The sequence below is a fragment of the Phoenix dactylifera genome, chromosome 11, assembly GCF_051530095.1.
Source record: "Phoenix dactylifera cultivar Ajwa chromosome 11, Ajwa_hap1_PhDact_Kaust_v1.1, whole genome shotgun sequence".
Classification (NCBI taxonomy): Eukaryota; Viridiplantae; Streptophyta; class Magnoliopsida; order Arecales; family Arecaceae; genus Phoenix; species Phoenix dactylifera.
The window spans coordinates 17,368,672-17,440,459 of record NC_143200.1 but is presented as its reverse complement, the minus strand read 5'-3'; the positions used below and the strand labels follow the sequence as shown (position 1 = coordinate 17,440,459).

Genomic DNA, 71,788 nt, shown 5'->3' with positions numbered 1-71,788 from the left:
AATTTTGGAAAGTTGTTTTAGCTTTCTCAGAAAGCTAAAAAGAGCTTTTTAAGAGAAGCTCCATTTTGGAGCTTTTCGGAAAAGCACTTTTAATCTCGATCGGAAAGCTATTTTTTTAACCTGGGGAGCCAAAAATTTCTTTTGTCTATGGCGATTTTGACACGGGTGCTTAAGGAAAATCATTTTCAACCGGGAGAGCCAAAAAGGAATTCTTTCTATGACAATTTATTTTTGGTTTATGCCTAAGCAAAGGCAAATTTTAGAATGCCTAAATATGTCTTTTTCTTTTTTTCTCATGTTTAGGACTCTTATGGAATGCTAATATATGATGTTTTTCTTTCTTATAGGATGCCTGCTTAGGGAATGCCTATTTATGGCATTTTGTCTTTCTTCCTAAGTTTATGATTATTTGTAATTGCTTAAAAAGCATTTCAAATGTGCCTATATAAAGGCATACCCTATATTTTATTTTTTAGAGTGAATTTAATTCGAGTTTGAGTGAATTAAGGAATTTAAGCCTTTGGCTTGCTCTTTTGGGTATTCTGTATTTCTAAATTTTTTCTGTGTGGTGAGCGTGTTCTTGCTCTGTATTTCAGAAAGATTTTTTGTGAGTGATGATCACTAGAACTCTGTATCCCTATGGTAGACTCCTTTGGGTGGTGAGTTTTTTTTCAATCAAACTCTGTATCACTTGGGTAAATTTCTTTGGTGGTGAGTTTTTATCTATCCATTGTTCTTGTTTTTGGAGATTTTGGATTTACCACTATTATCAAATTTCTAGTTGATGTTGGAGTGTCCATTGTTGTCTTCCCCTCTATTTTTTCCGGCATCAAATTTGGTATCAGAGCATCCCAAGTTGTCATGGCTACTCAAGGTCGTGGCCGAAGAGGCCAAGAAGTTGAAGGACCAAACCATGAGCAGGATCTTCATGATGCTGCGAATGAAGAACTGTGGAGAGAAGTGTAGTGGCTCTAACAAAATTTGGCGCATCTTCAGACTTTGAGACATAATATCCCAAATCATGAATCAAAGGAAGAAGATTCACATGATGAGGAAGAGGAGACCAATCCTTTTCATCGTGATCATAGCGCAACATCGAATTGTTTCGAAAAGAGTTGCGAGTTTCAACGAGAGTTTGACATCAAAGTTGATATTCCTGATTTTGAAGGAAGGGCGCATCCTAATGAGTTAATTGATTGGTTACATACGGTGGAGCACATCTTTGAAAACAAAGACGTACCAGAAGATCGCAAGGTAAAAATTGTAGCCATCAAGTTGAAGAAACACGCCTCTATCTGATGGGAGTATCTTAAGAAGCAGAGGGCACGTGAAGGAAAAAGGCGAATTGTGACATGGAAAAAGATGAGAAAGGTGCTGAGACAGAAATTTCTTCCAGATAATTACAAGCAAGATGCTTTTCTCAAATTTTATAATTTTAAGCAAAAGAAATTATCTATGGAAGATTATACTGCTGAGTTTGAGTATCTCATGTTGTGGTGTGATATTGAGGAGCTTGAGGAGCAAACCGTGGCCCATTATTTTGGCAGGTCACGTAGTGAAATTTGTGATGTGGTACAATTACAACCTTATGGAACTTTTAACGATGTGTACAAGCTTCCAGCTAAGGTTGAGGCGCAATTAAAAGAGCATCGTAAGGGAGTTTTTCTCTCTACAAGTCGTGACACTCATTTTAATCAGGGGACCGCTGGACCTTCTAAGGCTAATTCCACCCAGGCGTCCTTGTCAAAAATTTCTTCTAAAGCAAAAAATCCAGCAGCTGGTTCTAGTCGTTCCCTACCTCTTATCGGTCGTCGATGCTTCAAATGCCAAGGTATAGGCCATATTGCATCTAAAATTATTTTTCTTATGGAGGAAGATGAAGATGAAGTTAGTCCAGACTCGAGGACGAGTCTTTTGCAACCAGGAGAGCATGACACAGGTGCGCAAGGAGAGTCCTTTTCAACCAGGGGAGGCAAACAAGAATTTTATCTATGGCGATTTTGACACGGGTGCTTAAGGAGAGTTCTTTTAAACCGGAAGAGCCAAAAATGAATTCTCTCTATGACAATTTATTTTTGGTTTATGCCTAAGCAACGACAAATTTTAGAACGCCTAAATATGTTTTTTTCTTTTTCCTCATGTTTAGGACTCTTGTGGAATGCCAATATATGATGTTTTCTTTCTTATGGGATGTCTACTTAGGTAACGCCTATTTATAGCATTTTGCCTTTCTTCGTAAGTTTAGGATTATTTATAATTGCTTAAAAAGCATTCCAAACGTGGCTATATAAAGACATGCCCTATGTTTTGTTTTTTAAGTGAATTTAATTTGAGTTTGAATGAATTAAGGAATTAAGCCTTTGGCTTTCTCTTTTGGATTTTTTGTATCTCTAATCTTTTCTTTGGGTGGTGAGCGTGCTCCTACTCTGTATCTCAGGAAGATTGTGAGTGGTGATCACTAGAACTTTGTATCTCTAGAGTGAATTCTTTTGAGTGGTGAATTTTCTCTTTCCATCAAACTCTGTATCCTTTAGGTGGATTTCTTTGGATGGTGTGTTTTTATCTATCCATTGTTCTTGCTATTGAGAATTTTGGGTTTACCACTATTATCAAATTTCTAGTTGGTGTTGGAGTGTTCGTTATTGTCTTTCTCCTCTATTTTTTTCGGCATCACAAAATGTTCCATTAATAATTGTTTAATCAATTTTATCACCTAGCTTGAAAATTTGTTATATTATGAAAAATTAATTTACGCTAATAATTATAATATTTTATATCTTTATTATTGTATTATACTATAAATATAATATTATTTTACATTATATCATAATACATTGATATATTATATTATATAATTTAATATTATATTAAATTATTATATTATAGTATATATAATATTATATTATTATATTATAATAATATTATATTACATTACAGTAATATTATATTATATCATATATTTATATATTAATATATATTATATTTTATTATGCTCTGTTGTATAATACCATGTAATATCCTTTATGGTCATTTTGTCATACCTAAATTACTTTCTCAGTTTGTTTACCAAACACATATTAAAGTGGCACAATACTTTAGAAATGTAGTTACTAAAGAATAAACAATTTTTTATAAAAGCTCTATTTCAAAAAGCTCTACTTTCAAAAGCTATACTGCCAACAGCTTTTTCAAATGGAGCTCCATTCGGCAGAACTTTTGGAGGGCCAGCAAGTACTTTCTGTCCATTCAAAAGCACTTTTAGATAGAATAGAAGTGTTTGGTAAAAAAATCGAAAAATTATTTTCGCTTTGTAAGAAAGCAAAAACAACTTTTTAGAAGAAACTCTATATTAGAGCTTCTCCGAAAAAGCACTTTTAGGCTCCATCAGGAAGCTGTTTTGAGTTATATTTTTGTTTTCTTTTTTGGATCAAAATACCCATGATAAAATATAATAATTATAGAAAATAATAATATTAATATATAATGATAATAATTATAATATTTTGTCTTTATTATTGTATTATACTATAAATAGAATATTATATTACATTATATTATAATACATTGATATATTATGTTATATAATATCAAAATATGTTATATTATTATGCTATAGTATACAATATTATATACTATATTATAATAATATTATATTACTTGCAGTAATATTTACTATATTATATATTTACGTATTAATACATATATTTTATTATACTCTGTTGTATAATACCATGCAATGTCTTTTATAATCATTTTGTCATACTATTAGTACCTTTTTAGTTTGTTTACCAAACATATATTAAAGTCTCACAGCACTTTAGAAATGTAATTATCAAATAGTAAATAGCTTTTTATAAAAGTTTTACTTCAAAAAACTCTACTTCCGAAAGCTCTACTGCCAACAAATCTGCCAAATGGGGTCTAGGGCCAGAAAGCACTATTTGACCCTCCAAAAAGTACTTTTGGATAAAATAGGGGTGTTTAGTAAAAAAAATTTCGAAAAACTGTTTTAGCTTTGCCAACAATCTAAAATAGCTTCTTGAGAGAAGCTCCAAAATGGAGGTTCTTCGAAAAAGCACTTTTAGCATGCGGTGGAAAGTTGTTTTAATTTATAAATTTTTTTTTGGTCCAAAATACCCATGATAAAATATTATAATTATAAAAAATATCCCTTTATATTTATTAATATATAATAATTATTATTATTATAATAGTTTATACCTTTATTATGGTATTATACTATAAATATAATATAATATTATATTATATCATAATATATTGATATGTTATGTTATATAATATCAAATTATATTATATTATTATGTTATAGTATACAATATTATATTACTAAATTATAATAATATTATATTACAATACAGTAATATTATACTATATTTATGTATTAATATATATTATATTTTATTATGCTCTGTTGTATAATACTATGCAATGTCCTTTATGGTCATTTTGTCATATCAAAAGTATTTTCTCAGTTTGTTTTAACAAATACATATTAAAATTCTACAACACTTTAGAAATGTAGCCATCAAACAGCAAATAGATTTTCATAAAAGCTCTATTTCAGAAAGCTCTACTTCAAAAGGCTCTACTTTCGAAAGCTTTACTGCCAACAGCTCTGCCCTATTTGGCAGAGCTTTTGGTAGATCAGAAAGTACTTTCTGACTCTCCCAAAGTACTTTTAGATAGAATTAAAGTATTTGATAAAAAAATCAGAAAGTTGTTTTAGCTTTGTCACAAAGCTAAAATAGCTTCTTGAAAGAAGCTCCAAAATGGAGCTTCTTCGGAAAAGCACTTTTAGGCTTTAGCATGCGTCAGAAAATTATTTTAATTTATAATTTTTTTGGGACCAAAATACCTACAATAAAATATTATAATTACAAATAATAATAATATATAATTATAATATTTATAATATTTTATCCATTTATTATTGTATTATACTATAAATATTATATTATATTATACTACATTGATATATTATGTTATATAATATCAAATTATGTTATATTATTATACTATAGTATACAATATTATATTATTATATTATAATAATATTATATTACATTACAAGAATATTATACTCTATTATATATTTATGTATTAATATATATTATATTTTATTATGCTCTATTGTATAATACTATGCAATATTCTTCAGGATTATTTTGTCATACCAAAAATACTTTCTCGGTTTGTTTATCAAACAAATATTAAAGTTTTACGACACTTTAGAAATGTAGTTACCAAATAGCAAATAACTTTTTATAAAAGTTCTACTTCAAAAAACTCTACTTTCGAAAGCTCTACTGCCAATAGCTCTGTCCAACAGGGCCTAAAATCAAGAAGTAATCACAATAATATAATAGGAGTAGGACAGACATTGATTCCAACGATTGAAAAAGACCACCATCACACAAGTGCAGATTTCAATCATTGTTGCACAATAATATTTCTTATTTAAAAAAGAATAGCCGCCACACATGAAGAATTGAAAACATTAGGTCATTGTCTGTCCTTTGCGCTCCAATTGTATGACCAGCAATCTACCTAAAATCAACCTCTTTGAAATTGTGCCAACTGTAGCTATAAATACGTCGACATAATTCTCTGCGAGTGTCTATTCTTCATGCTAACAAACACTAAAGCAGTCCAAGGAATTAGAGAATAAATGTTTAAAAATGAATAAATCAGTTTTCATGAGCTGCACCATGTTTGTATGCCGACATCCTAAAAGATTTGGTTTTCTTTCTTTTTCCTCCTACAGTCTGGATTTTCTTGTGGATTATGAGCAAAACTTCAAAGAACCTCCTCGTTTTATTCTACCAGAAAAACAGTCAGTTCATTGAGTGGTTGCAATAGTTTGAATAATTCCAACTCTACTTTATGGTATAATGACACAGAACTGGTGGCAAAACCCAATCATTTTCACAAAAAGTCTTGTGGTAGCTTTCCATGACTATGAGCATGTTTTCTAGGTTACGAGTCAGACATCTGTCCCGCCATAGTTGCTGCGGCCAAAACATCTCATCTAGAAAATTAATCAGGTTAAAAAAGCCAGCCATAAGTCAAATTAGTGAATTTGATTGAATCTACCTCCATCCAAGTAGTGGACCCACATAGATGGGAGGCATCTGGTCGGTTGGTGGGTCTCTCAAAAGAAGATATTTTTTCCAACGGAATTTTCTCGTGAAAAGATCATTAGACATAAGGCATTGAGATCCAACAAAAGAGCCATCTTTGGTTGGTAAAGAAGAGTGCCATGGTAACAGAGCTAAGGAAACACAGAGACGACCCTATTAAATAGCTCAGATTGCAAAATGATTTTCACAATGTCTGCAGCTGGCCATATCATTACAATAATATTGCTCGACATGAGAAGAAACTTGAAGCTTGATGATAAGCACAATGATTCCTCTTGTAACATGAGAGATGCAGTACATGTTTCAGTTATATGTGCACTAACAAATTCCGTAGGTAGAAATTTACAATAGCTCCCAAAAGCTCTTAGTATGAAACAAGGAATGGGTTCCATGATGGACAGTAAACCAACATATACATGGTATCTTGTGTGCATAATACAGAAATATGGAACCTGACATGGTTCATTCTGTACATATACTAATACAAGTCTGCATCTAATACAGATGGCCATATGAACTGCATGAATGTGTCTGAAAAGCATTAGATGCCACAACTATTGATGCATCCAAGACTTTATATGATTAGCTTAGAACAGACACAGACATGCCGATTCTCATTGGAGAAGCTATAAAGAAGAATAAGAAGAAGAAATTGGTATAGGGATCATTTTGTCTTTAGTCTATCTGTCGCTATGGTTTCCAACTCACAGCCAACAACATCAAATCAAAAAGGTAAAGATTTAGAAGCACGCTTCTTATTTTCACACTGATCCATCAGTCACAAGTATCCCAAACAAAGATGACATTTGACATTTTGCTATTGCACAAACAAATAAATCAAAAGAAATGATGACACTAAAGTTAACCTTCTATTTATTCTTCACTAACAAACAGCCTCACATTATCTATCTGCATAATAGCTTTTTGAGAGCACAACATCTCTGGAATCTGATTAAGCCTTAAATAAATGCTGAGAATATCATTGCTTCATGATTTTTTTTTACCTGAGCATCCTGGACTCGCAGAGGTCTCTTTTAAACCTAAATATCAAATATATAGCTTGAATATGATCACATCTTATGGTTACACACCTAAAAGAGATGAAAAGAGATAACTAGATTCCCAAGAAAGCAGATGAGGTTGGGTTGTAATTGGCATCAATGCACATAGATGCAGGAAGAAAAAGACTAGCAAGAGATTAAGAGAATACATGATATGATAGTAGTTTCCCATAAAAATTCTGAACCTTCAATTCTTCATTCCTATTTCAAGGAAACCAAGTGATAGAAAAAAACCTAATTGCACTTTGCTGTTTTTTTAAGGAAAAGTAAAAAAGAAATGTTGCAAATTAAAATTGGTAACAAAATCATAAGACAGTTATAGCAAAGGTTTGTAGCATGAGACAACATGGATAAGAAAAAAGTATAATGTGTTTGTCATAGTTGAAGGTATTTTCATCAATTATTTAGTCACTTTCACTGTTTTTTTATATATCAAAGGTGAAGGTGTTTCAACGAACAAGTAGATTCTCATGCAGAAATATGGGCAGTGAACCAATGGTTTAAAATATTGAGAATGTGCCACATTTTATCAATGTTCCATACCATGCCAGTGCATCATGCGCACATGGCACCTTGCTTGCTGGCATGCCTTACTAAATAGGATGTACTGGTTCATGCCAACCTGTATCAAACCATGTTAGATTGATATGGTAGGCACCTCTCTCTCTGATGGGTAAGGGGAGATGTTTGTTTTGATGGAATCCTTGGGAGCCCAGCAGGTTTGACATAATAAATAAATAATAAAGTAATTAAATAAATAATTACTTTATGCTCTGAGGCTACCAAGCACATGGTTAAAGTAATTAAATAAATAAGTCAAATCCAAACAGATATGGACTATGCAACTAATTTTTAGTGAGATTCATGTAATTAATTAAAGTTGCACTGAATGATTTTGGAAAGGAACGGGTTCGATACTCTAGCAATATCCATACAACCACAATGTGAACATGATAGCCAAGTAGGATGCCTAGGAGCAGAGTAGACATTCTATATGGGGTTAAGGGCTTGCAAACTTGTGTTTACTTCCTCATATAATAAGACATTATTGGTGTTGTACAATGATAGCCAAGTATTTTATAATATAATACATTAATACTTGAGCATAACTTTTCTAGTTTTCATACGACTCCGAATATTGCATTTTAGCAGTGACTACATTCTAATCATCCTAATTCATGTTTTTAGCACTAAAGCATTGCCATGGAGTAATATGATGTCATATTACCTTAAGCATTAACTCCAAAATAGTCAGCAAGAATACGTCACTGACTTTGATAACATACTATTTTCTGTTAATATCTTTTTTTTTTTCTTTTGGCAAAAAAAAATTCAAGAGTTAGGACCGTCAAAATAAGTTTAATGTGGTTTAAATTAAATTTAAAAGGAAAAAACTAGATACGCATACTATGTGCTTATAAAAAGGCTATGTTTGCTAGTTCATTCCATAGCACAAGCATGGTATGGTGCACGGCACGTATCATGACAGTGTGTGACCAGCAGATAGCACCTAAAACCTTGGGGTACATTGCATTCACATAATAAACGACAACCTTTCTGTAGGTAGCTTGCTCAAGGGGGCATGCTTTCATGATTACTAGCTTTTACCAACAAACATGATCGTCAAATGTGGCAACAAGAATGGGTGTATATGGACCGGGGGGGAATAGAGCATTGCTTAAATGAAGAAAGAAGGGTAACAAGGAACTAAAAATCTTTTGGTTTGTGGCCGTAGTTAAAAAGTATCATATTATTCTTGTGATAATAAGAATGAGGGGGAAAAAGTGATGAAACTATATTGAACTCTTGAGTTTTACGTGCTCCAAATAAAGTTATGGTAGAAATAAGTAGTCAAAGTTAAAAAAATATGTAAAGTGTCCAACAGTTGAATATCAAGTCATGTCAGCTTTGACAAAGGGAGCACAGTGTTCAATGTGGTCTCAACTAAAACATGGAGTAAGCAAAGATCAGCGAACCAGTTTATACCATGCGGCATTTTGTGCGCCAATGAAAGATAGGCACAAAACATAGCCATATTGTGTATTGCAGAATGCAGGGAATCATTGTGGTCTGCCACATCATGAGCTGATATGTTATAGCACAATACATTTTATGCTTAACATGTTTTCTAAAATTCATTCAATTGCAGTATTTATGCAGCTTGGTATCATTAAGTGAATAAATATTCTTACAGTTAATGCCTTCAGATTCAAGCATTTTTTCACTCAGTTGAATTAATATAAAGCTAGTTTATGCTATTTTCTGTGAGAAATCTTATATTCAGTGATGCAAATGTTTAGGATATGTTTTATCAGCAACAAGAACACCCATTAGCATCAGTTGATATTCTTAATCTCTACTATTTTAGTGACAAAAGCCTACATGGCTGGACTTTAGTTTGTGGTTGAGTTGCCTTATGACTCGTTTGGTTCACAAAAAAAATTTTCTCACTGGAATGTTTTTTCAGAAAAGCTGATGCCTGAGTATATGATACATGAGAAAATAGTTTTTGCATGTTTGGTTGACCATAGGAAATGGCATAGGATACACACTTTATAGAGTGACTTATATTTGGTTAATCATCTACTTTCTTGAAAAAGTTGTGTAAAATATATGTTATACCCTTAATAAAGGGATTATAAGGAAAAAAATATCACATGCGTAATTTTTAGAATCAGATACTTAGAACACCACGATCTAGAGGTTTTGAAGATTCAACCCTAAAAAGATCAGAATATGTTTTTAATAGCTATTGTTAAATATTTTTAACGATTAAAATTACCATAATTCATAATATATTTTTAATAACTATATTTAATTACTTAAATCTAAAAATATTTTTAAATATTTTTAAATATTTAAAAATAGCTATTAAAAATATTTATAGGGTTGAATTTTTAGTTAATAGTTAGTCAACTTCCTTATATTATGATAATTTTAAATAGTTATTAATATACTTTTATATTAAAATTACCAGATTTTTTTTATATTACGATAATTTTTAGTAGTATATTTTTAATAGTTTAATATTAACTATAAAAAATAGCTATTAAGAAGATCATAATAGCTTAAGGGCATTTTTTTAAAAAAAAATTACCACAATTTCCATCCTGTGGGAAAGTGGCTTTTCTATATCCCATATGGTTTTTTCTTTCCCATAAAATGTGGAAAACTTATTCCCATGAAAAAACTACTTTCCCATTTCTCTTCTTTGAAAACTCCAATCAAATATAAGGCATTTTTTCATTTTTTCATTGACCACACTTTTCCCCTTCCTCTTTCCTTGAACCAAACGAGTCCTCAATGTAGCCAGACTATTAGATCCCAATTCCACAAGTCTTCATATGCTTTGAATTTCAAAGGACCCTATCTCTAGGCTCCACATACAGCAATTTAGATTTTCTAAAAACTTTGAAAAAAGAAAACCATGCCTAGCTCCTACACCTTCTCTTTTATTTTCTTACTTGGGTCCAATACATGTTTCTGGTTCTAGTTTTTATTTAAAGGCCAAAAGTCATGTTCTAAGAATTTAAACATGTTTATTTTCTAGTAAAAGCAATTAGAGTAGACAAGAATTGAAAAAAAAGATTTTCCTGTTATACCTTAGATTATCAACTGTATGCCTTTTAATTTTCCGTTACAATATATGCACTATGCTGGCTGCTGAACAGCATGGAATGGTTACAACTCTTGAATCGCTGGAAGTAGGAATTCATTAAGACAAAGGCATGAAACACATTGTACTTTGGGGGCATAAAAGGACACTTGAGTTGTTAATTGGAGTGACCATATATACTCATGTCAAAGAATCCTTAAACTTACTATGTTGGAGCAAGCTAGCTCAAACATTACTTTAATTCTGAACATGTTTTGGTTTTGGCAATCTTCTGCATTATGAAAGTCATCGACTAATCAATGTCATACAGTATATTCTTTCAAGACGTGTCAATCCATACCATACAACATGTTCCATGCCGACAAGATACAGGCATAAAATGGTGCTAAATACAAGCACACACCTACAAGGACCAATGCAGACCCATGTTGTTTGCCACCCTAGGCATGAGGCCAGATGACTCAGCATGACATGCATGGTGCCATCCCATAATGGCATGAGCATGACAAACAATATTTTAATCCTTGGTGTATGTACTTATGGATCTAGAACTATTGAAAGTTAGAAGGGTTCTAATTCTTGTAAACTAATAACATAAGTAGTTGTGAGGATCTAACCAGACTATAATAGAGAAATTCTCATTAAGAGCAGCCCAACTCAATCAAATTTTCCTTTATGATGTACTCAAAAATTATACAAATTGTCTTGTAATATAGGTCCAAAAGTGGAATCCTTGGTGCCGAGAGTGATACAGGTCCTCTTTATACCTGAATATAGTGGTACAAGTTAATTAATAAATGAAAGTGACCATAAGCAAGACCTTCTAGAAGGCTTGTATGGCTTCTAAAGTAGAAGCTTTTTGGGTATCTCTACTATATACAATGCAAAGACCTGAGGATGGGACTCACATGTCTCCACCCTGATTTTTTCAACCCGACCTCCTTAATCATATTTCCATGAGATATTATGAAGCAGACTCTTTCTTTGAATCAGGTTCTTTCTTTCCTACTCTAGATATATGCCCTTTTAATGACACATGTACTCCTCTTTTCACCATAAATAATTAAGCTGAAGAATGAGAGTACATAAAAATAAATGGGAATAAACATATCAACATGATTCTTTTGTTATCGTACACAATCATTCATTGAATACTCCTTTTTTTTTTCTGAACAGAACAGACCACATGCATTGCACTTGCAAACTACTAGTAACAATAGTCCTTAAGGTGACACACATTCACAAACCATAGGTAATACCAACATAGCAATTGCATAATGTGGAAAGTATAAATGAATTCATATATAAAAATAGATAAAGGATATGATGTCGCTAGAAAAATTAAGGAAAACGGGCAAGAAGAGACAAAATCTTACAGCTAGTTATTGTGTAAAACAATGGTGGATGTAGGGGGGCGAGAGGAGGCCAACCCCCTCCCGAGGTTTCGAAATGCATCTTAATAGCCATAATTAATCTCTGATATTGCCCCCCTATCCATATCCAGTACTTCAAATTCAATGGAATTGCTCGGTCGCCTCACATGAATTTCAAGTTATTTTTGCAAACCTCTCAATTTGAATTACCCTGCATACTCTGCCTCAAATCTAAATTCCTAATCTACTATCAAATTTTACCTAGTTATTACAGATTCACTTATATCCACTTTCTATGATAAGCCATAACAGGTACCCATATCTTTCAAAATTTAAATAAAGCATTACTCCTCTAAAAGATATCTTTAAAAGAAAGTAAGAGCCCACTTACTATTCAAACCTCACCATAACCTTCAAACTCTTCCCAACTAATCATAAAACTTCCTGTAGTTTCATAGTCAACTTCTTGCTCCTCGTTTTCAAGGGTTGCATCTCTTGTGACTTGCCTCAAGTAATTTTCTCATGCCTAGTGGCTTTGCTCACTTGAAAAAAGTGCTTCTCCCAATCTTCCTATGTTATAGTTTTATGAAAATTATAGAAAAGGTAGATGCCATATTCACAATGTTTATACAAGGTCATTTGCAGTTGTGTTACTTTAGCAACACTTTTAACAGATACATTATCTTTTGTTATATATGACTTAAATTTTTCTAAAAAAAGAAAACTAAAGACATAGTTCTTTCATGGAAAAAGAAAAGAAAAAAAATATTGCAAGTCTTTTTATTTTTATCATTATATATTATAAAAAATATTCTTCTAAAAGAGTCCTTGCTATGTAGTTCTTAAAGTTTTTATAATTTTATCTCGATATTGTCATAGGCGCTGTATTGCTTAGGACATGAACATTTTTTATAAGAAAAATACTCATGTACAAATGATATTTTTGATTGAAAAATTTAAATGGTTTTAACATGTGTTTTGGCCTCCCAAAGTATAAATCCTGGCTCCATCCCTGCTGCTGAAAAATACTTAATATCCTTGCAGAAATAAGAAGCACAAAAGCTATGATTTTCATTGAGTTTTAGGTGGTCCAAATCGGTGAATTTGTTAAAGAAAGCATGCATCATCCAAGTGACAGAATAGATCTTGTGGTGCGAGCTCTGGCAATGGGAGCAAAGTATTACAATGTGGTTTCCTCAGTCAAAAGAATGAAACTCTCTCAGGACATATTTTGTGCCAAAACAAGCTTCTTCAACTATAACTTGATCTTGACTTAATTCAATACTTCTCTGGGTAGTTGTTTATGTTACATAAGTAACCAATCATACCCATGACCTGGGTCTAAAACTCTAAAATTATTAACCATTAAGACTCAGAAGGGTTCTAAACTAATGACTTGTATAGACCTAGCCGATGTATGCTAAAAACAAGATACCTCGTTATAAGATACCCAACCCAATCTAGTTTTTCTTTAAGCTGTACTGAAGCAGATGCGTACCAGGAGTTTCAAATTACATCAAAGTCACAAAGAAGTCATCTAATTCTACAATATTATAGAGAAACACGTTCGTTAAACTAAAATCCCATCTACGTAAACTCCCATAAAATGAGATCCAGTGTCCACACGCACTGTTAAGTATCTCTAAGAGGAGATTACTTGATTAATTAGCGTGCGGAGCAGAGTCCAGAGGCGAACCCCTCTCCAGCTAAGCGACGAGTGGATAGTAGTACTCGTCCCTCCGATGGCGGTCGCGATCGACAGCGACGATAACGTAGACGGCGTAGATGATCCCAGGGACGTAGCCGAAGAGGGTGAGCAGCAAGCAGATGCAGAACTCCAGCTGAAACACCACACGTCGAGATCAGCGTCAGACGAAGGAGAAGAAGGAGGAGGGAGGGAGGGAGAGGAGAAAAAAATCGATCGGGTCGGACGGAGGGTGGTGCATACGCTGCAGCAACCGTGGTGGAGGAAGACGCCGAGCGGGGGGAGGACGATGGCGACGAGGATCTCGAGGAAGAGGCAGCATCTCTCCGAAGCCATCCCTGTTCTCGTTGTGGGCGCCCTTGATGTGCCCTTTGGTTTGGTTCGCTGTGAGATTTCAGCGAACAGTTGGATCGCGTCCTGTTCGAGTTTGCCGTGCAAATTGACTTGCCCACCGCCTATGACCTTCAACGGGTCCCACCAAGCAGCGTGAGGGAAATGGAATCCAATTCGAGTGGGTTTTTTATGGTGAGCAACCCGATCCGCGTCGTAGTTTTGAAGGAGGGTTGCCGCTCGAATACGGGGATCGGGAGACTGACCGGACATGACTTCCTTGAATTTAATTTGAGCCGCTTTTATTTTTAAGGAAAAAGGGTTGTTTTTGTAATCTATGGATGCTTTCAATATTAAAATATCTTATGATTATACTTAATATTGAAGTGATCGTTAACTATTTAGAAAAAAAAGAGAAACGGCTTAAATTTATGGTTGAAATGCAGTAATAGCGTCTAAAAAATTTTAACATGAGAAAAATATAGTTTTTACCATAAAATTTAGAACTACAAGCAATCGAGCCATCCTATTTTTGATTGCATCAATTTGGTTAATAAAATAAAAAAAATGAACGAAATAAAAAATTTAAACATATACGCACGGAATTTGTAAGTAATCTGACGTGGCAACTTAAACATTGGCAAAATTCAATTAGTTAAATCTCCTTCTTCAATTAAACTTAAAATATAAAAGGGATCCAACTAACTTTGTCTTGGTCCTTCGTCCGTCCCAACCCGATAATTCAAGGTCGTCTTCTCCATTGCCAACCTTGTTTTGATCCGCCAAGCTTGTGATTTGCTCGACAAAATCCACTGCCTATCTGTCCCCTATTAGAACGCTACCATTATGGTGAAGAAAGGGAATGCTGCAACATTCCCTATTGAGGGTTTTTCCAAATCGAAGATATAATGGCAACATGAAATATATGACATTAAGAAAATAGGATTATAATTAGAGACATTAGGGTTGCTGCATGTGAGGATTTGTATTTTGTTTATGGCACATTTGATGTCGTTATTTTTCCATTAGAGTTTCGACATTTTATAAGTTTGGTGGTCTCCTAATTCTTTGCTTTGAAATCCTAAAATGCTAAAAATATCTACCATTGTATCTTGAGATGCTAAAAAACATGTTGTGTAATGCTTTAGTGGATCCCTAATGTCTGCTTCTGTCTGTTGTGGGACCTCTTATGTTTGATTTAGGAAGCTAAAAAGCTTATTATATAATGATTCGATGGACCCCTAATGTCTGCATTAGGGTCCTGCATTGAAAGTTGATATGCTATATAGGTTAATGATTTCTAATAGGTTATTATCTAATGATTTAGTGGACCGATTATGCCTTATTTAGGTATTCTATAGTATCTTTATATAAACTGATTTGGCATTTACATGAATTTTTTAATTCTTAGTAGCATGGATATAGTTGTTATAATTGTTATTCATCATGATGGCTCATTTGCTAACCATCCTGCATTCGATTATGTTGGTGGATCAGTGATAGAGGTAGAGAATATCGATGTAGACAAAGTATCATATCTTGGCATCTTTGATAAGTCAAATGAGTTGGGTGACATTAATATGGAAGAAATGCATTATGGGGTACCAAGAAGGGACTTCAAGCATAGCTTGAGAGTTTTATATGATGACCAATAAATTTTTTTGACATCTAGTCAAGTCAACCATGGGACTACAGTGCATTCTTATGTTGAACATCACATGGATAGACCTAAAATTATAGACATGACTCAATTTGCTGGTCTATTTAGAAAGGGAGAGAATGTGGGTGCTAGGGATAAGGTTGATATAAATATTGATGAAAATGCTGGTAATAATGTTGATAACACAGATAATGATGCTCATACTAGTGTTGGCAATGATACTTAAAACGATTCTGACACAAATACTAATAATGATGCTAATACTGATGCTGATAATATTGAGTCTAACAGTGATTTTGTGGATGTGAAGGTGAAAGATGTTGGTGATAGTAGTGATTTTGAGTTAGAGAAGCACATGTACAAAGACTTAGGTCCTTCAAATCAGTTCTTGAAAGACATGGCAGAAGAAAATGTGCCTCAATCTGATTATTTTGATTTTGATGGTGCTTGTAGTGGTGTGAATAGAAGTAATGGAAACTTCAAAGAGTTTAATATTAGAATATATTTGAAGGACCCAAAATTCTCAAATGGAATGAAGTTTGATAATTATAAGGAGTTTAAAGATGTTGTAAGGATATATATAGGATATTGAAATGAATATATTGCAGTTGTATGGGATGATGGTTGCTCATGGAGACTGCTTTATGGATGAGTACAAAAAAGTAATTCCAAGTTAAGTACTATTACCCTAAACACAAATGCGGTAGAAGTTATGAAAACTGCTAGATAAAGTCACCATGGCTTGCTAGGCACGATTTAGATAAGTTTAGGCCCAATCCTATTTTTTAAGGCTAAGAAGTTACAAGATGATGTTAACAAGAACCTGATTAAGAATGTCTCAATATATCAGTGCTATAGGGCAAAAAGGAGGGCACTTGAGAAGATTCAAGGATCTTATAAGGTGTAGTATGCAAGACTGCATGACTATGCTCAATAATTAAAAAGGTTAAACTCTAACAGTACAGTTGTTATACATATATGGAGGCCAAAAATTGAGGTAAAAACTATTTTTCAAAGGTTCTATGAATGCTTCGATGGATGCAAGAAGGAATTTCTTACTATTGTAGGTCCACAATATGCTTAGATAATTGTTTCCTTATGTCAGTTTGCTAAGAACATCTATTGGCAGCAGTTGGGAGACATGCCAACAAAAGAATGTTTCCTATTGCTTGGGCAGTAGTAGAGATAGAAACAAGGGAGTCATGGAAGTGGTTTTTAGATTTGCTCCAGGAGGACATAGGCTTTGTGTAGAAAAGAGCTGGATTTCATGTGAGACCAATAAAAGATAATGTTGAGCAATTAATTTCTTATTTTCTTTGTCTTTCTAAAGTTTTTCTTATTTTAACTACACTATCTTGTTCTGCCTTTTTTGTCTTACAATGCAATGTTTGATTCCTACTTTCAGCAAGTTTTAGGAGGGGTTGAGCATAGGTTTTATATGAGGTACATAGAAAGTAATTTTCAGAAAAGGTATAAAAGCAGGGATCTTAAAAATGCATTATGAGAGGTAGCACTTGCCTATGCAATATAGGACAATGAGGCTGCACTAGAATACTTGTAGAGGCTAAGTGAAGAGGCTTACAAGGATGTTGTAAACAATAAGGATGCTCCCCATCAAACATTAGCTTAGCTAGAGCTTTCTTCACAGAGAGAGCATGTAGTGATGTTGTACAAAAGAACATGGCAGAATGTCTTAGCTTATACCTCTTGAAAAGTATAGATAGGCCCATTATCATAATACTGGAAGAGTTTATAATCCTTGTGATGATTAGGTTAAGATAAAAAAGAAAAGAGTTGAAGAATTACAGTGGTTCTATATGTCTTGAAACTCAAGCAAAGCTAGAGAAATCTAAGGTAGCAGTATACGAGAAAGAGTGGCCATGAAGTGAGGCATGAGGTTGATAGTTAGATTGTAAATCCAAAAAAGGAACCTATAGCCGTAGGGGATGGCATCTAAGTGGAATTCTTATCTTAAAACTTTTATGTAACTATAAGAGTTTGGTAGCCTTTTCTTTTGAAACCTATCAAGCTCAATCTTTACCTTTTCTCTCAGTCCTTATCCTTTCTGACATGCCATCATACGACACCATTGAACGAACGGGTGATCAGAAGTTCCCCTTAAATTTTAGTAGGAGATAATAAAGAAATGCGTTTATTTTTTATTCTTTTGGTTAAGATTCAAGGTTCCTGCTCCGTTATAGGTGTTACATTACACACATCCAATCAAAGGCGCATAATTGTTCTATAATAATCTAAATCACATGCATCAAGATTCATACGCATCACCTATATAAAACTCTAATATAAAATAATTGAAGAAGAACAACGATGAGGTGACATACGTACCTTGGTTGGGTCCGTGCCATCTACGTGGTGAAACATCTTGATTGCCGTACTTCGTTATGTTTATGTTGCTTGTGAATTGACCACTTTGTACCGTCTACATTTCACCGATTGCCGGTAGGATTTTGGCTATTTCTTTTGGTAGAATCTCTTGGTATGAGAATGCGGTGCACTAAGATTATTTTGGATTATTTATAGCTTATACAAACTAGGCAACGTAGTTCAGTTCTTGGCCAATTTTGCGTGGCCCTTCTTGTACCTTGCCAAGATTTCGTCCAATAAATAATTGGACTCGTAGCACCCAGGATCACGCTTGTCTACTGGGAGCCTCCATTCTCTGATTTTTTTAAGGTAAATTTCGACGGCAGTATCACGACGGATGGGTGTAGCGGTGCCGGGTTTGTTATCAAAGATCAGCAAACCAAACTAGTGGCAGCCGGGGGGCGACGCATTTTTGACCAGACTACTGCCAGGGCCAAGGTCAGAGCTGCTTGGGTGTTTCCTATGCGAAAAGAGTACTGGATGCGGTTTACATCATCCTTGAGGGAGATGCTGCCACGGTGATCGAGGAGATTCTGAGCTCTAGGCAGTCTAATAGGAGCATGCAGTTGATCATGATACTCGCCGGGACGAATGTATTGCATTCTGGGCTATTTATATGTACAGGGAGGCCAACTATGTTGCGGACTGGGTGGCCTCCTATGCAGTCCATCATTCCAAAGATGTCATTTGGGACAGACGCGACTCGGTCCCGTCCACTTTGCAATTGCTACTTTTTTCTGACTTTTTGGACTACACTCGCATTCGTTGTGTGCGAGTCGACGATGTACCAAAAAAAAAGAAAAAAAAAAAAAAAAAAAGGAAACAACTGGACTTGAACAATGGCAATCAAAAAGATCAAAAGCCTAACTCAATTGTGGCTCAACCACTTGCCGCATTTTATTTAATTATATAATCTCTTTAGGACGGTCCGAGATTGAAATTAGGCCGATGGATATATCAATTATAGATTTGGAAATCATGCAACTAATTATTATGGGTGGGAGTAGGTGCAAGTTTTAAGTTTTAAATTGGCTAAAAGTAATATCATATATTTTTTTTTCTCAACATAGTTTAGTTTCTCTCTTCTTGAGAAATCAATATAAGCGTCGATTGCTTAGCCAAAAGTAGAGACACCTTAAACGAGCATGAATGAAAGACTTCAACGACCAGCAATTTTTGATGGCATAGCTACATAAGGGGTGGTCTCTCAATCACGACAAGGATTCTTTATGTATATTTGACCAATAGAAAAAAATAATTATGTTCCTATTTAGAGCCAGCTTAGGAACCTGCATTTCTAGATACCTACATTTCTCAATGCGGCTGCAAATACAAATATTGTATTTATAAAGCATTGTTGGCTTACTTGCTATTGAAAATTGCAACTATAATTCACATATTTGATTGTCTAATACGAGAAGGATGCGATCGCCTGCAATCAACATGATCAGATTACTTCCATTAATATTATTATAGCACATTATTATTTTATATATTTATAGTATGATATTATAATATAATTATTCTATCAATATAATTACAATACAATATAAAATAATATATCATAACATACAAAAATAATACAATGCAATATCATATAATAAATATATTATAATACAATAGATAGCATAACAAAGATGATACAGCATGAGACGTAATAAAATATACAATACTATAATATATTATATAGTATAATTCATTTTATAATATAACATCAATTCATGTAATTATTACATTTCTTTATTTTAGTATTTAATTAATAATAATTATATTGTAATCATTATTATCATACCATTGTGGTAAGAATATTATATTTGTATAACTTCTTGCTATGATTGTATTATTATATTGTATTATAGTTATATATGATATTATTATATTACTATATGATATTGTGATGATTCTTATTTTACTATATAAGAACTATTACAGTAAAAATTATGATAATTTCAGGATGATTTATTATTATTATAATTACAGTATTGTTATTATTATCATGTGATTACTGGAGAGAAAAGAAGATGATGGTGGCCCTTTATCTAGGACTTTGTATCTTGGAATGCAGCCATTTTTGGCTACATCTCTAAATGTAGAAAAGGACCATACGGTGCAACTCAGTCATGTAGACAGGCAAACACTTCCATCTATTCTGCTGCTATTGCGATACAATATATGAGACCTAAATACAGGCAACCAAACCATCTTTTAAATGCAAACTAAGGTTACACAATCATTGGTCAATAAAAAAATTGTTACATATATTAATCCACAATTTGTTCTTAACTTGTTACTAAAAATTTAGATATGACAGAACAATTCAATTAATAGAGGCAACACTCTTCCATTATATTGGCCTATCTAATATAACATTATTCTATAAGAGGGACATATTGGCATATAAGGATATGTTTGAATGATTGAACCAAAAAATTTTATTATATTCGTGGATTAGGCTAGTGCAACCAGTAAAATCATAAGATTACATGCTAGGCTAGATCTATATCCACAAATGTCCAGAAATAGCTTTGGAATGGGCCGACCTAAATTCTGTAAAGAGAAAGAAAAAAACTTTAGCAAGTACCTATAGATATAGGCCCTATAAGATTCGGGCTGACCCACTTAAAAACTATATATGGATACCTATAAATATAGGCCTAGTTCAGTCTGTAATTATATAATTTTGCTAGTTGTACGGGCTTAATCCACAAATCTACTAAAACTTCTAGCTCAATCATCCAAACAGATCCTAAGAGTCAATATATCTAATCATGCTAGCCGAGGAATAATGATGTAGAGATTTTCTTCTTCTTCTTCTTCTCCGTGTCGACTCTTTGTGCATGCTGATTTCAATCAGCAAATGTTCTTGTAATATCGATTGCATGATGTTAGAAATGGCCATTTTTTACTGTATACCTGCCATAATAAGAGAGTATCATAATTTGGTCCGGGAGTTTCCTTCAATCATTGTAGTTGGTAAGGTACCAAATAATTTTTATCACATGATATGCCGTGCTATCATTAACATTAACAATAGCAAACACCTCACCAACTGCACGCACCCGGGAGGAAATGAAACGTGGAATTACGCCAATTTTGTAACATTTCGGAGCTCAACATCTGGTCCGCGTCAGGTCTGGCCCAGCCAAAAGCGGACGCATCCACGCCAAACGAAAAGCCAGTCTTGTAGAATAGCAGTGAAGATAAAGGAAATAAAAATAAAGATTAATTAATAAAACAAGAAAAATAGATCCATATTATCGATCCCGAAATATAATAAAAAAATAGGGATTAAATCTTGCGGAATCGCAAAGGACGCCGGGCCGGCTCCCTCCGAATCTGAGCTCTCTTTTCCTCTCTCGAATCCCTTCCCTTCATCTCGATCGGAAGAGCCGGCCTCGTCTCGCGTCCAAACGCCCCTCTCGCGTGAGTTCATCCGAATCCCTTGGTTTTCCTCTATATTTTGATGTTTGTTTTGCCTTGATCCGTGATATCTGTTGGAATTTGGAAATTTTGGCATGGTTTCTTGATTTTTTTTTGGAGCAGATCGATGGTCTGGATCTCTTATTTCTTGTTTTCTTGATATTTGCTTCCTCCTTTTTCGCCGTTGTTTTCTTGATCTCGTAGTAGTTGATGTTCGTTTCTTGATTTGGAGAGAGACTGGTCTTCTTGTCTTCTTGAAAGGGTTTTTTTCTCTGTATGAAATTTGATCCTGCTACTCTGGTTTAAAAGATTTGAGTAGGTATCGGCGGCAAGTACTCCCGAGTTGCAACTTTATCCAGATTTTGGTTATTGAGATGGCCTTGGTCAATAATTAGTAGATTTCAGCTCTTCAAGTGTGAAAGTGCAATAAAATTGAAATGCACAGCTCTTAAGTGAGAGAAAGAAGAAACTTTTAGTGGCCGAGTTGGATATAATGCTGGATATAGTGCCTTAGATAACGCTCCATTGTGGGTGTGGCAGGTGCCCACAGATTGACCACCTTGAACGGCCCCTGGATACATGCTTTTATTTTTAATGTGGTTGCTAACTTGAGATGCCTCCTATCTGATGGTTGGTTTGGAAATTATTGGAGGTGCTCTAAGGACTGATATCCAGTCAATATTTGTTGGCGGTGGCATTTATTATGGACGAAGCAGTGATCAACTCCAACCTAGCAACTCGTCAGTGGCTTAGATTGATAGCTTCTGGATCAAGGACTAAACCTTTGTCACACCATGACCAAGTGGGGATAGCATCTCTTCTGCATGTCTACAGAGTTTTGAGAAATCCATAGACAAGATAATGCCCTATTTGCAAGATGGAACACCTGTTGATATGGTCTTCAATCCATTAGGAATTCCCTCATGAGAGAACAATTACCAATTACTAAGATTTTGTTTTGATATAAAGGATCCAAGCTTGTTTATTTTCTGTTTCAATTTCTGCCGTTTCTTCTCCCTCCGAATCAAACTTTTTTCTTGCCATAATGTTCAATTCCTAGAGAAAGACCCAATTCGGTATCCGTGTAATGATTTCTGTTATGGGGTTTGCATATAGATATATTTTGTTTGTAATTGAAATTGAAAAGGATTGATTTTCTTTTTGCATCTTCCTCAATGCCCTGGCTATTTACGATCGAATCTTTGATAGTTTTACCATACATGATTGTGTTGCAAAAACTTGTGGATAGGTATCCTACATCTTTTCCATATTTCAGTTATGTATGGAAAGATAGAATAAAATGGCCACAATTTTGGGTATCTATCTTTGTGTAATTATTTAGAATAAAATGGCCACAATTTTGGGTATCTATCTTTGTGTAATTATTTATACACAATTTGTCTTTTCTTATGTTCTAGTAATTAGTATATGGTAACATGTTATTATCACCCCAGATATTTTTTCTGATTTGGAATAAGAGGGCTTTGATGATACACGGTCTTTAATTTTGTAAAGATCTTCCTAGATAATCTGATATGAACAAGGATGGGGTGTAGTTCTCAGTCTGACAGCTGTCAAGTGCTGCCTTCAGGTGGTGCGGACACGAGTACTGGATTGATTATTTTGCAGGATCATGGTTGTCGCAGGAAGACGGTCCAGCCACTTTCGTTGTGGCTGGATTGATTGATGTCATTTTATTATTTATTTTATGTGGGTAGGATTAGTTTGCATATTGTCTTTTGAGGGCCTCTTTCGAATTGTTTTCTTCATAGGGACTTATTTGTTATTTGGTGGCCCTACATATATAGGGCATGCATTTGCTTAATTTTTAATGAATGAATTCCAGAAAATTAGCCTTCTTCTTCTTCTTCCTCCTCTCCTCTTTCTTCTTCTTCCCCTCTTCTTCTCCTCTTTCATGCTGCTTTCCATCTTTTACATCCGTCCTGCATCAGCTTTGGTATCAGAGCAGGGCTGACTTTGCCTCTGTTACTGAAGTCGAAGGATCCAGTTTATGGACGGACCCCCGCCGATTCCTTTTCGGCCTTTTCCTCACCTGTATTTTGCTAGATCATTTGCACCGCAAACGCCGGAACGCACGGAAGGTCGTCGCACGGCACACACCCCGAAGAAGAAGGGTCGCTCCCTTTCTTCCTTATTCTCTTCCCTGTTCATCGCCTCACCCGCTGTGAAGAGAAAAAAGGTAAAACCCTCCCGTCGGTCGACTGCTACCCAGCGTCAATCCACAGAGCTCCTTCGCAAGACGCCGTCACCGCCTTCACTTCCGACCGCCGCTGCCTCCGACGCTCTATCCCTTCCTTTCCCATTCCCCTCTGTCGGATCTCACGCAGAGAAGGAAGGTTCTGTCGCCGGAAACCCCCAAGGCAGCCCGGGAGGCAAATAAGCCGGCCTCCTCGTCATTTTTCCTCCGACTGTCACTGTGCAAGCATCAACTACCGCAACCGTTTCGCCGCGCCGCCGATTCACCTTCGATCGCCGCCGATTCGCCATCGGTCGCCGCCGTGCCTCCCTGGAAACTACGGCCGCATCGTGTTACCACCGCCCGTGGCCGAAGCTCGGAGAAGGACGCCACCTCCTCACGAGACGCGGCCCCATCACTCTCCTCCGTCGGTGCAACGCCTCTCCGCACCCACCGCCGCAAAATCAGGCGAGATCCGGCGGAAGCGAACGGACGGTTGAAGGTTGAAGATGATCTACAGTGCGGGTAAGATCTAGACCCGTTAACCCATCACCCATTAGCCCGATTCAATTCAAAAAAAAAAAATTTTCAAAATTCAAAATTTCAATATTGCGGATCGGACTATCTTAACGGGTTGGATCTGCTAACCCGATAACCCGAGTCCATTTGGGTTATCAAAAAAAAAAAAAAAAAAAAGCGCTGCACGTGACGCGTAAGTCACGCACGTGCCGCGGTGTTCATTTCTCCTTTCCTCTTCTTCTTTATTCTCCCGATCCTCTTCTTCGTCTCCGATCACCGCCTCCCGCCGCACCACGCCAGTTCCCACGCCATCCCACCACCAACATTTCCCGCGGCCTTCCACTGCTCTCTGCGCCACCGCCCTTGTCCCACCGCCGCTGCCATTTTCGCTGCTTGCACCACCGCGCCGCGCGCCGCTCACGCCTCTTCCGTACCGCCGCTTGCCGCTGCTAGTTGCTGCCGCACCGCCGCGCCGCCGCTAGTTGCTGCCGCACCGCCGCGCCGCCGGGTTGCTCTCACCGCCGCGCCGCCGCGTTGCCGTCGCCGCCGTCGACTGCTGCACCACCACTGTCGGCTCTGACAGCCATCACCGCAGACCGCTCCAACCGTCCCTGCCATCAGTTGCTCCGACCACTGCCACCGGACCCTGCAACACCGTGACCATCTACCCAGCATCATCTCAGCTTGAACATTTTCTGCAAGCACAGGCCTCTATCCGGTTTGGGTCAACTCTGTTTCCCCTTCCCGCAGGTTAAATTTGTTCATTTAAGTTGGCATTAACTATCAAATTTTGTGCTTGGTGATTAGTTCCACATAGTCCAACACATGCAACCACATACATCCACAAGACAACCAGAAACCCTAGTAGTCACATTTCTTTAATATTAACTGTGGAGCTAGATCAAATCGAGGAGACATATGTGGCTCCGTGACACCTTGCATAGTCCGAGAACTTGGTACTACTTGTTTGCAGCTACTTGTTGGCCTGCGTCTTATATTAATTTTCAGTTTGCAATAACTATTTGCTAGGGAGTAGTTTTAGTTTATATTGAGCATCTACTTTGCAATTTTGAATTCATTTCATGCATTAGGTCTACTTAGGAACCTTTTAAAGTTGGTCGGCTCATACATTTTGTCATTCATTTTATGCATCTACGTAGTGGTCGTGTCGCGTCTCATCTTGACTCGCACCTAGACATGGATTCCAAAATTGAAACCCTACTAAAAGCTATCCACGACACTAATGCCCAGGTTCAAAAAACTAATACTCAAGTCCAAAATACCAATGCCCAAGTCCAAGCAAACAATGCCCAAATTCATGACTTAACCACAATATCCACCCAGGTTAATGCCCGACTCGATTCAATTGAGGCTTCACTTCAAAGAGTTATTGAATCCCAAAGAGATAGTACTCCCCATTTATCGGGTCTTGAAGAGGACGACACTCTAGAACAAATCCTAGAACAACAAGGCTCGGTTCGGCAGGACAACTTTGATAATAGGTCTGTTCCAGGTCACCATTATGCCTTCCCTCGCCCTAGGGGACCTGGTCCCATTCCTCATGTTGATAAAGGTCACCGACATACCGTAGAACCCAGAGAACCTCGTGACCCTGATGAAGATATAATGCGAGGCATTAGGATTGAGGCCCCCACTTTTGATGGTCGTCTTGATCCAAAGGTCTTCTCCGATTGGCTACACGAAATGGACCACTTCTTTGAGTGGTACAATCTGTCGGAGGAAAAAAGGGTCCGATTCGCTAGAATGAAACTCCTTGGTCGAGCTAAGTTGTTTTGGCAAAATACTGAACAACTGTTAGCCAGGAGACATCAGCCTGCCATTACAGATTGGGTAGAAATGAAAGAAAAATTGAAAGAAAAATACCTTCCACTAAGTTATCAAGCTGACCTCCTAGATCGATGGAATAATTTACGACAAGGTAGCCGCACAGCTACTGATTACATCGCCCAATTTGATGAATTTATGATGCGGAGTAATATAGCTGAAGATGAACGTATGATCTTAAGCCGGTTTCGACGAGGCCTAAATGATGAGCTTAGGAAAGAACTTGTCCTTCGTGAAGTGGCCACCTTAGACCAAGCATATACATTTGTGCAAAACTACGAACAATTCTCCAAATCTATGTTTGCTAGGCGCCCTGACACCAGGCGTGTTCCCACAAGTGCCCAACCATCTGGACCCAGACCCCCAGTTGGTTCTGTCCCACCTAAACCCTTTTCTTCTCCACCTATCCAAAATCGAGATATTAAAGGCAAAGGAATTTTAGGTGAACCGCCAAAAACAAGCTCAAGAATTCAGTGCTTTAAATGCCAAGGGTTTGGTCATGTTGCCTCCCAATGTGCAAATCAGACCCTTGTTATTGATGCACATGAACAGAAGGATGACATAGATAATTTGGAGGAACAAATTTATGAGCCTAATTTAGATGATATTCAAGATGTCGAAGATGAACCCGAGGAAGAATCACACACTTTAGGTTGTATCCGACCTACTCCCCAGATAATTGCCCACGAACCTGACCGATCCACTATGAATGTAGTAAGGTGTGCAATTACCCAGCCTAAGGAGACTGATGACTGGAGACGAACCTCAATTTTCCACACTTACATTAAATGCGGCGAAAAAGATTGTAAAGTTATCATTGATAGTGGGAGCTGCATTAATGCGATATCTTCCAGCATTGTCGCCCGCTTGGGTCTGACTCCTGTGTCCCAACCTCAACCTTATAAGGTCTCCTGGATCGACATGTCGTCCATTCACATTAAGGAACGGTGTCTTGTACCTATTCAAATCCTCTCTTATAAAGACACTGTCTGGTGTGACGTACTCCCAATGGACGTAGGTCATCTGATATTAGGTAGGCCTTGGTTGTTCGATCTCGATGTCACCATCTACGGTCGAACTAACTCTTGCTCTTTTGTATTCCAGGGTAAAAAGATTAAGCTTAATCCTTTACGGCCCAAAACGCTAAATAAGAGTACGGACAAGAGTACATCAAAGGGGAAGGAACTGCATATCCTTAGCCCCACTGAATTTGAGAGGAATGTCTTTAAGGACTCTCCGGTGTTTGCCCTGCTAGTTAAAGAACTTCAGCCACATCTTAAACGTACATTATCGGCTGAATCCCTCGCTATTCTCGAGGAGTTCAAAGAAGTTTTTCCTGAAGACCTTCCAGATCATTTACCCCCTTTGCGTGATATTCAGCACGCCATTGATCTAGTCCCGGGAGCTACCCTTCCTAACTTGCCCCATTATCGGATGAACCCTTCTGATCATGCAGAGCTCCTAAAGCAAATTAACGAGCTTCTACAAAAGGGATTTATTCGAGAGAGTCTAAGTCCTTGTGCCGTACCTGCCCTTCTTACTCCAAAAAAGGATGGGACTTGGCGAATGTGTGTAGACAGTCGGGCTATTAATAGAATCACGGTCAAATACCGATTTCCTATTCCGCGGCTCGACGATATGCTGGATATGATGGCAGGTGCCACGATTTTCTCCAAGATTGACTTAAAAAGTGGCTACCATCAAATCCGGATTCGTCCAGGAGATGAATGGAAGACAGCCTTCAAGACAAAAGATGGCCTCTATGAATGGCTGGTAATGCCTTTCGGCCTCTCAAACGCTCCAAGTACATTTATGCGAGTGATGACTCAAGTACTCCGGCCTTTTATGGGCAAATTTTTAGTCGTGTACTTTGACGATATCCTTATTTATGGTCAAACTAAGGAGCAACATTTAGGCCATTTAAGGCAAGTTTGTACGACTTTACGCAACGAGAGCCTCTATGCTAACCTTAAGAAGTGTTCATTTTTTACTACTCACGTAAACTTCTTAGGGTATATAGTCTCCTCTGAGGGTTTATCTGCTGACCCTACGAAAATCACCGCAATTGTTGAATGGCCTGAACCTAAGAATATTACTGACATCCGTAGTTTTCACGGCCTGGCCATATTTTACCGTCGTTTCATTAAGGGCTTCAGTACACTTATGTCACCTATCACAGATTGTCTAAAACGAGGTGATTTTCAGTGGACACGCGCAGCCGCTAAAGCATTTAATGACATTAAGAAAAGAATGACGGAAGCACCAGTTATGCGACTCCCTGATTTTAGCAAAGTTTTTGAGGTGGAATGTGATGCATCTGGCTTAGGAATAGGTGGTGTGCTTGGTCAAGAACGTCATCCTATCGCCTATTTTAGTGAAAAGCTGAACGAGGCTAGACAAAGATATTCCACATATGACAAGGAATTTTATGCCATAGTCCAGGCCCTACGGTATTGGCGACATTATCTCCTTCCTAATGAATTTGTTCTCTATTCTGACCATGAAGCACTTCGTTTTCTTAATTCCCAGAAAAAACTTAATCATCGACATGCCAAGTGGGTTCAATTCCTCCAGGATTACACTTTTGTCCTTAAGCATATGTCAGGTGCCGCGAACAAAGCTGCTGATGCGTTACGTCGTCGAGTAACTCTGTTGTCCGCCATGTCTGTTTCCATCACCGGTTTTGACAGACTTAAGCTCGATTACTTATCTTGCCCAGATTTTGGCCAACTCTATAATGCCCTCGCTGATGGACATGGACCTTTGATTGATGGTGTTTATCTTCAAGATGGGTACTTGTTCAAAGCTTCCAAGCTATGCATTCCGCGAACTTCTGTGCGCGATTTCTTGATATGGGAAGTACATGCCGGCGGTCTCGCTGGACATTTTGGCCGTGATAAGACCATAGAAGAAGTTGAACGTCAGTTTTTTTGGCCAAGTTTGAAACGGGATGTTGCTAAAATTGTGGGACAGTGTCGCACGTGTCAACTAGCTAAGCACAAAAAACAAAATACTGGCCTCTACACTCCGTTACCTGTCCCAGATCGCCCTTGGCTTGACCTTAGTATCGACTTCGTACTCGGCCTTCCTCGCACGTTTCGGAAACATGATTCCATTTTTGTGGTTGTGGATCGTTTTTCTAAAATGACCCACTTCCTCCCTTGTTCCAAGACTTCTGATGCCTCTCGAGTAGCCAAGATATTTTTTGATGAGATTGTTAAGTTATACGGTCTACCGAAAACTATTGTATCCGATAGGGATGTCCGCTTCATGAGCTATTTTTGGAAAACCTTGTGGCATCTGGTTGGCACCAAACTTAGATTTTCTACTGCTTATCATCCTCAAACCGATGGTCAAACCGAAGTCGTCAACCGAAGTCTAGGTAACCTTCTGCGAAGCCTAGTAGGAGATCACAATCGTAACTGGGATTCTATTCTGCCTGTCGCCCAATTTGCATATAATTCGTCGGTCAATAGGTCTATTGGGATGAGTCCATTTGAAGTGGTCCATGGTTATAAAGCTCGCAAACTTGTAGATCTCCTACCTATGTCCCCCCATATTCGCATTTCTGAGTCTGCACATGCATTTGCACAACACATTCATAATCTGCATCAGGAAATTAGCAAGCGCATTCATATGAGTAATGCTCAATATAAGCTACAGGCTGATTCTCATAAGCGAGATAAACAATTTCAAACTGGGGATTATGTTATGATACGTATTCGGCCTGAGCGGTTTCCATCTGGAACCGTCAAGAAACTGCAGGCTCGTAGTGCTGGGCCCTTTCGGGTATTGCAACGAGTGGGTACTAATGCTTACGTTCTTGATCTTCCCTCTAATTTTGGTATTAGCTCCACTTTTAATATTGAGGATTTGGTTGCTTACAAGGGCCCTCTTTCTATTCCTACTGATCCTTTCGCTCAGCCTTCACTTGAGCTTGATGATACTCCTATTCTTGATTCCATACCATCTCCGTCCACTCTAGCTTTACCACCAGCACAAAAAGAACATATTGATGCCATTTTAGATGAGCAGACTGTTTCTACCAGAGATGGGGGTGTTCAGCGTTTCCTGGTTCGTTGGCGAGGACGCCCGGAGTCTGATACTACATGGATTACTCGTGCGGAGCTACAGCGCGTTGACCCAGATCTTTTGGAGTACTACCAGAGTCATTCGTCGGGGTCGACTTCTTCTTACCCGGGGGGAGTTGGTGCGGACACGAGTACTGGACTGATTATTTTGCAGGATCATGGTTGTCGCAGGAAGACGGTCCAGCCACTTTCGTTGTGGCTGGATTGATTGATGTCATTTTATTATTTATTTTATGTGGGTAGGATTAGTTTGCATATTGTCTTTTGAGGGCCTCTTTCGAATTGTTTTCTTCATAGGGACTTATTTGTTATTTGGTGGCCCTACATATATAGGGCATGCATTTGCTTAATTTTTAATGAATGAATTCCAGAAAATTAGCCTTCTTCTTCTTCTTCCTCCTCTCCTCTTTCTTCTTCTTCCCCTCTTCTTCTCCTCTTTCATGCTGCTTTCCATCTTTTACATCCGTCCTGCATCAGCTGCCTTCAGGGTTGGGGTCACCAAACCTGGCAGCCACTGCATCCATATCAAGACATCATTTGTGAATTCAATTTGATGGTTGCATGTTAAACAACTGCATAATTGAAATAGTTCTGTTTTGATAGTTCATTTCTCACATTTTCGTATTAGATGTCACTTTCGTATGAGATGTCTTACTGCACAGTCACTTGGATCTGCAGCTATGGACAGATTCATGCTGATGACATATGTTAGTCCAGCTTTTGTGTCCCGTGATGACATCTTATAGAAGTCTGGTGAACAATCAGGCATAAATATGGTGAAATAATCTTTCACATGAACATGCATCTAGTTGGTTCAGGGTCTGCTGAGTAAATGCAATATTGTTTATGGCATCTGATAGGTGTTGCTTGTGCAAGGCCAAAGTCTGTTAGAGTAATGATATATATTATTTGTACGCTCTTCGATTTTTGATTTGCACATAAATGCAATTTTGCTCAATGATGGCTTTTTTTTTTTTGCTAAATCAATGATGGCTTAGTCACTGTCGAATATCCATTGATGATTGTATTTATGTGGTGTAGGCTGAGTATACGTGGTTTATGCACCTGAAGAAATTGAAGATAATGGTATGCACTTGCTTAAATTTCTGGTAGTTACTTTTCTGAGCTAAATCCCAGGTGTACAAGTTCTTTGTGTTACACTTTGTTTCACTCTTCCTGCTTAATTTTCGTTATTGTCGAAAAAGAGAGAGATGCAAATCAAGGTTCATAACCTTCAGATAATTTTATGAAGATAATTAGATCCGTTCTTACACTTTATATACCTTTTTGTTGTTGTTGATAGCTGTGTCAGTTGTGACATGAAGCATATATTATGTAGTTGTTTTACATGGTATCTATGGCTAGACCAATATAGTGTCATTCTACAGAGTCAATGAAAATTTCCTTATTTCTGGAAGTTTGTTCTAAGTGTTGGACATGGAAGAACATTATCTAAGATGGTCGATTATCATAAAACTCTGATATTATCATATGGATATTTTGTTTATTGGATAAAGTATAAGTATTATTGCTTGCCATCTTCTTGTTATGTTAATGTGTAATAATGAAGTCAACACAAAGCACACTGATCAAATTTTGAAAGATTATAAGTGAAGTTTTATTGCTTGCCATCTTGTTGTTATGTTAATGTGTAATCATGAAGTCAACACAAAGCATACCAATCAAAATTTGATATATACATTGTATAATATAGTGTTGAAGAGTATAAAGTATGCCATTTCTTCTTATTCCTAGTTTCAGATCTCTTTCTTTGGTTCCCTTCTCTTTCCTTTTTATGTTTGGAAAAATTGGTTACATGTGTACTGATGCTCGTTTTCTCCAAAAAATGAAATGAATAAATCCTCTCTATTTCTTTCTTTGCTTTGTTTTTATAAATTTTATTTCTATGTGCTACTTGCATATTGGATATGCTTATCTATTTATATGCTTAACTCAAACAAGGCCTTATTTTTCCCATTGTGTATGATTGATTCTGTTGTTGCATTTCTTAATAGGCCGTAGGTTAAAATGGATAGTCCCAAGCTGTTTAAGTGATTTGTCTTAAAGTTTTCAAGTGCTGCTTATGAGATGGAGACTGTAGCCTTTTACTGCAAGGTTGGCCTGATACATGATTAATTTTCTGGTCCAACGTTATTTTTGTTTCATGATGCTTGCTTTCTTATCCCTTCTATCTTTGACATGTTTTCACGGAATAAACATCTCCTTTATGCTAGTAAAAAAAAAAAGCACAATTTTTGTTGTTGCTGGAAGATGTTGCACCTTTCCGTGACAGAACAAAACTGCATATATTCTAAATATCACACTTTTATGGCAGGCTCTGCCTTCACTTTTCTAGAATTTTTATTTTTGAAAAAGGGTAATTATCTCTTAGATTCATGCTAACATGAAGGATGAAGAGTAAGATTTGACATGAAAAGTCCTAAAACTTTTTCATTGACCTCTATATTGCTGCCAGCCTGTTATTGATTTGCTATACTTTGCATAGTTCACATTGATATTTTCTAGTGATTGTGATGTTCATTGCCTCATTAACTTAAGCCTGTCTCTGTAACAGCATCTGCTGACTTAAGAAAATCGAATTGAGAGAGTTTGCATTGACCGTTGAGCAAAATTACAAGGTGTGTTGCCTTCATGCTGTATTTTTTTCCTCTAATTTTTCTTATCCTTTTTTTTTGTTTGTTGTATTTTTTGTCAAACATCTTCACTTGAGCCTGTCTCAGATATGGGCATATATCTTAGCACTCCAAAAACTGAGAAGCTTTCTGAAGATGGTGAGAATGACGGGCTAAAATTTGGTCTTTCATCCATGCAAGGATGGCGTGCAACTATGGAAGATGCAGTGAGTTTTTATCTTTGAAACCTCGTCTGCTCATATTAATGTTTATTGATTCCGGCACTCTATCACATGCTACCAAAACTCAGTGATATTAGTGAACTTAACTTTGGGGCAGTGACTGACGTTGCACACCAGAAAACAAACTTTTGTTTTTCTTGGGTACTGGTTGCCAAGTCACAAACCAATGGATTAGAGGGCCATGGCTTAATAGTCAGAAGAAATTAAAATTCTTTTCATAGTTAATTCTTGGCCTGAAATGCGGAGAATCAACTCCAATTCAGAATATTAGATAGCTATTCTTACCTTGCCTCATTTAGATAGCTATTCTCACATTTATATTAAATCAAACCCTGTAGCACATGTATGTTTAGATGCTTCATGATCAAGGGCCCGTATTAATACAGATATGTATGTTTAGTAATCAGTTTCACATTTTACACCAGTAAATTTTACAACATAAGCTCTATTTCCATGCCTAGCACCATGCTTGCAATTGCATGCTTCTGATAGGATTGTACTACAAACTGTCTGCATTCCATATGCCATATTTATTTTTGCAGTTTCATCTTCCTCAAATCATATATCCTGATACATGGTATTCTTTAGCATGCTGCATTGCTGGATCTTGACGATTGCACATCCTTTTTTGGGGTTTACGATGGCCATGGTGGTAAGTTTGAGCTTCAGTTTTGTTTTTATTGTATTTATCGACCTTACACATGATACCTAAAATATTTGTTTGAAACTCCTATAATGAATCATTTTTCTCTACTTTGAGATTGATTCCCTTTGAAAATCATCATGAGATTGTTGCTTCATTATGCGAATTGTGCACTTCACTGGATTCACCAAGGTCGGAGGAACCGGTACCGGGCACTGTACTGGTTCTCCGACGGTAAGAGTCAGTATGGGCTGTACCGGGCCTGTACCAACGAAGTTACGGTACCGTGAGAGGAAAAGAGAGAGAGAGAGAGAGAGAAGGAGGAGAGAGGGAGGGAGGCTGGCAGACGCTGGTGGCGGTCGCGAGGGGCCAGTGAAGGCTGTGGTAAGTGAGGTTGCGGCAGGCGAGGTCGCTGCCGATTCTCCTGTTTCGAACGAAACAGGTGTTCGGCCACGGCTTAAAAATTTTTGCTTGCCGACTTCACTTAAAAATTTCAAAATTTTTTAAGCCATGATCGGACCTCTATTTCGTTCGAAACAGGAAAATCGGTTGTGGCCTCACCTGCCGCGGCCTCTGTCGGCTCTCTGCTGGCGTCCCGACCTCTTCCTCCCTCACTCGCTCTCTTTCCTTCTTCTTCTCCGGCTCTAGCAACGGGTCTCGTTTCTGTTGCTGGAGCCGTATCGGTGATCTATCGGTACGGCTTGGAATGGCCGGAACAGCCCAGTTCAGAATGCTTCCGCCGACCTTGGAATTAACATTTTTTTAATTCTCTTTATCATTATTCTTTCGGTGTTTAGTGCATTCTTTTATATGTCAAACCTTATTCTATCTCTAGATAAATGTCTGCTAATTGTCTACGAGATGTGGAACTAGTTGTGTTTTTATTGGATAGGTTCTTGGTCTTTGAATTCTGGTCGTGTCTCACATGATTGAAGCGCTGATTGAAGATAATAATGGTTAAAATAGCTAATTTCCATAAATTTATTGGCAGCAGAAATGGTCTGTTGCACAGAATTATGCTTATATTACAAATCAGAAAATGTGTTCATGCATAAACCAATTGTACTTGGTGCTCCCTTTTTGATGGTTTGGGCTGTATATGCTTACCTCTTGTCTGAGTAACACTTTCTAAATGCAGATCAGAAGTTCGGAACAATAAATTATTAAAGAGTGGAACTCTGAATTGATTTGCTCATGAATTTTTTCACAAACTTATAAAAATAGGAGTATGGGAACTAGCTTGGATGTCATTATCTGGAGCTGTTCAGTTGGTATGGTTTATAATGAAGCACAACAGGTCCATCCAAACATTGCATTGGATAGCGTTGAGATTGGGTTAGGCTCGTTGTAGGTTTTGGTTAATTTTTTAGGAAAATCAACTGGATTAATTGTGAGCACGAGGAAAACAATCGGTGTAGGTTTTGGTTGATTGCCTTGGAAAATCAGCATTTTCCTGAGCGGTTGATTTAGTTGCCAAGTGGTGCATTGCTTGTGTCTGGACTCTGGAGTTTTCATGCTAGACTAAGCAGATGATGTACATCTTAGTAAATTGTAGACGGTTTTTTTCCCTGTTATTATTCAACCATAAGATTCAGATTCTCACATGCAAAAAGAGAATTCAACAGGAGTAATGGGTTATGATTGAAGGACTTAGTTGAAGAGCAAAAGGAAAAAGAGCATCTCTGCAGCGCCTTGCTGCATGAACAAGCGTGCGGTGGGCAACTATCTTCAAACATTTGGTGTGCGGCCATGGTGGCCCCTGGCACGGTGGTGCCAGGTGACCGGGGTAGGTCCCGGCCCTCACACACTGCTCCTGGGAAGGCCAAGACCACGCCGTTGTGGTCGGAGGTGGCGGGAGGGATGGTGCGTCGGCCGGAGGAACCCACTCATCGCCTCACTGCGGCCGAACTGGAGGAACTGCAACGGAGGTTTCCTCGGGTGGCGGTGGTCCCGGAGGAGCGAGTAACGACAGCCAAGAACCTCTGGATGGAAACGGCTGTGATTGCAAAGAGCCTGGGGCGGCGGGTCTCCCCGGAGCTGGTGGCACGGGATCTCAGAAGCAGGGGAAAGTTAAAAAATGAGGTTGAGGTTCTGCCTATGATGGAGGGCTTCGTCACTGTCCGGTTTGCCTCTAGCGACGACCAGGCGGCGGTGCTCGCTGCTGGGCCGTGGGTGGTGGCGGGGCAGTTGTTGGCAATGGAAAAATGGATACCCGATTTCATTCCGGGTACCCACTCGGTGAATCGAGCGGTTGTTTGGGTTCGGCTGCCTGGGCTCCCAGTTGAATACTGGGATATGGAGGCTATCCGGATGATTGTGGCGGAGGTGGGAAATCCCCTGGAGCTCGACTGATTCTCCAATGAGAGGCGGCGCATCGGGTATGCTAGGGAGAAGGTCGAAATCAACTCACGGCAACCACTGCTCCCGGGAACCATCGTCCAGGGAGCGCAGGCGAGGTTCTGGCAGACCTTCGCCTATGAAGATCTGCTGGGGCTGTGCTATCGGTGCGCCCGCTTGGGCCACCAATCTGGCAAGTGCTGTTTCCAGGCCCCGGGACTGCAAACGGGGGCGGAGCCGGGGGTCAAAGAGACGAAGAGGCATGGCGAGCCTGCTAGTGGGTCGGAAACATCCCCGCAAGTGGTGGAGGATCGGCTGACCTTTGGCCCGTGGATGACGGTACCGGCAGAGGTTCTGGAGGAACAGTGGCGCTCCGGCTGGTGTGAAGAAGACGACGGAGGAGGCCGAGGCGGCTCGGCGAGCAAGCGCGGTGAAACCGACTCCGGAGTCGGCTGAGGCAGATCTGGCTGACTCATCGCCGGACGCTGAGGGGTGGCGGAAGCCAAAGAAGTTCGCCCGGCGAGGGTCGCCGGGGAAGGGTTCGGGGCAACCGGTCACCGGCGGGGCGGCGGCATCCCAGACGGTCGAGTTGACTTAGCACCAGGTGCAGCGGGAGGCGAATCAGACCCAGACCCACGACTCGGGCACTGGGCCAGGCCCCGTAACAGGCCGAGTGCTGAAATCGCCAACCGGACCCCAAGACCCAGGCCCAAGCCAGAATCGTGGGCCGAACAAATACGTGGGCCCGCTGGACCTGGATCGTGCCAAAGCCCATCATCGGGCCGAGGCGGGGCCCGTTTTGCTGAAACGGGCTCGTAGCCCATCCAAGAGACCGGCTGGCACGGCCCGGCTGGCACAGTTCCCTTCCGTGCCAAGCGTGCCGAGGGCGGTGCCGGTAGGCCAGGGAGCAGACCGGCGGAGGTTCCGCAGCCGGAGTTTGTCGCCGGCGGTCGTGGGAGGAGTCCGGCCAGCTGGTGCGGAGCCCGTCGTTGCCCTGAGTCCCGGTGGTGCGGTGAAGGGGGGCCACGGCAACAAGGTGTTATTGTTGGATCGGCCGGGGAACTCGATTTCGGCCTCTACATCGGCGGCCGGCGGCGGGGTCCCGGCGGGGGCTCCAATGGGCAGCTTGTCATGTCCGGGAGAAGGGGAGAACATGGACACGGGAGACCCTAGGTGCTTGCCGGCTGATGGAGTGCAGGAGGAATCGGCCAATCGGGATGTTGGGGGAGGAGGTACCACTGGCGGCCCGGTTCATGTCGAGATTGCCAAGCAGATGAAGGAGGTGCTGCTAGCTCATGGACAGAAGGAGGCAGGGTCTTCCATAGAGGCGAATGGATCACGGGTGGTGGATGGGTCACAGGTTTCTGAGACTCAACCAAGCACTGTTCAGCCTTTGTAATGAAGGTTTTATTGTGGAACTGTAGGGGGGGCGGCGAAGCCGTCCTTCAAACCGGCTTTCTAGAGATTGGTAAGCCTTCATGATCCTGAGATTTGCATTCTGTTTGAGACAAGATTGTCGGGAGGTAGCTTGGAGCGGGTCAGGCATGTTATCTCGAGGTCTTGGGGGACTTATGCAGTGGAGGCACAAGGGTTATCCGGAGGGATTATTGTGTTGTGGAGGGTGGGGTCGTGTAACATTGACGTTTTCCACCAGTGTAGGCAGCAGGTGAATTTAGTGATATCAGAGGGTAATGCTCCCCCATGGGTTTTACTGGCAGTATATGCAAGTACTGACTATAGGGAGAGAAGAGTGCTGTGGGAGGAGGCCACAAGCCTTATCGTGAGGAAATGCTTGGAGGCAGGATATTCAGACGGAAAGACTCAGAAAAGTTGCCGATGACCGCCTTTCAGATTTGCATTTTTTTTTAATCTGGTTTTTTTTCTTGTTAATTTCGAACATATACAAGCGAAAACTACAGCCAACAGGGTGGAATTATCGATGTCAACCGTACACCGAAGCAATGAAGGCAAATGTTATGGCTCTATAGCTTCTTTTATTTCTATAGAGTTAACAACTTAAACCACGTATGGATGAGACATGGTAAAAGAGATCTTGTTATGCATACAGGAGGACAACTCCTTCGAACCTCGATGCATCCTTTTCATTAATCTTATTCCTCTCTTCCTACTATCCACGTAGGAATTTTAGACTATTTCTTTAGACCCGTCCCGCTATTCCTGAAAGTAGGAAATATACGACCTTTCTTTCTCCTGCGTATTTTCACCCCATCTACTGCTATTATTACTTATTATTCGTATTCAATATGGGAAGGCATAGTCTTCCTTTTTTCAAATAATCAAACTCATTGGCGCCAAGCGTGAGGCTACAGCTGTTATAAGCTACAGCCGCTAAACAGCTACAGGATTTTGGGAGCGACTAGCTACTAGAGCGGATCGTTACCCCCCTTATGTCCCCCTCGGTGTTGGTAGCAGGGGACTTTAATTGCATTGATGGTCCGGTGGAGAAGAGGGGGGCGGGAAGGCATTCACCAACAAAATTGAGGTTCGGGAATTTCAGGACTTTTTGATGTTTAATGGGCTAGCTGACTTTGGCTTCACAGGCCCAAGATTTACATGGTGAAACAACCAGCAGGGTCAGGCCAGAGTTTAGGAGCGGCTTGATCGAGTATTTGCCTCGACCGGATGGATCCAGAGATTCTCAGATTATTGGGTGCGCCACTTGCCTAGGATTGCCTCTGACCATAGCCCCATATTGGTAAGTACTTCACACTTTGTTCAGTCTCATTCTCCATTTCGATTTGAGAAGGTATGGCTATCCTACCCGAGGTCGTGGGATGTGGTGAGGGAGGCCTGGAGAACGCCTGTTCGTGGGAGTGCGATGTATAGGGTGACTCGGAAGCTTGAGCTGACTAGACGCCGGTTGATTCGGTGGAATAAGGAGGAAGTGGGGAATTTGTTTAGAAGGGTGGAGGAAGTTGAAGCATCTATTACTAAGGCGCAGGCCCAAGAGGATAGTGGTGGAGGACTGTCTGAGGAGGACCAGGGGGAGCTTAGGGGGCTTTTGGCCACGCATCACTCTCTACTCAGGCAGCAGGAGGTATTCTAGAGACAGAAATCGAGGGTTCAGTGGATCCGCGAGGGAGACCGCAACACGAGGTTTTTTCATCAGTCGACTATCATGCGGAGACAGCAGAACAGGATTGGCAGGATCAGGGACAGCAGTGGGCAGGAGTCAGAGGATATGGAGGTTGTCAGGAGGACTCTACTGCAGTTTTTTCATGCCAGGTGGACTGACACAGGGAGGCTGGATGATGATGGCTATGATTGGGGGTTGGCTCCAGAGGTGCAGATCACCGAGGGAGAGAATGCAGCACTGAGCAGACCAGTGTCAGATATGGAGATTTAGGAGGCCTTATGGTCCTTAGGTGAGGATAAGGCCCCAGGCCCGGATGGCTTCCCCCCACTTTTCTTCAGGAGGTATTGGCAGATTATTAGACAGGAGACTCTAGAGGCTGTTCAGCAGTTTTTTGTATCGGCATCGATGCCTATGGAGTGGAGGCGGACCTTTATCACTTTGATCCCGAAGAGACATGACCCAGTAGAGCCGGGCCACTTTCGACCTATTAGTTTGTGCACGACTATGCACAAAGTAGTGGCTAAGGTATTGGTACAGAGGTTGAGAGGTGTTTTGCCCAGGATTATTTGCCATGAGCAGAGAGCTTTTGTAGGGGGACGTTCGATTTCTGATAACGTCCTCTGTGCTCATGAGTTCATGACTGATCTGCAGAGTGCTCTCCGTTGTAGGAGTTTGATGGGGGTCAAATTGGATATGGAGCGGGCGTATGACAGGATGAGGTGGGATTTTGTTAGGCGGTCACTGGAGATGTTTGGCTTTCACCCACAGTGGATTAGATGGATTCAGGGGTGCATTCTGTCACCATCTTTTGCATTATTGATAAATGGCTCCCCATCGCGGTACTTTGAGTCATCAGTGGGCCTGAGGCAGGGTTGCCCACTGTCACCACTTTTGTTCATCATCTGCTCGGATTTCTTGTCACGAGCACTTCGCCATGCAGTAGTGTCACAGGAGATTGAGGCATATAGGCCGGCGAGGGGTGCGACATGTATCTCACATTTGCTGTTTGCGGATGATTGCTTACTACTGACTCGTGCGACATGGAGGTCAGCTCTGACTATTAGTGGGATCCTGGAGGGATATTGTGGAGTTTCAGGTCAGATGGTCAACTTATCTAAGTCAGCCATCAGCTTCAGCCCGAGGACTGATCCTAGGGTTAAGGCTTCCATCATGAGCAGATAGGGGATTGCCGAGCAGGAGGGGACCCTTAGATACCTCGGGGTCCCGATTACTGGCCGACGCTTACGGCAGGGGGAGTGTTCGTCTATGGAGGCGTGTATCAGACGGAGACTGGAGAGCTGGCAGGTGAGCACCCTTTCGATGATGGGCAGAGTCACCCTACTGAGGTTAGTTTTGAGTTCTATTCCTGTTTACCTACTGTCTAATACACTGGTACCGGTGTCTGTGCTCCGTAACTTGGAGAGGATGTTCAGGAGCTTTATTTGGGGGCACCGTGGGGACAGAGGGGGCATCCACCTACTGGCTTGGGAGGTTATTTGTCAGCCAACCAGTCGGGGTGGGCTGGGAGTCCACTCTCTACTTGAGCGCAGGGAGATACTGGCCACTAGGCTTGCAGTCAGATTTCTTCTGGAGTCGGGAAGTCTTTGGGCTTCTCTGCTGAGGGCGAAGTATGGCGACCCCATCACTTCGGCCACTTTCAGAGCTGGACGTGGATCTTCCTTTATTTGGAGAGAGATATGTACTCGTGCCCCGGGGGTGATGCCTATGATCGATGGGAGATTGGGGACGGTCGGACTATCAGCATTGTAGAGGATAGGTGGTTATCGGAGGGCAGACTGCAGGACTGGCCTACATTGATGGACCATGGTTGGCTGGAGGGGCGCACACTGAGTGCTCTGTTTGTCCAGGGAGAGCAGAGATGGGATGCAGATCTTGTTAGGCGGGTTTTTGATGAGCAGCTTGCAGAGCGAGTGCTGGCCTTACCGATCCCGATGAGGATGACAGTGGATAGGAGGATATGGAGCTTGTCCGGGCGGACGACAGTGAGTTCCCGCGACATAGCGCAGTGGAGAGGAGTGGAGACCCGACATTTTGACGGTGCCTGGATCTGGAGACTACGTGTTCATCCACGCGTCGCACTATTCCTGTGGAAGGTAGCATGGGGCTGCCTACCCACTAGGAGTGTTCTGATGCGACGGGGAGTACGGATAGCAGCAGGCTGTGTAGTCTGTCCGGAGGTGGAGGAGTCCATCTATCATGTGCTAGTTGAGTGCCCGCGGGCTGTTCAGATCTGGAGGTGTGCAGGGATTTTCTATGACCCAGGGCAGAGATGGTCGTCCATTGCCGAGTTCATCCGCTTCCTGGAGATCCCGGGGGCAGGGCCCGGGGTGAAGGAGAGAGGGACTCGTGTTGCATACCTGGCTTACCATTCCTGGTTAGACAGGAATGCACGAGTCTTTGAGGGTCGTAGCTCGGCCCCGGGGGCGGTGGTGGCCAGGGCCTTTTTGCATGCAGAGGAGTTCCTTAGTACTGCTGTGAGGTCACCTTTCGGATTGGCCAGGGACATCTGGGGTACCCCTTCTGCTCTTATAGCGCCGAGGTATGTTTTCATATCCTGGGTACCCCCACCCCCTGGCTTCCTGAAGGTGAATTTCGATGGTAGTATGGCAGCTGACGGGAGAGGTGGAGGTGTAGGCTTCGTCATTCGAGATCATGATGCCAGGCTAGTGGCGCTGGGGGGTCAGCGGATCTTCGATGCGTCGGTGGTATGTGCTGAGCTCCGAGCCGCCTGGGAGGGCATATCTTATGCGAGACGGACACTGGGTGCTGATCAGATCATTCTTGAGGGCGAAACGGCCACTGTGATTGGTTGGGTTAGGGGCCGAGGTCGTGCAAGTGAGGGTGACCGCTGCTTCTGGACATTCGCAGACTTCTGCAGGCGTGTGAAACCTATCAGGCTACACACATCTACAGGGAAGCGAATTGTGCAGCCGATTGGGTCGCTTCCTATGCGACTCACCATTCTGGAGGTTTTATTTTGCGGGAGCCCGACACTGTGCCGGAGTCTCTTTTAGATTTATTTGTTTCAGATTTTGTTGGCCGTATCCACACCCGCAGGGTGTGAGCCGCCGTTGCACCAAAAAATAAAAAAAAGGACTTAGTTGATGACATAAAATTATTAAACAACTAAATAAAGTTAAATTTCAATGGATAAGTAGATTAAATAATTTTCTTTGCCATTTTCTAGGCTCATATATATCATTATATATTCTGCTTAGGATCTTTAGCTGATACATCACCTCAACTATCTATATAACCACAACTTAATGATATAATTAGTTAAAATATTAGTTTACAATGGTTTGATAAGCTGGCAATCGATATTTAGTTGTGCTCTTCATATGAAACTTAATAGCTCAATGTATTTAAACTTTATTTTGGAAAGAATTCCTTAGCAGAGATGAAATTGTACCATATGGTCCATGTCTTTTTACAGTTCTGGCTAGAAATTTCTGTTTCCCGTAAGGTGACTATTTGAGCATATCTGAAGCTTCGACAAGTCTAACTTAATATCCAACCACAAATGATTATCCTGAGTGAACTTGTGTACTTTGGACTACTCATACTGGACTTGTTTGAAAGGTAAGGTACCCTTTCAGAATGAGCACTTAGTTGTGGCATGTGTACTCATCGCTATAGGAAATATTTCAAGGGTTACAAGGTTAGCTGGCTATATATTTTTCCTGACACTTATTACTTTGTATGTTGTGAGTGGCTAAGAGTATGAAGTTCTGTAACCACAACCATGAAGACTTGTGCCAATTATCTGGGGTCAGATAGCTTTATGAATTCATTCCACCAACCATTATCACCAAAAGTTTGAATCTGTAAAATAATAAAAAGTTCTCTAGTCAACATGCCTCACATTTGAAATGAAATGGGTAAAATGGTATAGATATATCACAGGCAACATCAAATGCTTTAATATCTTAAAATGTTACTATAAATACACTAGATCTTCAAATTTTTGACTCTGTATGAAAGCATACTTCACTCTATCTCATCCAAGTACCTGGAGCTGCATTTTTAAACTCAGATGAGATAATGCGATCATATCTTTTGCTCGAACCTTTGAGATTTTAAAACAAGGGTGTCTCATTAGAATCTTGATCGAGTGTATTTGCATCAGGAAAAAGTTAATATTTTCTTTAGGGTGTTCTCATCCTACTCTATGGCATAAATAAAGTTATGAAACGTCAGCAATATGATGCTTTAGAACCTATCTTACAACTTTCTTTTGATTAAATCACAATATAAAATTGTATCATCAGATTTGGAGTAATACTTTGTTGTTTCAGGAAAAGTTGTTGCTAAGTTCTGTGCAAAATTCCTTCACGCTCAAGTTCTCAAGAATGAAGCCTATGCGGCTGGAGATATAGGTACTTCTGTTCAGAAAGCTTTCTTAAGGTATTTTATTTCTTTATCCTTTCATAATTTAATTTTTTTTCTTATGCCTGATATAAATGGTCTCTTCCTTTTTACATTTGCATGCGGTGCTTGGTCATTAGTTTGAAACTAAATACGCATCAAATTTCATAACTTGTTTCAGAATGGATGAAATGATGAGAGGACAGAGAGGGTGGAGAGAACTTGCTGTACTGGGAGACAAGATAAACAAGTTCACTGGAATGATAGAAGGCTTAATTTGGTCTTCAAAGGGTGGTGATGTAAATGATCGAGAAGATGACTGGGCTTTTGAGGAGGTAATTTCTCACTGTACTGTACTTCAGCAGTTCATGGATCTTTAAGCCTATCCGAAAAGTGTTTTTTTTTATATATATTGAATGAAATAAGGATTGCGAATGTAACACATACAAACTTGCATGCTCAGAAGAATGAATGGATATACTGATTTACTCATTTAGGATTTAAGCAGGTTGGATGAAGTGAAGATACACCTTTGAAGGTTCCACAATCACCTAATACTGTGTAGTGGAAAGGGAAGATTCACATGATAACTGTTATCTTTTTTTCCCTAAAAGGGAATGTATTAAGTTCAACTTAGTTCTGTGCAATGCTAGGTACTGGCTGGGCACAACGAATATGGCAATTTTTAATGTGGATGCGGGACAAATCTTTGAGGATAGCTCAGACACCGATACATTAGGGGAACAGTAGGAGTACTATTAATGGAGGATAGTGACTCGAAGTTGTTTGAAATAGTTGGAAGATATGTAGCTGAGTCCACAGCCTGCCAAATTAAGAGGGGCCTCCTATTCGAAGCAGAAAGGTCAGGAAGAAGAATAAGAGCAGTGGGAACTCAGAGGGAAGGATCAAGAATGGATCTGATGCTTCCTTGTTTTGAGGACTTTGCCTTTGGCAGGGAAAAGTTAATGTAACAGGATTACAAATGCAGCCTCAGATGTATAGGTCAAGACTTGGAACACATGTTCATGTCTTGCGACACCTAGTCCTCTCTTTATCATGCAGTAGCTTGCCAAATTGTGGCAAAAATTGCTGAATAACTGATATCTAGTTTGATCAGGTCTCTATTCTCAATTAAAGTATTTATGGTGGATTGATTTTTTGAGGATGCTCAATGCTTCCTTTTTTGAATTTTGAGCTTGTGATTACTGTTTTTGCCATAAGCGAGAGAAAATTACAATTTGTGAAAAACATTTTAAGCAATAGATTAAACCAGGTTACATCTTATTTGTTCTATTTAGTTTCACTAACAATTGCACATATTTGCACAAGATATGTCAATGAATGCTTTTTTCTTCTTCAAGAGACCGCTAGTAGGGGTATATTGAGAAGTGGCATCCATAGGTCACAGTCATATATATGCAAATTATTGGTTCGATCATTTGCACAAAAAGATGTAGCTTATGAATGTGCACGAGATATGTAACCTGCTCATGTTCCACTCCTTGGTAGCCCATCTAATGTCTATTAGTGGTGTGAAATGAACTTGCTAGAAGTGCCTCTAGAGTGCAGTTAAAAAACATTATAGAAGCTTGTTGAGTATATGCGCATAAATAATATCATATTCACTGCTGGTGGTATGATTTCATTACTGACATGAGCAGGAATCCCTGAACATGGCAGGATGGGGGCTGTTGGGTCATTATAATGAGTCTATCTTGTGGGTGAATATAGCTGACGGATATTTTTAAGTTATGGAAACTCTTTTATGTCAATATTTTTACTATGTCTATCAATATTGAGTCATCTGCCATTACAATTTTCTTTTTTTAATGAAATCTGATACAACATATAATGATTGGCCTTTAAATATGACTAAATGGATCATAATGACACAACCTTAGCATAAAAGGTAAAGGGGCCATAGATAGAGGTGACAATTTATGACCTGACTTGTAAATAACTTGCTTTAAGTAGGTTTAGGTTTGACATAAATGGGTTTGGCTCATAAATAGGTCAACCCGTCTGGATCCGTTTATTAAACGGGTCAGGTTCAGTTTTAGATTTTTGACCTATTTTAACCCCTATCGACCCATTTAATAATTCAGTTGGGTCATGAGCTAACTTGTTTAAGACCTGTTTAACTTGGTTAGCCCGTTTTATCATGTTTAACCTGACCTGTTTACCCTATTTAACCTATTTAAGTCCATTTAATTAAAAAAACCTACTTAATTTGTTTAACCGATTTAACCTGACTCAACCTGCCTAGTAAACAAGTTATGCAGGTCGAGTTGGGTTACTTGTTTAATACAAGTTAGGTTTGTATCTGAATTTTTGACATGTTTAAATAAACAGGTCGGGTTCGGGTTGATACATTTTTGACTTGACATGCATCCAACCTAACCCGCGTCCGACCCGACCTGATTGCCACCCCTACTCAGTGAATGGATAGATAGATTTGCTTTCTTTCTTTCGTAAACTCAAATCTAACCATCCCACTAAGCACTCAAATATAACTATTAACTAGACTTTTTGTAGATTTTAGGTATTCTGTTTAAAAGAGAACAAAAGTTTTGTCAACAATTCATATATGGAGAATTTTAAATGGTCACAGCGCATTTCTACAGTCATACTGTACAAAAGCCAGCCTCCAACATTTGCTGTTGCCACTTTTTTGTTTTGAGAATTAATCATTTTGATATAAGTGTACTTTTTTCCATTACATTTTGTTTGCATTTTAATTGTTAGAATCATTCCTGATACTTTTGGGAGATGCGATGACGTGAAATTTTATAACCAGGGACCCCACTCTGATTTCTCTGGACCAACATCTGGAAGCACAGCTTGCGTGGCAATCATAAGAAATAACCAACTTGTTGTAGCAAATGCTGGTGATTCACGGTGTGTTATCTCAAGGAAGGGTCAGGTATGTAGTCAGGTTAATATTTCTGAAGATGTTTCAAGCTCATGGTGCTTAGCTCTACTAGCCACCCAATCTAGATGGGAATTAGGGTGTAGTTTCTTTTGTTTTTTTGGTTGCAGGCATACAACTTGTCAAGGGATCACAAGCCAGAACTTGAGGCTGAGAGAGAAAGGATACTAAAAGCAGGGGGATTTATCCATGCAGGACGAGTCAATGGAAGTTTGAACCTCGCAAGAGCAATTGGTACTTTATAATGCTGCACAAAGAATATGTAAGGATCTCTTTGTTTCAATTATTTGCACATCTTTTAAGATGCTCTGCATGCAGGAGATATGGAATTTAAGCAGAACAAGTATTTGCCTGTTGAAAGGCAAATTGTGACTGCCCATCCTGACATAAACATTGTAAGTGATAATTGGATGCTTTATCATCATCTGTGATTGTAAATAGTTAGAGGGCAGGCCTTGGCGTGGCGGTAAGGTTACTCCATCGAGACCTAGGTGTCATGCGTTCAAAACATAAAAACAGCCTCTATGCATACAGGCATAAGGCTGATTGTATGCATAGAGGCTGATTCTCCCCAGATTCTACAGTGGCGGGAGCTTCATGGATTGGGATGTCCCTTTTTTTTGGGATCATCAATAATTATGTTAATTTAAGACCTGCTTCTCCTGTCATGCCATTTTCTGTTTGTGTATTCTTGAACTTATATGATTTTGGCTGTGTAATAGGTGGAGCTTTGTGATGATGACGACTTCATCGTTCTAGCATGCGATGGCATTTGGTATGTCTGTGATTTCTATTTAGTCCCTACTTTAAATGTGACTGGACTGTGGATTTTTGCAATGCTGTATAGTGCATGTTCCAGACATTTAAGTCGCCTACAAATACTGTACTGCCTCTGTTGGAAAAGGTCAATGAAACTGTAGGAATCATACGACACACAATTTTCTTTTCTGGACTTGATAATGCAGTAGCTTTTTTCTAACCACTTGCCTATAAATTGGAGTTAGAGGGGTGCACTTTTCCACAGCCATCTCAAAGATTCATCCTATGACATGATTGCGTCTGCAAAAATTTTTATTTCTCAACACTCTCAACCATGTAATGTAGCTTATCTTTTTTTTCTTTATGAATTTTTCTCAAGTTGTCAAGGCATGCATCAATCAAGTGAGACCCGTAATCATATGTTCTCTTCATCTACCAAGTTCTGATTCGATTAAATATGCCTTCTATCTCTCAATTATCTTATATAACAGGTACAAGTTAAAAATAAAGTTAGCATTATGAAATGTCTCAAAGCCATCAGTTGTGATGTGAGCCTCATTTCCAAATAAATGATGGATGCAAATTAAACAGGTAAGCACAAAACTAGAGCGTTTGCCCAGATAAATGCTACTTCCCTACAAGGCATAATCCACCATTCAATTTTTGTGGCACCGTATGCAGAATGGCATATGTTATGACATAACTAATAACATAGAAACCGTAGATGTGTGGCTTCTCTTCATCTACCAAGTTCTGATTCGATTAAATATGCCTTCTATCTCTCAATTATCTTATATAACAGGTACAAGTTAAAAATAAAGTTAGCATTATGAAATGTCTCAAAGCCATCAGTTGTGATGTGAGCCTCATTTCCAAATAAATGATGGATGCAAATTAAACAGGTAAGCACAAAACTAGAGCGTTTGCCCAGATAAATGCTACTTCCCTACAAGGCATAATCCACCATTCAATTTTTGTGGCACCGTATGCAGAATGGCATATGTTATGACATAACTAATAACATAGAAACCGTAGATGTGTGGCTAAGAATATACCATGCATGTTGATGCAATAATTCAACGGAAGGAAGAGAAGAGATTGTTTTTGCTAAAGTTAAATCTAAATCACCTGATACAGTTGCAACATCTTTGCAATACTTACTATATATTTGTTACACTATTTCCTACCATAGAAGGATGATAAAGAATAACATGAAAAATAAATAACTATAAACCCAAAAAATTTGAACTACGATGTATTTCACACCCATGATGAAATGAGATTGCTAAAATATCAACCAATCAATGACTGGAACCTTTGACTTCGTGTTTTGGTCATTTAGAAAGCATCCTTAACTGTTTCAATGCTTGATAAATATGCAAATTGCAGAATATTTAGAGGATTGGGAGTAGATAATTTCATGTTGGATAGCAAAAGCGGCTGCAGTGATGGTGCCATTATTTGGTGTCTGAGAAGATTCTTGACTAAAGACATGCTGAGATGCATAAATAAAAATTTGAGATTATTACGAAGTGGATGCTAAAATATTTAATAAACCAGAGGAAGGTGCTCTACTGTAACCTGGGTGTTATGGGTTCAAAACGCGGAATAGCCTTTCAGCATGTGGGGATAAGGCTGCATGCATCTGACTCTTCCTAGATCCTGCAATGGTGGGGCCTGATGCACTAGGACGAGTTTTTAGGAAGGTGTATCATGCGGCAACCAAGGATTTCTTTCATCACCCTAACATCTTGAAGTGGCAGTTATGGCCCTTTTTTGAGTATTGTTGATTGATTTTTACATACAATAAATAATAATTCTTATTTGCTATTTTTTCTGCTTCAAAGAGAAGATGACCAATGTTGATATTGGTTGGGCTGTGGCAAGCTGAAACACAAGAATCTTGCATCTTCCACAATTCAGAGTTTTCTAGACCGCTTGTTTGAAATACATGATTCATCTTAAAGTAGCATATTCTGAATTGGACAAACAACTCTTATATTTGTTCTAATTATCTTTAGGCTTCACGCCTTGATAATAGAAGTTGGAGATATAAACTATGATATAAATAATTTTATGTATTCTGAGTGGATTCTGATTTTTTAACATGAAAGTTGTAGTATATATATGCAAATTGTGAATTCACTGTAATATTAAAAATGTATAAAGCATTTGCGGTTAACTGTAACATTTGAAAAAAAGAGAGTACCTTCTATTACCTGTGACAGGTGATAGGAACTCCAGATTTGACAATGGGCTTCTAAGATTTTGCTCAATATTTCCCCCCTTTTTAAATTTGTAGTCCATTTTCTGTTTAAATTTGTTTTGGTGACATAGCCCTTGTTGTTATTGTTACTAGGGATTGCATGTCAAGCCAGCAACTTGTGGATTTCATCCGTGAACATATTAACACGGTAAGTAAAAAATTTCTTTTCTGACACTGAAGCAGCCTTGTGCATAGGCTACAGATTTAGGAGGCAGGAAATGACAATATTTCTCCTACTATGAATCTATAATCTCTATGCGCTGCCACATAAGCCATGAGATCCAAGCCTTGTGGCATGCTTCCTGATTTTCCTTGATAGCAGTCGTATCTGTCAGGTTTAAGGTCTTTGTTGCAAATTCTTGCACTAATTTTTGGCTGTTGATTCATCATAGAGAATGCCAGCTAAATGGGCTCCATATTCGTAGTTTGGCTTTTGCAGCAGCATGCACCAAGTGCATATGTTGTGTCCTCCAATCAGATCTTTTGACTTACAAAAAATTTAACTGCAGGAGAGCCGTCTCTCTGGAGTGTGCGAGAAAGTACTTGACAGGTGCTTGGCACCATCAACGGCTGGTGGAGAGGGATGCGATAACATGACCATGATTTTGGTGCAGTTCAAAAAGCCAATCAACTCCAATGGTGCCAGCTCCGAGCAATCAACACAGACTGAGCCAGAGACTGAGGCCAACTAAAGTCATCTGCCCACCCACATTGAAAATTTTCTTGCTATTACCACTATCAGAGAATCAGCTTCTAGTTTCATATCAAAAGGACTCTGTATATGATTAGGCATCAATAGAAATAGAATGCCAGTGATCATCATGATTTAGTAAAATGGTTTTGAAGGGGCGCCCTCGTGCAGAATAGAAGTGCTTGAGCAATGGGTGATTTTAATAAAAAATGTATATATATATATATATATCTGATCATTAACTCGCTTCTTCCTGGATGCCATGTTGAGGTTTGTTTTTGTTGTGATGTGTTGTCTTTCAGAAGAGATTCGCTGAAATTATCGTCCAATCCATGATAACTGAAATTTATTACTGTGAATTTAAATGCATTGATACATCATTTTGTGTTGGCGTTCAGCATTTGTCATAATCTGGTAGCAGGTGAAGAATGCATTCCTTGAGGAGAAAAAGGTCTTTGCGATCCCTTAAATGGCCCATACCCGCGTCTCAAGCAAAGGCGACTACTGTGCTCCATCGCATCTACACTATCCTTCGCCCCCTTTACTTTCTTTCCATTATCATATAATGCTACATTATAATAATATAATATTACTATACGATGTAATATTATATTATAATAGTATATCATTACTATTTTGTAACCGAGCAGTCTCGTACCTGTTCACGCCGGTTTGGCCAAAATTTTGTGCCGAGACAACGAACTATTCTAATTCGTGATTGGTATGTTATAATACTCCACTGCAGGGAGGATGTCAAACTTTGTTGGATGACGATACACAAGGTATGAATGTTGATTGTGTTGTAGGTATGACTTAATTAACAATAACACCTGGGGAGGAGTCAGCAAGTTGGAGGTAGAGTGGAATTGCTAAAAATTGAAGCTCTCGCATTCTTTATAATTTCCAACATGTTCGCAATTTTGGTTTACAAACTTCTCGCTAAAACTTCTTTTATTCAGAAATGGTTGAACAAGAAGAGATGCATAGTATTAGTGTATTGTTGATCAAAATAATCACCATAGATAATTATTTAGAACATTTAATTATTTGGAACATTTCAATAAATAGCATATTAATTCTAAATTAGTGAATGGCGATTCGTCTCTGATTGCTCTATTCAACTTTATAAAGCCTTCTGGTACCGAGAGGAAACCAGAGGCAAATGCAGGAGCCGGCAATCTCCCAAAGCCCCAGAAGGAACAGAGCCGTGCTCTCTGACATTTGACTGCAGCCAGTGAGGGAAGAAACACGAGCCCAAGCTAGAAAAGCTTGATGTCAGCGAGACATGGGCCGATAACAGTGGTGGCACTTTTCTTGAGCTAAAGACTGCAGTTACTACCAAGGAAGAAGGTGCAACTACCGATGGGACGAAGACACTGGGAGAAAAAAATTTTTGCTAAGTAGATGGTGAAATGCACGAGGTGCTGCAAAGAAGAAATTTCTGCTGTTGGGGCGCTGCAATGTGCCACAGCACCCTCGCAATGGCTGCTCATTTCGGCGGTAGGAGACATAATTCTCAGATGGGGGGGGGGGTGTCGAAGAAAGATCAGAGAGCCTGTGAAAACCACCATGACGAACTCGAAAGAGGAAGTAGGGAAAGGTTTGGCGACAGAGGCTGTTAAGAATGATGTGGAGAAGGAAGAGAAAGATGCTGTGGAGGAAGCTCTGGAGAAAGATGCTGTGAGACTACTGAGCTGAATAATTTGGAGGCGGCAGCTGGCGGAGAAGTAACATAAAGGAACAGGATAATGGTGCATCACTGGTCAGAAGGAATGGTGGTATAATAAGAAAAAGTGCTGCTGAGATTGCTGGGTAGGGCTTTATAAGTAGTTTGGATCATAAACTTTGGCGAATGACTTTCTCGTGAATTGTGGGCTTCTTCCTAGCTTTGGAACTTGGCATGCCAAGGGTTGATGTTAGGTTGCTGGCCGTGAAATTATGCTTGATCAAGGTTTCAGATCCTGAGGAAACGGGATAGAGGTCTTTGTGAAAGAAGTAAAAAAACTGTTTTGAGAGGCCTTAACGCCAACGGTCACGGTGAATGCATTGAACTTGGAGTGAGACAGTTGTCGAAGATTGAGCGGGCACCAATCCATTTTTACTTGGCCCAGTCAGTAGCGTGGCCCGTGCCTTGATGTAATTCACAGAATATCGGAGTTCAAACAAAACGTTTGCTATCATTGCAAAATTTATTGATAAAAAGAAGATGATCAGATGCTTGAGGACAATAAGTATTATCGCACAAAGCAAGAGTAGTAGAAGGAGTTTGAATGCCTGCAGTGCTAGTGCGTGAGACGCTCAAACCGGCCCCATTACCTACACCCACGGTGTCATCACCTTCATAGGGCTGCGAGGTCGTGAGATTGGCAACATCCGAGAGGTAATGTGAACATTGGCACCGCTGACAGCAAACCACCGGTGTTGATTCAAGTAGGTGGTGTTGGCCTCAGTAACCATAGCTGCTAATTCACAGGCAGATGGTGGCCCTGAAATGCTAGTTCATGCATGCGATTGAAACAGTCAAGGGTCTGGTGATTGTCCTTCCTGCATATCTGACGAGAAAATTTAGATCGATTATCAGAGGGTGGAGGAGAGGACTTGGCTGTTGGTAAATGTGGTAGAGGATGCCGAAATTGTGAGAGGAAGAGCAAGGCATACTGCGTTCGGGTTAGGAACGAGCCTTGTTTTGGCGAGAGACTTGCTTGGACTGGGATCTGTGAGTATACAGGGCGTAGGAACCTATCGCAGGCTGAATGGAATGGTTGTGAAATTGCAGCATGAGGTCATAATTGAGGAGCTCGGCTTGAAAATCAGAGAAAGTCATAGACTTCTCTTGGGTGACCAACATGTAAGAAGTAACAAATGACTGAAATACAGTAGTAAGACCGTTGAGGACAAAAGTGATTAAATCCTCATCATCCACGGGCTTGCCAACTACAAACAATTGATATGCAAGAGACTTTACGTGAGAAAGAAACTCTTGACAAGACATTGTAGCTTGCTGGAGAGACTAAAGTTGTTTCTTAATGCGAAAAATCCGGGACTTGGATTGAGCAGCAAAGCGAGAGGCAAGGGCCTGCCAAGCAAGCCTTGAGGTCTCCAGATCATAAACTGTAGAAACCACAGAAGGAGATAAAGAAGAAACAATCCAGCTGAGCACCGTCTAATCTTTATACTGCTAAAACATATAGGCAGGATTAAGAACACCTTTGGCCTTGTTATCATCACTGGTGAATCGAGGGGAACAAGAATTGGAGCCATCCACGCTTCCATTAAACCATAGCTCCAAAATATAGGAAGCAATTGAGCAACCCATGCCGGATAATTAGAACCATCAAGCTTGATGGAAACTGTTGAGGGAAATACAGGTCACCCCGAAATACTTGATCAGACGACCGACCTCAAATGCCCGACACGGATGACCTGGCGCCAGACCAAGCGCCCGACCCCGGACGACCGACCTGGTGCCCGACCACGGATGACCTGGCGTCAGACCAGGCGCCCGACCCTGAACTCTCAACCTCGGAAAGCCTGACCTAGAAAACGCCCGACCTGAGAAGGCATCCGATCTCTAGAAGTCAGACCTCACCAACTGTCCGTCATTGTCACGTCCTCCTACGGCCCGGTTCGGAGCCACGCCTTGCGCGGCTTACGCAACAATTAATGCGTATGGTCTCTGCAGACCTCCGGCCTACGCAATAATTAATGCGTATGGTCTCTGCAGACCTCCGGCTTATGCAACAATTAATGTGCATGGTCTCTGCATACCTCTGGCTTACTCAACAATTAACGCGTATGGCTCCTGTTGTCTACGGATCTCCAATCCTCCACGGCAAATCAGCTCGGCTGTGATCAATCAGCCATGACAACTCCATGATTCTGATCTCATCCTCTACAGCAAAGCATTAATTCTCGTGATCGTGCATCAATTTATGTGACGTGCTCGGCCGTACGGCAACCTGGTCCCGTCGCGTCACACGTAACTCAGCACCTCACTATAAAAGAGGAATACCTCTATCATAAGAAAGGACTCTCTGAAAGAATTGTTCCTGCTCATATTCTCCCTCTGACTTAAGCATCGGAGGGCCGGCGCTGGAAACCCCGGCCACCGGCTTTTTGCAGGCCCCCCACGGAGGACGCCGCTCACCGACGGATCGCCGCCAGCCAGTGTTCGCCGGAGCCCCTCCTTCTCGGCTAAGTGGTCGCCCCCGGGTCCAATTTCCAGCAACAGTTGGCGCTAGAGGAAGGACCCGAGTCGTGGCCATGAAGTTGAGGAGTAAAGGAGCTTCCAATACTTTCCGGCGTCTCCCGCCAAGCCCTGGACACTCTATCCAAAACTCACCACCTCCGGTTGATCCGGTTCCTCAAGTCCACCCGGAACAGTTCAATATTCTAGTCCAACAAGTTCAAACTCTGGCCGCTGCCATCCAAAGCCTGCAGCGGGCAGAGACGCCACCCATGCCGCCTCCTCAGGCCCCGGTCCGGCTGGTCCTTCCCCCAAACGGACTGGTCCTCCAGGGCCGAAGTCTCCATGGCTCTTCAAGGGCCAACAACGAAGAGCAAGCGTCCCCCCGGAAAGAAATACCGGGAGAAGATATGGATAGAAGACCGCAGCTCTCAGAAGCCGAGTTGGCCCCGGACCGCCGTGAGCCGGAGCAAACTACGGTGACAATCCTCCGGGTTGGGGAGCTCGACAGAAAAGTTGAGAATCTGGAGCGCCAGATTGAAGCGCTCCATAGCAGGAAGGCAAGGCGCGAGGGAGACTTTGAATTCACCACCAAATCTCCCTTCTCTCGCCAAATCGAGGACGAGCCGGTCCCACTGAGGTTCAAGATGCCCCAAGTGGAGCCCTACAGCGGAACCACCGACCCCCTCGACCATTTGGAGAGCTACCGAGCTCTCATGGCACTGCAAGGGTCCTCGGAGGCCGTGCTCTGCAAGGCCTTCCCAGCGACCCTCCGAGGGACAGCTCGGCTTTGGATTTCCGGACTAAAGCCGAGCACAGTATCCTCTTTCGAGCAGCTCGGCAGACAATTCGCCACCAACTTTGCTGCCAGCCGGCGCCAGTGGCGGACATCGAACTCCCTCCTAGATATCAAGCAGAAGGAGGGGGAATCTCTCAAGGAGTATCTTGACCGCTTCACCGCCGCGACGTGGGAAGTTCGCGAGCTTGACCAGTCAATAGCAATGTCGGCTCTGAAAATCGGGGCTCGCTCCTACAGATTATTCTTCTCTATCGAGAAGAACTTTCCCGCCGACTTCACCGAAATGCTGGCCCGAGCTCGAAAGTACGCTAAGGCCGAGGAGGCTATTGCCTCCAGGCGGGGTACAACCGAACAAGCTTCAAAGAAGCAGAAGAAACACCGCGAGGAGCGCGGCCGTCAAAGAAGCCGGTCCCCCTGCCGAGAGAAGAATCTTTCCCGGCTGAGGAGCCCGCCTCGACAGCGGGTACAGCTTCGACCGAGGTCCTCGCCTCGGCCAAGGTCCCCACTACGACTTCGGATGCATCCGGGGAGGTACGAAAACTACACTCCCATCAACACACCCCGGGCTGAGATTTTGATGGAGATTGAAGGTCGAGACTTTTTCCGACCTCCACCTCCTATGCGGGATACAGGAGTCCCGCGCAACCCCAGGAAGTATTGCCGCTTCCACCAAGACCACGGGCACGACACGGAGGACTGTTTCCAGCTCTGAGATGAGATTGAGGTGCTTATTCGCCGCGGAGTACTCAATCGGTTCGTAAGGAACCGACGTGAGGAAAGGAGGCTAGTGAAAAACGCCGTGCCGCCTGAAAATCCGAATAACAACAGACCCATCGCCGGCACCATCAATGTAATTGGAGGAACCTCGGCTGGAGAGCCAGCCCAAGAAGGGATTCCCCCAAAGCGCCTGCGCACTTCTGAAGCTATCTCGTTCTCGGACAAGGATTTGGAAGGGGTTGAGACCCCTCACGATGATGCTGTGGTCATCTCTATGATTGTAAACAAATTTGATATAAAACGTATCTTAGTTGATAATAGAAGCTCGGCTAATATTCTGTACTACCATGCTTACCAAAAAATTGGGTTAACAGGAGGCCAGCTTCGAAGAATGAATGCTCCGCTGGTCGGATTCACCGGAGACTCGGTCCCGATAGAAGGCGAGATCAATTTTCTTGTTACAGTCGGGCTCGCCCCCCGAGAAAGCACCGTGAGGACGGATTTTCTTGTGGTCCGCCTGCCTTCGGCTTACAATGCCATTCTCGGACGACCAGGACTTAATGCTCTCCGAGCTGCAGTCTCCACCTATCACTTGCTCGTGTGATTCCCCACCAACCAAGGAGTAGGCGAAGTTCGTGGGGACCAGGCAGCAGCTAAGTGGTGCTACATGGCAACCCACAAAGCAAAACAACCAGCCAAAGCGTTAAGCCAAGAGGAGCACGCAACCGAGGCGTCAATCCAGGCACCAAGTCAGGCGCTGCCCATCGAAACTTTAGAGGTGCGAGACGACCTTTACAAGAAGCGGGCAGAGCTTGGTGAGCTTCTTACTCAAGTTCCATTAAGACAAAATTGCCCAGAGCTAACCGTGCAGGTCAGCTCCGGCCTGAGCCCTCTTGAAAGGTACCGACTGATCGAGTTCCTTCGGTCCAACATGGATGTCTTCGCCTGGTCGCCCGCCGACATGTCGGGGATCGATCCTAAAATCGTGACCCACCGGCTCCAAGTGAAGCCGATTTGCAGACCCGTGCAGCAGAAGAAACGGGGCTCCGCTCCAGAACGACAGCAAGCAGTGGCAGAAGAGGTGGACAAACTCCTCAACGCCGGCTTCATCCGGGAGGTCTCCTACTCGGATTGGCTCGCCAACGTGGTCCTGATGAAGAAATCGAATGGGAAGTGGCGCATGTGCGTGGATTACACCGACTTGAACAGAGCCTGCCCGAAGGACAGTTTTCCACTTTCCAATATGGACCAGCTCGTCGACTCCACCTCGGGACATGAGCTGCTAACCTTCATGGACGCCTTCTCGGGATATAACCAAATCCGAATGGCGCCTGAGGACGAGGAGAAGACGATTTTCATCACCGATAAGGGCACCTATTGCTACAAGGTGATGCCGTTTGGATTGAATAATGCGGGGGCTACATACCAAAGACTGGTCAGCCGAATCTTCAAAGATCAAATAGGCCGAAACATGGAGGTCTATGTGGACGACATGCTGGTGAAGAGCCGAACAGCAGAACACCATGTGGCTGACCTTGATGAAACATTCTCCAAGCTTAGGGAGTACCAGATGAAATTGAATCATGCAAAGTGCGCGTTCGGAGTCACCTCGGGCAAATTCCTGGGCTAGTAACACAACGGGGAATCGAAGCAAACCCCGAGAAGATTCAAGCGCTACAAGAGATGGTGCCTCCAAAGACGGTCAAAGAGGTGCAGCGGCTCACTGGGCGGGTCGCAACCTTGGGGAGGTTTGTCTCCAGGTCGGCCGAGGGCGGCCTCCCATTCTTCAAGATCCTCAAGCGACCAAAGAACTTCCTGTGGTCGGAGTATTGCCAGCAGGCCTTTGAAGAGCTCAGGTGCCTTCTGGCCTCTCCCCCGCTACTCACTAAGCCTCGGCAAGGCGAAGTTCTTTATTTATATATGGCCGTCTCCCCGGTCGCAGTGAGCTCAGCCCTGGTCCGGGAAGAGGACAAGCTCCAGAAGCCAGTCTACTATACCAGCCGGGTCCTCAGGGATGCTGAGATCCGATATTCTAAGCTTGAGAAGACAATTTTTGCTCTGATCATTTCAGCTCGGAGACTCCGGCCCTATTTTCAAGCCCATACTATAGCCATACTGACCGACCAGCCTATGAAGCAAATACTGCAGAGGTCGGACCGCGCCGGGAGGATTGCCAAATGGGCGGTTGAGCTCAGGGAGTTCGACCTTGAATATCGGCCCAGGCCAGCTATTAAAGCTCAAGCACTCGCCGATTTCATCGTGGAGTGCACTTTGCCAGACGACCCCGAGCTGCCACTCGCGCCAACAGAGGAAACCCCGATGCCGCCATGGGTCCTATATGTGGACGGCTCCTCGACCTCGGGGGGTAGCGGAGCGGGACTCATCCTCACTAGCCCGGATGGGGTGGTGGCTGAGCAGGCCCTACGCTTCGAGTTTCCAGCCTCAAACAACGAGGCAGAGTACAAGCGCTCATTGCCGGGCTCAAGTTGGCAAAGGAGCTGAAGGCAGAAGACCTAAAGGTCTTCAGTGACTCCCAACTAGTAGTGAGCCAGGTCCAGGGAGATTCCGAAGCAAAGGAGCCATCAATGCATAAATATCTTCAAAAGGTGCGGGAACTTATATCCGCCCTAGGCTCCTTTAGCATCCAGCATATCCCCAGAATGGAGAACCTCAGGGCTGACCAACTGTTAAAGCTGGTGACCTCTCGCATGAGTGAGCTCTCCAAGGCAACGGTGCTCGAATACCTCCAAACATCCAGCATAGAAGAGCCTGAACCAACCATGTGCATCGATATCGAGCCGAGCTGGATGGACGAGCTCGTCGGCTACCTGTAAGATGGAACCCTCCCCACTGACGGGCTCGAGGCTCGCCGAATTAGGCGTTTAGCCTCCCGGTTTATATTGTATGAAGGCAAGCTTTACCGGAAATCCTTCACCTCCCCTCTCCTCAGATGCCTCCGTCCGTCAGAAGCAGACTATGCTATACGAGAGATCCATGAAGGAATATGCGGGAACCACCTGGGAGGCCGGGCGCTGGCTTATAAAATTTTGAGCCAAGGTTACTTTTGGCCCACTCTCCAAAAGAACACTGCAGACTTTGTCCGAAGGTGCGACCGATGTCAGCGGAATGCCAATATCCAGCGCTGACCCTCGACCCCGCTGACCTCGATTATCGCCTCCTGGCCATTCGCCCAATGGGGGATTGACATCCTAGGGCCTTTCCCCCTAGCTGCCGGGCAAAGAAAGTTTCTGGTCGTCTCCATTGACTACTTCACCAAATGGGTCGAGGCTGAGCCCGTAACCCGGATCACCAAGCAGAAGATGCGGAACTTCGTCTGGAAGTCAATAATCTGCAGATTCGGGCTCCCCCACATTCTCATATCTGACAACGGTCGCCAGTTCGACAACATCCGTTTCAGGAAGTTCTGCTCCGAGCTCGGCATCGACAACCGTTTCACCTCGGTCGCCCACCTCCAAACAAATGGAGAAATCGAGGTAACAAATCGCACCATTTTGCAGGGGCTCAAGGCCAAGCTCGATCGGTCCAAAGGACAGTGGGTCGAGGATTTATACAACGTTCTCTGGGCTTACCGGACTATGTTCCGATTACCCACTGGCGAGACCCCCTTCAACCTGGCATACGGGACGGAGGCTGTTATCCCGCTGGAAATCGGCCTCCCATGCTCGAGGGTGGAGCACTACGATGCCGACTCCACCTCTTCTCGGCTCAGGAATAACTTGGACCTCGTTGAAGAAACACGAGAGGTCGCCCGAATCCGCATGGCAAGGTACCAGCAGAAAACGACCCAGTACTACAACTCCAGAGTCAAGCCCAAGCTCTTCAAGGTAAGGGACCTCGTCCTCAGGAGAGCCGAAGCTTCTCAGCCCACCGAGCGAGGAAAACTCGCCCCAAACTGGGAAGGACCGTACCGAATCGTCCGAGTACAACGACCCGGAGCATACAAATTGGAGTCTCTCGAAGGAACCCCTATTCCACGAAGTTGGAATTCCGAGAATCTACGGATGTATTATCAGTAAAACCCTAAGGGGTCCCTGGTGATCAGGAATATGAATCCCGTCTCCTCCTTACAATGATTTACCTCCTCATAATGATTATGTTATGTCTCTCCTAATATTGGGACATTTGTGATCCTCAGATTTCTCGACTAAGTTCGGGATGCCCCGTGAGTCGACCGTAGAGTCTCAAACTTCCTCGACCTCGGGAAGCACCACTAGATCGACGGCGAGCCCAAGCTCCCTCGGCCTCATGCTCGAAACCCCGACTAAGTTCGGGATGCCCCGTGTGTCGACCGTAGAGTCCCAAACTCCCTCGATCTTGGGAAGCGTCGCAGGTCGACAGTGCATTCCCAGACCCCTCGACCTTGCGTACGATTCCTCGACTAAGTTCGGGATGCCCCGTGTGTCGACCGTAGAGTTCCAAACTCCCTCGACCTCGGAAAGCGGCGCAGGTCGACAGTGCGTTCCCAGACCCCTCGACCTGGCGCACGATTCCTCGACTAAGTTCGGGATGCCCCGTGAGTCGACCGTAGAGTCTCAAACTTTCTCGACCTCGGAAAGTGCCACTAGGTCGACGGCGAGCCCAAGCTCCCTCGGCCTCATGCTCGAAACCCCGACTAAGTTCGGGATGCCCCGTGTGTCGATCGTAGAGTTCCAAACTCCCTCGATCTCGGAAAGCGTCGCAGGTCGACAGTGCGTTCCCAGACCCCTCGACCTTGCGTACGATTCCTCGACTAAGTTCGGAATGCCCCGTGTGTCGACCGTAGAGTCCCAAACTCCCTCGACCTCGGAAAGCGTCGCAGGTCGACAGTGCGTTCCCAGACCCCTCAACCTGGCGCACGATTCCTCGACTAAGTTCGGGATGCCCCGTATGTCGATCGTAGAGTCCCAAACTCCCTCGACCTCGGGAAGCGTCGTAGGTCGACAGTGCGTTCCCAGACCCCTCGACCTGGCGCACGATTCCTCGACTAAGGTCGGGATGCCCCGTGTGTCGACCATAGAGTCCCAAACTCTCTCAACCTCGGAAAGCGTCGCAGGTCGACAGTGCGTTCCCAGACCCCTCGACCTGGCGCACGATTCCTCGACTAAGGTCGGGATGCCCCGTGTGTCGACCGTAGAGTCTCAAATTCCTTCGACCTCGGGAAGCGCCACTAGGTCGACGGCGAGCCCAAGCTCCCTCGACCTCATGCTCGATTCCTCGACCAAGGTTGAGATGCCCCTTGGGTCGACCATAGAATCTCGAACTTCCTCGACTACAAGAAGCGCAATTAAGTCGGTAGCGAGCTCGAGCTCCCCCGACCTCATGTTCAATCCTTCAACTAAAGTTGAAACACTCCGCATACCGACCGCGGAGTCTCAAGCTCCCACAGCTTCGGGATAAAATATGGGAAAGAACCTGCGTGGTCGCCGTCAGCGCCCGACCCCTGCAGCGAAGTAGCACCTGCACGGCCGCCCGAAGACTTCGATAATAAGGTCGTATCTTCGCGAGCCCTCTGACTTGCAGGCATGCTCGGGGTAAACGTCGCCTCAACAGGAATGCGTCATCCCCCCCCCCCCCCCGCCCCGCTCAGCTAGCGCAAAAATACCGCCGCACAAGGATCTCGCCAAGGCGATTGGCTAAGGAACATCCCGAGACCGATCGTAGAAGGGAGTCACTCTTTTCAAATCGAGATGATCGATTCCAATGAAGTGAAAGGTACGACCTAACTCGGTACCTAGATTGTTATTCGTCTACGTTACATAATGATCGGCGAAATTCCGACCAAGCTCAGAACCAGAAAGCATGAAAATTCAACCTTGGCCTCATGGGACCTTTTCGGAGCCCAGCCTTGAAGCTTTAACAAGCTTATCCCAAAAGCCGAGCCTGAAGACTCGGCAAAAATTTTTGAAGGACGAACCTAAATGTCCAATGTTAGTACAGAACCTCCTTGGAGCCCAACTTTGAACCTTCGGCAGGCTTACCCCGAAAGCTGAGCCTAAGGACTCGGCTAAATCCCTTAGAAAGAAGATTTAAACGCTTAAGCGGAACTCCTGTGAAAGCCGAGCTAAATGCTTCGGCGACCTGGAAGCCGAGCCCGAGGGCTTAGCAGATCTCTCCTCGGAGGAAAACTAAGGGGCTTAGCGAGACCCCCTCAATGCCCGAGCTCAAAGACTTAGCAAATTTCCCTAAAAATCTGAACTTGAAGCTTAAATTTACTAAGGCCAAGCCTGACAACCCGGCAAGAGTAATTGGAACCTAAGTCAGTCGACTGAGCTTGAGCACTTAGGAGGATTTGTCAGGAATAATTTAGTTCTCACAATCAAGGTATAAACCCACTTACTACATGGAAGGAAGAGAAAGATAGACATGAAGTTGCGAAAAGGAATTCCTTCATTAATAAAGGCCTAAGGGCCGAATACAAGATTATGGTCCGGTCACATTTAAAGGCCGAACCAGTTTACAAAAAGACAACAGAAAGAAAAGCTATGTCCTAGGAAGCGGCGGCTCCTTCCGTGTCGGCCTCGGGATCATCTACAATAATGATTCGAGGGTCTTCGGCGGACGTCGGCTCGGGGCCCCCGCGGCGACCTCGGTGGACGGCTCGCCGGCGGCCTCCAGAGCGCCCTCATGGACCTCCCCCGGAGGAACCTCCAAGGTCGCCTGCTCGGTTGCTTCAGCTCCGGCCTCGGCGGCCTCAGGCTCGGAGACTTGTCCCCCGACCTCGGCTTCGGCAGTTTCCTCCTCGTCCTCTAATTCGGAAGGCAGATCGAACTCATCGCCGAATCCTTTTCTTGGCCGGATCCCTCATAGATCGTACTGGGGGCAGTACCGGGCCATTTGTCTTCGAAAATTCTCGAAGCCCCGGAGGAACCCGTCCACGGTCTTCTCCTCCAACATGTCGCGGAACTCCTCTGACTCTTTAAAGAGCTCCACGGCATTTTCGGCCTGTTCGAGCGCCCTCTTATCTCGGGCCTCGAGTTGCTCGACTTTAAGGCGGAGAACCCCGCCCTCGTACTTGTACCCGGCGGATTTGGAGCAAGCCTCAGCGAGACGTGCCTCGGAGGCGCGCAACTCCGACCTTGTCAGAGCATGCGCACCCCGCTCCTCCTCGAGCTCGTCAACCATCGCCCGCCGCCCGGCTTCAGTAGCCTCTCGCTGCGCCACAGCTTTCGCCAGCGCGGCCTCAAGCTCGGCGATCCTTTTTTTGGCCGGCTCTAGTTGCCTGTAAAGCCGCCGAGACTCCTCCTGGCATTCCGAAGCGATGAACACCAGGGTATCAACTTCGTGGATATGCTGCAGGAAAAGCAACTATAAGTAAAGGCGAAAGAAACGCTGATAGTTAAGGGTAAAATGAGGAGATGACTTGCCCGAGCTGTGTTGCAATAGGTCTGGTCGACGATTTCCTCCAGTGTGAAGGCCCGGAATTTAGCCCGGTCAGCTGGAAGCATGGCGTGGTGGAATACCTCGCGTGCGACATCACCGTCTCGGAAAGCCGAGCTCCCCTCAGGTATTGGGGATTCCGGCTCGGCCGACTCCCTCCTGTCGGCCCCCGAAGAGCTCGGCCCAGCCAAGCTCACGACAACGGGGCGGGGTGCGCTCGGGACCCCGGGGCCCCTGCTTGGCTCGGGCCTCGAGCGTCGCAAGCGGATGACCGGCCTACCCGCCCGCTGAGAAACGGGGGAAGGACAGGTCGGGAACGTCGAGCCAGACGCCCCCACAGATCCCGAGCTCACATGCTCGGCGGTCGGAGCTTGCCCATGGGCAACTGCCGAGACTCTGGCCTCAGAATCCCTCACCTCGGCAGGGGCAGAAGTAGAGGCCGACTTGGACTTCTTCCGGGGCTTGGGAACAGCCCCGCCGGCTTCGGCTTCCCGCTTCTTCAGCCGAGAGAAGAGGGATGTGTTGCTGGTCGACATGTGGGGAATGTCTGAAACAAAGGAATTCTTCTAAGTATCAATCCAACATCGTAAGAACAAAGGGAAGAAACAAGCAAGGTAAAAACTAAAAAATGAAGGAGCAGCACAACTGCCCTTACCCTCGGGGCACGCCGAGCTCTGGCCGACCTCTACCAGAGCTTCCTCGGTCAGAAGCTCGGTCAGGAGGATGTCCCTCCCAAGGCTTCGTAGGGCATCAAAAGCCCTCTGCTCGTCCACCGAAAGACTGTTGAGCCTATTTAGGGCCTTTAGCCCGGGATGCCCCCACCTCGGATCGAACCCCCACGAGAGCTCGGAAGAAAAAAAGAAAAATCTCCCCTTCCACTCATGAATTGAGGAAGGGGCACCTCGGAAGAGCGACATACCGCTCCTCCAGGCAAAATACAACCATTCTACATCCGCCGGGTTCGTTTTTAACATAAAACACCGGCGGAAGACGTTCACCGAGGTCGGAATCCTGTGCGCCAGGCAGAGGGATACAAACCCGACGATAGTCCTCCATGAGTTTGGAGTAAGCTGCGCCGGGACGAGCTGGTACTCCACCAGCAGGTCATTCACAAACTCATGGAGCGGGAACCGCAGGCCGGCCTAGAGCGTATCAATATACACCCCGATCCGACCTGGCGGAGGCCTAGTCACCCGGCCTTCCGACCCTGCGAGTTCAAGATGGAACCCAGGTCGGAAGAAGAATCGGGAATGAACTAGCTCCAGTTCCTCCTCGGTTAGGGAAGACCCGACTTCACCGGGACCGAAACCCATCCCGCAAGAAAGAAGAAGAAGGAAGAAAGGAGCAAAAAACGAAAACAAAGAAAGGAAAAGAGACGGGAATTCAAAGAAAAATCCCTCCGAGCTAATGTGGGAAGACGACCTGCTAGGGGGTCACCGGGAGTGTCTCTGGTCACCGCCGGAAATCGCCTCCAAATATTGCTGGGAAGACTCAGTCGCAGTTGGGAGAAAAAAACGGCAGCAGAAACAAACAAACAAGCAGGACCTTTCTAGGGCTAAGTCGGGGGGTTTATATAGACCTCCCCAACGGTCCAGATCGGCGGGGCTCGATCCAGCCTTCCGTCCAGATCACGCCGCATGTCATCTCCAAAAGCCAGAGCAACGCATTTATTCCGAACGGACGCCTCGGATACGGGATCAAGGCGCCGTCCCATCGGATCTTGGAGCCTCATCATAAGCCCGCTATTCGAAGCAACCTCGAGGGACGAAAGGGCATCATTTCCCCTTCCCTCATTAAAGGCCTCCGAAGCGCGCGGAGCGTTGGCGTAATTTAAACCTCCATAACCCCCACCACTGCGATAAAAGCAATTACTTCCCACGTCCCAGCTCACTAGCAGCTCGGACTCGGAAGTCGGAGGGTAGTGTTGAGGGAAATACAGGTCACCCCGAAACACTTGATCAGACGACCGACCTCAAATGCCCGACACGGATGACCTGGCGCCAGACCAGGCGCCCGACCATGGATGACCTGGCACCAGACCAGGCGCCCGACCCCGGACGACCGACCTGGTGCCCGACCACGGATGACCTGGCGCCAGACCAGGCGCCCGACCCTGAACTCTCGACCTTGGAAAGCACGACCTAGAAAACGCCCGACCTGAGAAGGCATCCGATCTCTAGAAGTCAGACCTCACCAACTGTCCGCCATTGTCACGTCCTCCTACGGCCCGGTTCGGAGCCACGCCTTGGGCGGCTTACGCAACAATTAATGCGTATGGTCTCTGCAGACTTTCGGCCTACGCAATAATTAATGCGTATGGTCTCTGCAGACCTCCAGCTTACGCAACAATTAATGCGCATGGTCTCTGCAGACCTCCGGCTTACTCAACAATTAACGCGTATGGCTCCTGTTGTCTACGGATCTCCAATCCTCCACGGCAAATCAGCTCGGCTGTGATCAATCAGCCATGACAGCTCCATGATTCCGATCTCATCCTCTACGACAAAGCATTAATTCTCGTGATCGTGCATCAATTTATGTAACGTGCTCGGCCGTACGGCAACCTGGTCCCATCGCGTCACAGGTAACTCAGTACCTTACTATAAAAGAGGAATACCTCTATCATAAGAAAGCACTCTCTGAAAGAATTGTTCCTGCTCATATTCTCCCTCTGACTTAAGCATCGGAGGGCCGGCGCCGGAAACCCCGGCCACCGGCTTTTTGCAGGCACCCCATGAAGGACGCCGCTCAACGATGGATCGCCGCCCGCCAGTGTTCGCCAGAGCCCCTCCTTCTCGGCTAAGTGGTCGCCCCCGGGTCCAATTTCCAGCAACAGAAACTATCTGAGTAGTGGGGAAGAGGAAAAGCAACGGAAGACGGTGAGGAACCAGAAGCAGCCATAGGAGAACAATAGCGTGAGCTAAGGGAAGGCTCTAATATTTGATCCTTGTCCCTTATCACAACAACCTAAAGTGACATGATTATCTTTATCTTCCTCAGCAGTATCTTCGCCCTTAATATTTTCGCCGTCCCATCCCATTTATATGGAAAATGGAATTAGGATGGGGTGTGGGATTTTGAAAGAGAAAATAAAAAAAGAAGGAAGAAAAAAGAGGAGAAAACAAAGAAGGAAAGAAAGAAGAAAAGAAAGAAAGAAATGAAGGGATGGAGAAGAAAAATAGAAAGGAAGGAAAGATGGAAGAAGGGAAAGAAAGAATAAAGGAGAGAAGGAAGAAAGGGAGGAAAGAAGAAGAAGCAAAAAAAAAAAAGACAACTAGAGGAAGGAAGAATAGAAAAAAGATGAATGGAATCTATGGCATGCTTGGGGAGGAGATAGGGAGGAGGGCGAGGCAACCAGTTCTATGGACAAATTGGGCGCTATACTTATTATTCTATAAATCCTTTTCGGCCTAGAGTTTGTGCTTTACCATTTTCTTAGCTAAGAAAAACATTGGCAAGCCACTGGATTTAATGAGACAAAGGAGGGTTATGAGAAAGGAGAAGGAGAAATCAGAAAAAAGAAAAGAAGAAACAAACGAGTTGTTAGAGGACCATCTAGAGCCCAAACATCTGGGCCTAAATGAATCTCCATCTCAAATTCAAAATTTATAATCCAAAATTAATTAAAAAAAATTAATGATCGGTCGATTCTTGGACCATGCCCTAATTGTTATACCTATACACCGGTTCTATAACATCCGGTCCTCAGGCAAATCGCTTCTTAACTTTTGATCCTTGGACCGAAAATACAAGTCTATGGGCAAGAGAGGGTTTTTATTACAGCGCAGGGACCGTGAATTAAATAGCTCATGCGACTATTTTTCACCCTCTAAAAGGAACTCTGGGCTTAAGAAACCGAGTGGAACTCCTAGGTTTAAGGGGGTTTGGATGCAATCGTATTATTGTAATAAAGTAGAGGCATATGCTTATGGAGCCGAGTCAACTTCACCATCAAACATAACGTGACGCTCGGAAATTATGGTGAATAATTTATGGAAGAAGCCACATGAGCACCAGCAATTGAGACGTGGCGTGGTGTTCATTGACCTATTCTTAATTGCATGCAGGGATAATTAAAGCAGTGAGACGGCCTTCCAAGAAAGAGAAGGGTTACTAGAAGAGAAACTTGGGAAGCTTCCACCTAATAACGTGTTTGTTGGTTGTGAGACAGAGAGATCTAGTCTCCCTGATATTTAAATTTCCTCAGCACTTTGATCACATATCTCCTTCATGAAATTTTTAGTTGGACCAAGATGATGAGCTAGCATGCGCAAATATATCTATATTGTTCTTATTTCTTCTTTATTTGTCTTTGCACACGTTGGTCCATTGTTGGATTGGTTCGCTTTGGTGATGGATCTGGTCCAATCAATAAACAAAAACAGTTTCTCTTGTTTCTTCTTTATTTGTCTTTGCACATGTTGGTCCATTGTTGGATTGGTTCGCTTTGCTGATGGATCTGGTCCAATCAATAAGCAAATATAGTTTCTCTTGTTTCTTTTTTATTTGTCTTTGCACACGTTGGTCCATTGTTAGATTAGTTTGCTTTGCCGATGGATCCGATCCAACTAATAAACAAAAATAGATTTATTGCCACTGACATCAGCATTCGACACCATCATATGCTACCTAATTAATTTGCCAATTCAAACATATGGAAGAAAAGTAATGGAACCATGGGAAGCCATTGAATATTTCTTATCCTCAAATGAATATATATGTTACTTTTGATTTAATCACTTTCTGGCATATGCCAAATGATCCCATCAAACTCCCCTAGGAAGTCTGTGCATGGTTTTGGACGGTCTTTCAGTAAGTAAAAAAGTCGTGGGGACATGGATGGAAGACGTGAAAGGGACTGAAAACGTGGACTAGTTTTGAGGATAAAATGGACAAACCGAACCCCTAAGTTATATCTCGTTGGTTTAGCTTATATTTATCAATAAGTACTTGTTTACCTAACTCCATCTCTCACATATCAATAGCTACTTGTTTGCCTATCTTTGTTTATTAAAAGATAGGAATCCGTATCTCGTTGTGGGTTTTTTAGCTGCAAATATTTTGACCTACACGCACTTCATTCAATCACATGTATCTTGCTTGAAGAAAAGCAAGCGGACACCAGAAATTCTCTCACTTCATTCATCTATCAATAAATTATACAGGATGTATTCCCTGACAGCTACATATCACCGAATCATATTGAACTTTTTCTTTTTTTCTAGAAAAATGTATAACAAACTTAGTAGTCACAACTAACAATATTTTCGAGATTTTTTCGTATAATCTATGATGAAAGCAAATCTGTTAATATCTATTCAGATCCATTTTTATATCTAGATCTATAGATAAAAATTTGAGTATCTGACTAATATCCATATTTTTATCCATATTTACCAAAAAAAAATATGAATATAAATATAAATAAAATACTATCTAATCCATATATAATTCTATATAATTTTAAGTAGCCCTCACAAGTTTTTTAAAAAAATAAATAAATATATTATCATGAGCTTTTACTATCTAATTTGTATCCATATGTAATTTTATATTTATTAAATAAAATAAATATAAATATAAATATTCAGTTAGGGTTTCATCAACGTGGACCGGATAAAACGGAACCGGTAAAACTTATTCATCGTTAACCTCTACGGCTCGGTGCTATGACTCTTATCCACTACTTATCCTCCATCCGAAATTTAAGGTCCGAACATTATCCAAATAGAAATAAAAAACAGAATAAATGAGAAAATAAATAACCCAGAGAACAAATCGGGACCGAAAACGTGTGACACGTGCGAGGACTGGCCTCTCACGCGGCATCCGTAGCCATCAGCGACCGGATATACTGGATCGGAAAAAGTGGAAAAGGGATAAGGATTATAATATTATTCCTCCCAGCTCCCTCGTCCCAAGCCCACGTGGAAAACGATCAGGGACAAAATCTAAAAGAAAAATTGCGCATCCACTTTTTCTGCAGGCACCCGAAATCGGACCCCACACGTAAAAGGTGGGCCCCAGCCCAACGTTGGATGTAGACTGTGGGAATTTGATGGATTCTTAAAGTGGGTGAATTAAGTTATTCTTGTTACTAAATTGTTAAAATGGAAGAGAGAGGAAGGGGATAAGAACAAGGGTGTCGTCCGTTCTGTTTTAAGAGAACCGATAAGACCTCTCCGCCACCTTGGTCTCTGTCTCTCTCTATATAAACAAACCGGAAGGGGGCGAGTGTTGTATCTCGAGTATCTTTGGGCTGTTCGTTTGGATTTGGATGCATGGCGATTTCGATGGGGACGTTGGGATCGATCGGTGCTTCTTCGTCGGCGAGCTGGGTAGGGGGGCGGACTACCTGGGGGAGGAGGAAGGGGGCGGAGAGGGGGGTGTGGTGCTCCGCCGCCGCCGTCGGGAGCTTGAGGGAGCAGTACCGGACGCTGAGGATTGAGCCCGGCGCCTCCGAGAAGGAGGTCAAGAAGGCTTTCCGCCAGCTCGCTCTACAGGTTCGTGTTCATATTTTCTTTCCTTCCTCTGTTTTTAATGGAGAGTGCGTTTAAAGGATTAGTATAATAAATGTTATGGATTGTGGGAGATTCTCAAAAAAAATTAATTTCTATTGCCGTTCTATTGTAAGGCTAATGTCAAACGGCTATGGAATTATTTTTTTTAAATTGCATGCGAAAAGGAAGGAATTTTTGTGGAATTGTTTCTCTAATCTAATTGTTTTTTCTTTTTATTTTCGGTATCTTTCTTGGAAAGTTCATGGAAAAGGATTTTTTTTTTTTTTTTTTTGCTTTGAAATAGGAGAGAATGAGTTTAATTAAAGGGTAATAATCTATGGTATGAAAAGAAGATTTTTTTGGATTTTTTAAAAATAAATTAAATGGTTTTTTTGTTTGCAGTACCATCCGGACGTGTGCAAAGGTGGCAATTGCCGTGTCCAGTTCCACCGGATTAATGAAGCCTATGATGTAAGTATTTTCCACATTTCCCTTTTTTCCCCCCTTAAAAAGTTTATTTTCGATCTTTTAATGTGGGATCGTGAAATCAAGATCGGATGGTCTTTTCTTCTCATTGGCTGGGATTTCACCATAGATGATATTTTATCCGTTCATACCCATCATTTTTTTAAGTAAGGATAAAACAAATAAAACTTTCCATACCTTTACCTTACTCTTTTTTTTTTAAACCTGGAGCAGAAATGGCACTAAAACTTAACACAATAAAATAATTATAAAATTTATCTTTCCTTATTTTTCTCCCATTTCCATTCTGCATATTGTGTCATGGGGCTGAACATGATAATACCTTTCAGCTATATACTCTTCCCTTTAATTTTCTTCATGCAAAATATGAAAAAGTTTCTAAATCATATATACATATATATTACGGTAATCCTTGAGTAGATACAACGTTTAGGCATTGGTATCTCGAAAAGAATTATTATCGGCCATATAGAAAGCCATCTAGTTTGTTGTTCTATTAGCCTCTCTGAAAACATGTTTTACCCTAAATCTCTTGAATTTGACTGCTTGATTTAGGTAATTGTCAGCTATGACCATATTTGACTGAATTCCTCTCTTCAATGATCTCCACAGATTGTGATTAGCAGTTTGAGAGAAGCCGAGGAGGAAGGAGGCGAGCAATGGGAATCACAGGAGTGGAGCGAGGACGGCTATGGGGACGAGCCAATGAGGGGAATGTGTGACGCAAGCTGGGACTTGTGGGAGGAATGGATGGGGTGGGAGGGGGCTGGCATCAGGGACTACTCTTCCCACATCAACCCCTACATCTGAGCAATTCCCTCCTTCTGATCTTCTCTAGGCTTCCTTCATGAAGACAATGTACATAGTCTCTCTCATTTGGAATTTTCAGCAATTGTGGATGTAATATGTAAATAATTTATAATTTACACCCTCCCTACCTTTCCTAATTGTAGGGTGGGAAGGGTTTATATTATTTCAACATTTGTCCTTCACTTGTTTGATCCAATGGAGATGCAGCTTGAGGTGGGGATCCATAGTCTAATATCAACAATGGCCAGAGTAAACTTTGAGGAACACAAGCTGAAGGTTTTGATTTGTGCAAAGATTCCAAGAGAATGAATTTACAAAGTTACAATATATATTATTTTAACAAATCAGAATCTTAAATTCTTTCTTCCCACAGAAAAGTAAGTCTATCCAAATTGGGAGATCAGGTCTGGATAAAATATGGGAGTCCAACCAAGGAAAGGCATATATGGATGACTTCATGGACAAGGGTACCATGCGATTGGAGATTAATATATGTAAACCCATAAATAATTTTCTTAATAAGCGAAGTGTGATGGCTAATTCTCTCCAAAGTATTTTAAACTG

The 71,788-nt window shown here is 42.2% G+C and overlaps 3 protein-coding genes across 6 annotated transcripts; 2 read left to right on the top strand and 1 right to left on the bottom strand.

The window, feature by feature from the left end:
- Positions 1-5,738: 5,738 nt before the first annotated feature.
- On the bottom strand, positions 5,739-14,413 carry LOC103711022 (hydrophobic protein OSR8-like). 3 transcript variants are annotated; one of them, XR_015971213.2, is made up of 4 exons: positions 14,160-14,413; positions 13,869-14,052; positions 7,372-7,423; positions 5,739-7,201 (listed from the first exon to the last, which is right to left on the bottom strand). XR_015971213.2 is itself a non-coding variant. In XM_088706997.2 (3 exons), the coding sequence occupies exons 1-2, from the start codon at positions 14,250-14,252 to the stop codon at positions 13,918-13,920; spliced, it is 228 nt and encodes a 75-aa protein (XP_088563123.1). In that variant the 5' UTR covers positions 14,253-14,413; the 3' UTR covers positions 5,739-7,201; positions 13,869-13,917. The 3 variants fall into 3 exon arrangements, 2 of the variants coding, with proteins under 2 accessions (XP_088563123.1, XP_008795214.2); XM_088706997.2 differs by lacking the exon at positions 7,372-7,423; XM_008796992.6 differs by lacking the exons at positions 5,739-7,201; positions 7,372-7,423 and having other exon boundaries at positions 12,014-14,052; positions 14,160-14,411.
- Positions 14,414-21,468: 7,055 nt separating this feature from the next.
- LOC103711021 (putative protein phosphatase 2C 11) lies at positions 21,469-50,708 on the top strand. 2 transcript variants are annotated; one of them, XM_008796991.5, is made up of 14 exons: positions 21,485-21,714; positions 31,405-31,449; positions 32,379-32,478; positions 32,939-33,002; positions 33,105-33,223; positions 33,827-33,890; positions 43,635-43,743; positions 43,886-44,039; positions 46,502-46,627; positions 46,744-46,867; positions 46,952-47,028; positions 47,356-47,408; positions 49,752-49,806; positions 50,168-50,708. In XM_008796991.5, the coding sequence occupies exons 5-14, from the start codon at positions 33,107-33,109 to the stop codon at positions 50,348-50,350; spliced, it is 1,062 nt and encodes a 353-aa protein (XP_008795213.1). In that variant the 5' UTR covers positions 21,485-21,714; positions 31,405-31,449; positions 32,379-32,478; positions 32,939-33,002; positions 33,105-33,106; the 3' UTR covers positions 50,351-50,708. The 2 variants fall into 2 exon arrangements, with proteins under 2 accessions (XP_008795212.1, XP_008795213.1); XM_008796990.5 differs by lacking the exon at positions 32,379-32,478 and having other exon boundaries at positions 21,469-21,714.
- Positions 50,709-69,579: 18,871 nt separating this feature from the next.
- LOC103711017 (chaperone protein dnaJ 8, chloroplastic-like) lies at positions 69,580-71,448 on the top strand. The gene is made up of 4 exons (XM_088706995.1): positions 69,580-69,931; positions 70,331-70,399; positions 71,027-71,272; positions 71,368-71,448. The coding sequence occupies exons 1-3, from the start codon at positions 69,710-69,712 to the stop codon at positions 71,222-71,224; spliced, it is 489 nt and encodes a 162-aa protein (XP_088563121.1). The 5' UTR covers positions 69,580-69,709; the 3' UTR covers positions 71,225-71,272; positions 71,368-71,448.
- The last annotated feature ends 340 nt before the right edge of the window (positions 71,449-71,788 follow it).

Coding starts and splice junctions, on each gene's coding strand:
- LOC103711022 (XM_088706997.2), bottom strand. CDS start 14,252: ATGGCTTCGGAGAGATGCTGCCTCTTCCTCGAGATCCTCGTCGCCATC. Junction 14,053..14,159: donor TCCACCACGGTTGCTGCAGC/GTATGCACCACC, acceptor GTGGTGTTTCAG/CTGGAGTTCTGCATCTGCTT.
- LOC103711021 (XM_008796990.5), top strand. CDS start 33,107: ATGGGCATATATCTTAGCACTCCAAAAACTGAGAAGCTTTCTGAAGAT. Junction 33,224..33,826: donor GTGCAACTATGGAAGATGCA/GTGAGTTTTTAT, acceptor GGTATTCTTTAG/CATGCTGCATTGCTGGATCT. Junction 46,628..46,743: donor TTATCTCAAGGAAGGGTCAG/GTATGTAGTCAG, acceptor TTTTGGTTGCAG/GCATACAACTTGTCAAGGGA.
- LOC103711017 (XM_088706995.1), top strand. CDS start 69,710: ATGGCGATTTCGATGGGGACGTTGGGATCGATCGGTGCTTCTTCGTCG. Junction 69,932..70,330: donor TCCGCCAGCTCGCTCTACAG/GTTCGTGTTCAT, acceptor TTTTGTTTGCAG/TACCATCCGGACGTGTGCAA. Junction 70,400..71,026: donor GGATTAATGAAGCCTATGAT/GTAAGTATTTTC, acceptor TGATCTCCACAG/ATTGTGATTAGCAGTTTGAG.